Source organism: Cryptomeria japonica, chromosome 1, assembly GCF_030272615.1.
Source record: "Cryptomeria japonica chromosome 1, Sugi_1.0, whole genome shotgun sequence".
Lineage (NCBI taxonomy): Eukaryota > Viridiplantae > Streptophyta > Pinopsida > Cupressales > Cupressaceae > Cryptomeria > Cryptomeria japonica.
In genome coordinates, this window is record NC_081405.1 from 665,501,657 (window position 1) to 665,573,745 (window position 72,089).

Genomic DNA, 72,089 nt, shown 5'->3' on the forward strand with positions numbered 1-72,089 from the left:
ATGCATTGATAAAATGGTCATTGACATGAAGAAATATTTGTCCACAATAACGTGTCTTTGAGGAGATGCTCTCCAACCACCTCTATATCTACTAAGTATCTTCACTTGATTGTTATCACTTGAATTTATTCAAATCCTCGCGAGTTGGTGTTTGCCATCATTGAATGTCTTAAGTCTTATTTGGAACAAATTTGATGTTCTTCACAATATAGAAAGTAGTGTTTCTTTAATGAATCCCTTTTCAAAGCATCCCACTTTGCCATTAAACCTCCATGCTAATATATAAGCAATTACAAAAAAATTGTTGAGATCTTTGATATTTAACCAAGGTAACATTGTGAGATGCCACGAGTATACAACACTTTGTGTACATGAATATAAGGCTCTCTTGATGAATTACTACACCATGCATTTATGATGGAAGAATATTCCCATGCTAGACCTTTTGAAGATTTTTCAACTTTCCACTGCTCTTTCCAAATGTTCAATGCATTCATCTTTTAATCCTTTGACATTTTGCACAATAACTTCAACCTCTTCTTTGAAAACTTTCAAGCGCCTTTTCAAATCTGCACCGTGAGACCACGAGACCACAATTTCTTTGAGGTATTCTATCCAACGGTTTACGTGCCTTGACTACATTTTCATCTCTTGAAATATTGTAAACCCTTTTCATCAAATTGAATTTGCATCTGTCATTTTGCATTTGCTAGATATTTTTTAAAGTCTTTGTTGTGAATCTCGCAAACATTGCATTCCGTGAGATTACATCTCTTTCAAGGCATTCTGTCAAACACAACGTTCATGCTCTATTTCAAAGCTCCCATTTTGACACAGGCGGAGAAGGATGCTGAGAAATAATTTGGCTTTCTACCCGCCAATTGCATTTGCTCTAAGTTTTGAATGTGCGAATCTTACAATCATCACATGTCATGAGATGACATCAATTTGAGGAACTTTGTCAAACATTTCACTTGCCTTGCAGTCGTTGCACACCATGAGATTTCGCCTATCTGAAGCATTCTGTCAAACAATTTGATGCATTGTCTATAATTCCACACTCACATTTCTTCAATCAAGGAATTTCCTTATATCTCTTAAAGTTCACAGTCAAATTGTTCCACATGTTGTCATGTACTCCCACATTTTGCATGTATGTATACCAGTATATTTGCAACAATGACATCTAACAAAAATCATTTATCTTTGGCAGTTTGATGTATCTCATACCCTTTCATGAGATGATATATCGCTGAAGATTTGGTCAAAATTTGTGTGCCATGGCTATGTTTCTATACATCGCATCTCTCAAGAACTTCGTAAGACATTTATCTATAATCATTGTGCCATGATACAACATCCCATCAAGGTATTTTGTCAAACACTGCACGCATTGTCTAAGTTTACAATAGTCAACAAGTGCATTTTTGCAACGATTCTATCATCTACACAATCTGCAATCATTAATTTCATTCCTTAAGATGATATCTCTGAGGAGCATTCTGTCAAACAGTTCGCATGCATTGTATATGCATTCACAATTTTCATGCAAGTTGATCATACCATTTCACATGTGCTATCATTTCTTTGAAGCAGACTGTCAAACAGTTTTCTACGCTTCATTGTTTTCCATTCCTATTGACTGCAGCAATTGGAACTTTAATATTTGTCGTCCTTGTTGGAGATGGGTGAAAACAAATAGTTGGGCTCATCGGTAGCTATTAATTCATCTCGAGCAAGGTAGTTAACTCCATACCGTTACATCTCTTTGAAGCATTGTGTCAAACAGTTCGCTTGCCTTGTCTATGATTCCACGATGCATGTAAGTCTACCAAAGAACCTAGACGACTGGCAAAACTCCCTTATCATTTGTGCTTAAATGGCTTCCACATTGGCTCGTGAGCAAGAAGAGTGCAATGTTAAGATTATAATATGCTGCTTTATACCTTCTTCGATACATTTTATCAGACAGTTTGCTTACCATGATTATGCTCCACGATGCACATGCATTTTAACCGCAATATATAATTATTGAGGCCATGTTTCTTTAAGGCATTTTGTCAAGCATTTCGTTTACCGTTCAGGTTCCACGTTCAACATAAAAGACATTGATGGCAGTTGCAACTCAACCTCTGATGAAATCACTCTATCTTCTGTGCATTTGATGTATACTGTGATTGGTTTTCTACATATCTTGTGATCATTGCATCAAACAAGACCACATTTCTTTAAGGAATTCTATCAAACAATTCAAATGTCATGTCTGAGCTTCCATGACGTGCATTCTTGTCTTCCAGAGCAGTTTGCAACTACAACATCTGAATAACCTCATCTATCCCTTGTATGCTTTGATGAATGTCCATAACCTATTCATAAGCATTTTTTTTAAAACTCTTATGAAGGAGGTTAAGAATGCTCCAGAATGGAGCATTTCTAACCTTCTTGACAAAGCGGGCCCACGGGGTTAGAAAATGAGGTTAGAGATGCTCAGTTTTGGAGCATTCCTAACCTTTTTTGTGAGAGGTTAGAAATATGGGTTAAGAATGCTCAAAAATTGAGCATTTCTAACCTATATGACAAAAGGTTAAGAAATGAAGTTAAGAATGCTCAAAAAGTGAGCATTTCTAACCTTCTGCTTCAAAGTGTGTGATTTTGACCTTGGAAACCATTGCACACGGAGCAGAATCAAGGAGGAATGCAACTGATGTTTTTAGACAACTTTTTATGGCAAATGACCAGACATATTAAAATAATTTAAAATATTAAATTATTATTTGAGAAATAATTTAAATATTTTAAATTTATTGCTTAGGTTGGAGAAAAATGACATAACTTTCAAATGGTAGGGAGTTTAGGCCCTGAAATTTGAAACACGCGTCAATAGTAGAAAAAATTTGTCCACACAATTATTTAAACCTAAAGACAAATCCTAGGATGAGATATTTTAATCATTTTGGGGCAACAGACACCAAAAATTGAAAGTTTAAAATATGACAAAGTATGAACTGGGTTCAAGTGAAAGTTGGCCACGTGATACAAAATGACGCTTAGATCCTGACTGTCAACTAATTTCCCTCAATTTGTAGTAATTCTCAAAATTCTGTCATTTTTCATATTCTGACTGGTAAAGACCTTGGATTGCGTGTTCACTGTTTACGCAAAAACACCTATTGGATCTTTAGACACTCAGACCGATTTGAAGCTCAAATTTTAGGTATGCCAAATATGGGGGCAACAAGTTGGTAGATGTTTTGTGGATTGGTTGCCTGTATACTTCAAGCTTTTTGAAAAAATTTGTAAAACTCTAATGTATTCCTTGAATATCAATAAAAATCTACATATTACCGATCAAACAAAAAAAAAACACCTCCATCAATGGACTAATTGGAACACAAACAAATACATTTGCAAGCCCTACATAAATATCATTAAAAAATCTTAAACTATATTTTAGAAATTTAATTTTCATATTTTATTCACTTAAATTCTCACTTTAGACCAAAACCCACCCTTTTTCAGTGTCTTACCTCCATACATAAATGCAATGAAAAATTTAAACTACATTTTAATACATAAAGTAGTACCATGTTCATTTATTCCATTAAGCTTAAAAAAGCAGTCTTGTGAATAAAATATTACTTTTTTTGTATGCCAGAAGATTTGAACTCCGCAAAATCTAGATACCTAAAACATAAACTTGCCATCCTTTTATGCTAATCAAGAAAGTGTTGAAAAGACCAATAAAGGTGAGATGAAGCACACCTAATTCAAAGGTTAATGAAAAAGGTGCTAGTCAGAAATGCATAGACATGTTCTATATACATTGTCTTAGCGGTATTGTAAAAGTGCAGAACAAAAAATGCTCAGGATGCAAAGAAAAGCAAATTGGCCTAATTCTGGAATACTTGGCGCGTTGCCTAAAATTGCAATAAAACCCATAAAATCATGCTATACTTGGAATGACTTCAAAGTTTTGAAGTGTATACGTGATGGTCTGCAAGCTCCCATTTTGCTTTGCCAATACAGATTATGTTGCACCTAAAAAGAGGAAATGGGCACGAACCAACAAGAAAAATTGCTTGGCTCACTTAGAAATCTATTGCAATCAAAATCCTATTTGATGTATTTCTGCCTTGGTGCAGTTCAAGAAGATTGGAGTTATGTATTAATTTAGATGTTTTGTGCTAGACTAAAATACAGAGAATGAAAGCTTCAGAAAGGTAAATCTAGAGGCTTCCTATTGGTGTGTATTATGTGCTCTGTATCAAAGAGACATAGACTGGATCAAAGAAACATAGGTTTTGGACTTTGCCAAGGCTGTCAAGGGTTGTTTGATAAATGAGTGAAAGGCTAAAGGTCGATGGAGATGTAATCGTGGTCGCAATAGTAAGATTGCAAACACCATGGAAGCTGAAGAAGCTTCTCTAGAACCAACAGGAGTAGAAACCCTTAAAACATAGAATTGGATACATAATAGAAAAATCTAAATATTAAAATAAAAGTTTTTGAAAGGGAATGGGATAATAAGGTTTGATATGACTTATTTGAAGAGTTAGCATGATTGGTAGCAGTTTTGAAAAGAAAAAACGCCACAAAGGTCGACTTTTGATTGTTTTAAATGGTTCATTACACATGGACATTACTGCAATCATGGTGATGACAAGGTACACAGAGGGGGAGAGGGGTGGACGAATCAATATAAGGTAATCTTTTACTCTTCAAATTAGTAATCACAATAATATCAATCACACAACGTCAACAACTAAAAACACAGCATTGGTATCCAGGTCACTACCATGATTGCATTAGTGCCCAAGATGCTACAAATATTTAGGAAGTATGGGAAGTGATCAGAAACGTAAACTAGTTACACTAAGTTTGGTTATGTTAGTGCCTAGGGTGCTACAGATTTTTTAAAATATAGGAATTAGATACATAAACTAGTTATGTTTACTTTGCGTCCTACAATAAATAAAAAAGTTAAAGATTTGATTAGATACAATCGAAAACATATTAAGAAAATAGACACTAAAAGAAATACAATAAATCAAGTGCAAATTATAAAGTAGGCAATTTCAACAATACTTGAAAAAGGTTTATTTTTTTCTAAATATTAAATACCTCCTTACAAACTCACCTATATTCATTCCAATTATTAATTAAGCTTTCTAACTATGCCTCAAATCAATTTAAAAATTACCCTATCACCTGCAAAAAAAAAAATTCTAGTGACAATTGAAAATGTGTATCAAACTAAGCTTTATCGAGTCAGGACTATTGTGATGGAGGATTTTATATCATCCATAAAGAACTTTTAGATATCCGATATGGAAGCATGAACCTTTATGCTGAAACCTCTTCAGCTAAGAGCCTAGTACTAAGGGATATCCATTCTGCCAAATTCACCCAGGGCACAATCCTGGCCTCATCCCTTATGATGTCAGGAGCTTACACTTAGCAAGACTTGATCTCTAATGGACTCATTTAGAATCATTCAACTTCAATAATAGATCAACTGCCCATTGACTGTCAAAAATATTTTATATACAACTAATACGGTTAACAAGGCCTTCAAACATATAACATAAGGTGATTATATAATATAATATTGACATTTCTGAAATTGAAGATTATAAGAACTTGGAGCAATATATATCAATATTTTATTTTGTTTTTTGGTTGGTAAAGGCAGAGCCAAATTTTGTATTAATTTTGAGTAAATACATATGATTATCACTGCATTTCAAAAAATTCAAAAAAACTCTGCTCTTAGGATCGCAGAGGGCCATTCAAAAACAGAGCCTTGAAGCTTAGGGTTCAGCCATTTTCTTGAACCATTTCAAATATATATCAATATTAAAATATAACCAACCAAGATATTTTTCATACAAAAGATCTGATATTTTTTATATTAAAAGTTTGGTCAGAGTGTATTCGTTTACAATAATCTTCTCAGATAGATTGTGTGTGTAAGTTTAGGTTTTGAATAATTCAAGTCTCGCTGAACCTATCACCCCGATAGCATTTAAACCACTAAAGTCATTGTTTATGTAAATCTAGATTTCGAGAAAATGTAAAGGCATTTCTCTTAATCTACACACCAATTTTTTAAACTTTTTAACAGTAGTGATACAAACTTCTGGAATACCTGTAAATTACTTTTAAATTGGCTTGATTGAAGAATTAATATCTAGTATTGAAAATTGTGAAAGAGAGTATACATAGCTAGCAACCATTCCGTACAAATTATTCACAGATGTACCCAGAGCACCTCTGTTAGACTGGGAATTCCCACTGACCATAAGATCTTATGAGAGATATGCTATTTGCATTCAGTAAATACTAATGCCATATTTCAAATGCCAACCTGGCAACCAAATCGTATGGATCTCACTGCAAGATTTTAAGAAATAAATATAAGTGGGCCAAATTCCTTGGGAGATTAAACATGTCATTTTACATAAAATTGCAAAAGATTGATTATTAGTCCTCTTCCAAATTAATGGAATCATTGAATTTTCCATATAGAATTCTCTTTAGCGCTGCCATCTGTGACAAAACCGATTCCTTTTCTTCCTCTAGTTTTTCGAGTTCTTTTGTAGTCTCCTCTTTGAGCAATTCTAACCTGTTTTCAACGTCATCTTTTGGCATGTGGCTAAAAACTTCCCCAAGCTGAAATCTTACAATTTCCTCATCGGCCAGTATAAGCTCATTGCTTGCATCTTCAAGGTTTTCTGTCATTTCCTGCTTTGAAGAAAAGTGGCAATAAATTTTTGACGAATGGTATAAGTGATAGGCATAGAACACAAAAAACTGTACAATGGGCTACACTATTTTGTATTAACGATAAAGCTTAAATAATACGACTAAAAACACCATGAATATAAAGAGCAGTTGCACTAGTCCAACATGAATCAAATATTCAATGTTACTAAGGATCAATTAGATTTTATAGTCCATAATGATGAATTTGTAGAAATTTTTCTTTTTGGATCACACTCCTTGATCCATCATCAGGCTCAATGATTTGCAATCTTCACAATCTACTACCTAAACCAACCTGATGATGGATCATGGAGTGTAATATAGATTGCTATACAGTTTTCTCCAGAAGAATCACTACAAATTCATTCAATGTTATTGTACATGCATATATGTAAAAGGATGGTTGTTTTGTCAAATTGAGCCTTCCAACCTTTATATTATTTAGGACAGCTAGTTATGTGATATGAGAGAAGTTTTGATTCAGTAGTGAAAACAACTTTAGGAAAGTTAGATACTGTTGCTAGTAGGCATCCTCTTTAGGTCAGAACTTAAAAACTAACATAGCGGCATTGTATATCACAGATCACTAAAAGATGGTTCCAGGCTTTGATAAGCCATAAAAACTCATCAAATGTTTGCCCAAGTTGATAAATGCTATAATTATGTCTTATGTCAATTATCACGTTATGATTAGTTATTCAAGCAACCATTCCATCCATCCAACCATATCAGTAGTGCCTCTATATTGTATCAGTTGCAAACTTTTGAAAGATAGGCATACAGAAGTAGTGCATTTATATTGTGAAGCACGGTCATCAGTAGATCCACTGTAATGTCCCTGCTAGTTAGAGATTACTGTCCTGCAAAACAGATTGTTAGAATATAACATATAAATATATATATATATAAACCATCTTTAAATTTGCAATCTATCTTTAATACTTAATTAGCATGATCATAATTTTCATCTAATAAAAAGGATACGAATGCCATACGAAAGTATGTCCTTAGGCAGCCGTGAAGCTCGCCTTCTTGGAACCCCTTGGTTCCAAGCCCTTCAGAAAATCGAAGTTGCGTTCGAATCTTGTCTTGGGTGTAACCTCTTACACCCAAGCCATCCAAGGAAGACCCTTGTCTATTCCTTGCCTTGGGTGATGCCTCCATCATCCAAATCCTCAAAGGAGACCAGCCAAATCCGTCTCTTCTTGGTTGAGTTTAATCAACCAAGCCATACATATGCATATCAATTTTCAATACATATACTGCCCTAGGGATTATCATAATCCCTCCCTTAGACTACAGGAGTTTCCTCCCTATAGCCTCCAATATGTGATTTCCTTATAATACATTGATAATTTAATGCTACTTCATTTCGCAATTCACATATATTCCTAATGTGTCCTTTAACATATATATATCCAATAGACCTTACCATCATTAACCTATGTATAAAATGTTCATTACTTATATTCGTCAACATATGTATTACAATATTCATTATTGATGTTCATCAATATACGTATAAAAAATATTTATTATTAATATTCATTAATATATATATATTAGAATATTTATTATATTTATTAACCTTTGTAATGGTCTTAGTTATGCATACGTGTTCTACCTGGTTATCTATCTTTATTAATATATTCATATGAATAAACGTTAGTGATGCACGTAATTATAAATGTGCATTGGTATATATGTGTGTGTGTGGTACACACGTCCACACATATTTCTTAAGACTCATACCCTTCTTACCTGTCCGCAGATCGTAGTTGGTGTTTGTGGTCTGCAAGCGGCATCCTTCCTTTCTTTTCTCTCGCCCTCCTTTCTTCCCCCGTACTTCGTGCTGCTGCTTCCCCTTTAAACCCCGTGAAGGGATGTGCCCCTCCACGGGTCCCCTTCCGCATGAAGGGGTGCGAGGGTAACCGCAGCCCAGGCTGCGTTTACCGTCACATCCCTTTGTGCGGGGGTAATTGTGGGGGTGGGGGGGTTTAATAAGTTTTAATATATGTTAATATTATATTGTGCGGGGGGGGGGGGGGAAACTTTATTATATTTTAAATATTCGATGTTTTTAAATATACTAACTATTATCTATTAAATATTGCCATTGTAAATGTATTAAATATTAAATAATACTTTCTTAATATATATTAAATATATTTCTTTTATTATTTTTTATATTGACATTTAATAATATATTTAATAATATTTTTCTTTATTATTTTATATATTAAATACATTAATATTTTAATCATTTATTTACAATATTTAATGATTTATTTCCTCTTTAGGATATTAATATTATTTAATAATTTGCATCAAGTGATATCATGGGGGTTATCACATCCACCAAAGTTGAATAGTATCACCTTAAGTATAATGATAATCTCTCTCAATTATATAAATTTATCAGTTTGCATTTCAGTATAAGTGTTCTGCTGTCCTATTCTAAATGCACCAAACTAGACCAACATTTGTCACTGCTGTAATTTTAAACCCAAAAGATCATGGAAAAGGATGTACTGCATATGAAATTCAAAAAAGCTCATGGGATTAGCAGAAGGAAAGAAAAGCAAAAGAGAAAACAGTCACAAGATGACTAAGTTAAAAGCATTAGATTTCCTTCTAGGAATGTGGACTAATTTAGTAATTCACGAAACAAATAGAAAGCTTCCTGCATTAAAATATTAGCATATACAATTTCGCAATTGCAAAGCATAGAAAATCCAAAAAGCTATTCAGAAATAAGAATCTGCTGTAATTTTAAACCCAAAAGATCATGGAAAAGGATGTACTGCATATGAAAATCAAAAAAGCTCACGGGATTAGCAGAAGGAAAGAAAAGCAAAAGAGAAAACAGACTCGAGATGACTAAGTTAAAAGCATTAGATTTCCTTCTAGTTATGTGGACTAATTCACGAAATAAATAGAAAGCTTGCTGCATTAAAATATATTAGCATATACAATTTGGCAATTGCAAAGCATAGAAAATCCAAAAAACTATTCAGAAATGAGAATGAAAGCTTCAGCAAGAGGACGCAAAAGAGGAAACAGACTCATGGTGACTAAGTTAAAAGTATTAGATTTCCTTCAAGAAATGTGGACTAAATTCACGAAAGAGAGAGCTTCCTGAACTAATATATCCAAACAATAATGTGGCTAAGTTATATTTTGGATATGGTTCTGTTTCAACTATAGATTTCCCTGGAATAAATGATAATTTGAGTTGTGCAGGATATGGTATTTTAAAGATGATGAGCAGAACTACCACCAGCAGACCAAAATTATTACTCATGTAATATCATTGGAATTTGGGATCATTCATAACCACAGCAATTCTCTGAAAGATACCAAGTTCTAAAAGACGTTTATACACTCACACAGATTTAAGGAAATTGAAACAGCCTTCAGGAAACAGATTTATTTCAATTATATTGCCACAATTTATAGAGCCTCTTTATACAGAAAAAGGTTTACTGTTTACATCTAACATGGAAATAGATGAATCGGTGTTACATGGCATACACAAATGAGGTACCCATCTCCATTTCACATGCTTGTTGTATGTTATGTCACGGGTGAGAGTGATCCTGATATCGACTTCTTATTGGCAGGTGTCACAAAACACACTGTCAACAAGGCATCAGTTACTACCTCCACCTGAGTGCTGGTCGCGTGACTGCTGGAAATCTTTGGTCGCAGCAGAGAGAACTCGTGATAACCCTCTGGTAGCTCACAATGATGGTGCCTGGAAGTGGCACCTTGTTCTCTTAATCGCTACAAGCAAGTCTTCCTTCTCAATCACACCAAATCACATTCACAGTACCTAACCTTCACTCACGGCAGCTTCATATCAATAGTTCCACTCTGTTTTATTCTTCACAACTGCATAATATCCACCTGGCAATTGAATCAATAGTCTGGATGTCATGTTCACCCAACAACTGCAAATTTCATAGATTTGACTTGGCCTATCGAAGAAAAAGCCAAGTCGACACCCACCCTGACTCCTTTGCTTGTATGCACAATTTCAGAATGCAATCATTCCTCCTTCCTTCTGCAATTTGTCAAAGGTTTTTAGTGATTAGAAAACTGCTTGACAAGTGTAGGGAGATTTGTCCTAACTTCCCTGGACTGAGAGATGATTGTCCCTCAAGTCTTTATGCACGGAGACAATTCCAGTTTTTCCAAGCATAACATAATAAGGCTAAGCGCTCCCCTCTATAGGAGGCTGTGCCATATTACACACCACCACTACAAGGTCGGCCCAGAAATCAAATAAAAATCATTTAATCCTAGGTTACTGGGTTCGCACCTGGGCCGCCCTGGTACGGGTCCGGGTTCAACAGGGTCCGTGGTACGGGTCTGGTTCAACCTGGGTTCGACCAGTGTTCGAAAAACCCAGAGTGGGTTCAACCCTGGTCGAACCCAGTCGAACCCGAGCGGACCTAGTCGAACCCGGGCGGCTGGGCGACCCGTAAAGTCAAAAAACATTGCAAAATTAAATTTTTTTCAATTCCGCCTTGTAAAAAGTGAAAATTATAACCTAAAATTGACTTCTAAAACATTTTATTGACTCATTTCACCTCATTTGTGTTGCAAACAAAAGTTTTATGAGAGCAGGTTGAAGAAAGGGTGAACAAAATTTGGCTTCCAAGATCAAAGAGGAGTTGAAGACTGATTTTTAAAGCTTCAAAAGTGTTGCAGCATCATTTCCATACATTTTCAAGCTTCCATTGGCTGCAAGAGGTAGGTTTTTAGACATTTTTTTCCAACTATTTTTGTTTCACAAATTGTCAAACATGAAACTTGAATTTTTTTTCATTATTTAGTTTTTGTTTTTGAATATGTTTATATTATTTCTTGCCATAGGAACTAGAATGGCATCTACATCTTCCTCCATTGGCAATGAACAGATAATTGCAAAACAAAGAAATGATCCAAATTCTCCCTTATGGAAATATGTGGACATTATAAAACAACTTCCGGGAGGTGGGGGATTCCGTTGGAAATGCTATGGATGTGATATTGAACATAATAGTTCATATTATCGGGTGGTAGGCCATTTGTGTGGAATAAAAGGAAGAGGCATCAAAAAATGCCCTAGAAAAAATGGTAAACCTATACCAGATGAGACAGTGATGAAATATATTAGGGAGCATGAGGCAGCAGAAGAGAGGGAAGCCCGTAGATTGAACCAAACCGCATCAAAGAAAACAAAGGGAATGCAAGGCCCTTCTAATCCCACTATTGTAGTAGAAGACCACCCCTTCTTTGCCACAAATGAACCTCAAAGTGAACCACCCTTGACACGTAAAAGAAAAAAGGGGCCTTTAGAAACCGCATTCCAAAATGAGAGTAGAGACAATGCTGACGAAGATGTAGTAAGGTGCATTTATGCAAATGGGTTGTCATTCCATGTTGTTTGCTCCCCATATTGGAAGCAAATGATAAAAAGTGTTAATGAGGCTCCAAAAGGATATAAGGGCCCCGGTTATGAGAAGGTACATGGAACATTATTGGAGAAAGAGGTGAAGAGGGTTGAAGATGCATTGAAACCCATAAGGGTTCATGGGTTGAGACAAGTGTAACAATTGTTTCAAATGGGTAGACAGATGCTAAAAACCGTCCCTTGATCAATGTCATAGCGGTGTCCCCTAAAGGGGCAATGTTTTTGAGAGCTGTGGATTGTGAGGGCCAAATAAAAGATGGCCAATTTATTGCAAAAATTCTCATCTCCGCCATTGAGTTTGTGGGATCCCGCAATGTTGTCCAAGTCATAACGGACAATGCAAAAAATTGTAGAGCTGCTGGTTTGTTGGTTGAGCAACGCTATGATCACATCTTTTGGACACCTTGTGCGGTACATTCACTCAATCTTATGCTACAAAAGATTGGGCAAAAAATAAAATGGATCAGAGATGTGTATGCAAAGGCTAAGGACATCCAGATGTTCATCACAAACCACCACATGTCTCAAGGGATTTTTAGAACCTATTCGAATTTGGAGCTATTGAAGGTAAGTGAAATAGTAATTTAATTTTACATTTTCTGATTTTTTTTAATTTTCAATGTTCATAATATCATTGTGTAAGCTATATTGTGTATTCTTCTTTAAAGTTTGGCTTTGTTTTTTAATCATTTGGCATTAATTTGTGTTATAGGTTGTTGAGACCCGTTTTGCATCAAACACAATCGTCTTAAGATGACTTGTGAAAGTTAGAGTGGCACTATACAATATGGTGATCAGCACCAATTGGACTGTATGAAAGCAAAGTAGCACTGAGAGGGCAGAAAAAATTAGGGATAGAATATTGAGTGAGAAATGGTGTGATCTTGTTACATATCTCCTAAGTATCACTGAGCATGATTCGCTATACAGACATGGATAGGCCTTGCATAGGTGAGATTTATGATGGCGTTGACTCAATGCTTGAAAAATAAAGGTCACTATAAATGAAAAAGAGAATGATCCTCAAGAGAAATTCTTCAAAGAACTGGAAGTAATTATTGTAGAAAGGTGGAATAAGATGACCACTCCTTTGCACCTTCTTGCCTATGCCTTGACACCTAAGTACTATAGCAATCAGTTTCTTGATGAACCAGGAAGGATTCCACCATGGAGAAATCTAGAAGTATCTGATGGGTATAAGGCAGCATTTCTTAGACTATATCCCGATGATGATTTGCAAGATGTTGTTACAAATGAGTTCATAGAATTTGCAAATGGGGATGGTCTAAGTGTTGATGCATTTCGTCATAGATCCAAGAAGGATGCTTATAGCTGGTGGTACTTCCATGGCACATGCTTCCAACACCTACAACCCCTCGCTATAAATGTTTTATCACAAGTAAGTTTAATTAATTAAAATTTTAAATTTACAAGTTTTAGTTTATTTATAGTTTACTTTGTCTTCATAGGTTGCTAGTAATTTTATTTTTATTAATGTATAACTTTAATTGTTTACTTTGTCTTCATAGGTTGCTAGTTCATCTGCTTCAGAAAGAAATTGGAGCACATACTCTTTCATCCACTCTGTAAAGCGCAATAGGCTGCTATCAAAAAGAGCGGAGAATTTAATATATGTGCATTCCAACCTACGTCTTCTTTCACACAAACAACATGACTACACACAAGGGGAAACAAAGATGTGGGATATAGAGCCCGAGTATACTGATTTGGATGCTCCTGCTTCTCAGCTTCTTGCATTGACACTTGATGACTCGGAAATTGAGCCAACTTATAGTGCAAGTGCAAGTGGCATTGGCTCATCTAATGTCAATGTCAATGAGGAGGAGGATGAATTAGATGATCCATTTGATGATTAAACTTTAAGTTTATATTGTTGAAAGTCAAAACAATGATACTTGAATATTTTGTCATTTTGATATTAAACTTGATGTATATGATGCTATTATGGTATGATCATGATGCTATGATTACAAGTTTATATTTGTTTTGTTGTTTATATGATGCTATGTGACATGCAAATTTTTAATTCATGCTTATAGGCTTCACAAATATCAAAATATATATATATATATATATATATATATATATATATATATAAAATTTACATGTTTACGAACCCAAACGAACCCAAACCCCTTTTCAAAATTTTGTTGTACCGGCGTACTGGGTTCTTCGAACCTGAACCCGTGCCCAAACCCAAACCGGCAATCTAGATTTAATCTAACTAAACTAAAACAGACTAGTCGGCTAGAATCGATACAAGAATTTTAGTATAATTTCATTTATTCTAAAATTCCAATTTATTAAAAAGATCGAAATGGTACACGTAAGGGGTATTAGGAAACACCACTTGGGCCCAAGGCCCCTCTTCATTTCAGGAACATAGCAATTCTCCCATCCTCTAATTTCTTGACCTCAAGCAATTGCAGGTTGGGATGCTCAAAACTCTCTATTCCTTCCCATGCCAAATCCTCCAGTGGCAGCCCCTTCCACTTCACCAAATATTTGGGAATTACTTTGTTCCTCAAACCTTTTTTCTCTCACATTCAGCACTGTTTCAGGTTCAAGAATGAGCTTGCCCTCGTAATCAATAGGAGGTAGCTCCACTAAGTGGGTAATCTGCTGGCCAAGAGCCTTTTTGAGATATGAAACATGAAAGGTGTTATGAATTCTGCTGTTAGGAGGAAAATCCAGCTCATAAGCTACCTGTCCCACCTGCCTTATCACCGGATAGGGTCCATAAAAATGTGGCTTTAACTTCTCTACCCCATTGCTTTTGATTGAAGACTATTGGTAAGGCTGCAATCATAGAAACACCAAGTCACCTACCTCAAATGTCCATTAAGTGCGATGCCTATCAGCATACATTTTTTGTTGATTTTGGGCTTGTCGCAAGTTCTTCTTGAGGGCTTCCATAATGTCCTTGCTTTGCCACACCATATCTTTAGCACTGGGAACTCTACTATCAGTCAAGATCAAGTCCATGAAGGAAATAGCATCTTAGGCGTAGAGTGCTTTGAAAGGAGACATCCCAATCAACATGTGATGGGTTGTGTTGTAGCAATACTCACCCACATGCAGCCATTTTATCCATGTTGGCATGTTATGTATTTCCTTAAATAGCCCTCAATCCACTGGTTCACTATCTCCATTTGTCCAACCATTTGAGGATGATAGTTGGTACTAGGGGTTAATTTTGTCCCTGTTAAGCAAAATAACTCCTGCCAAAACATACTAAGAAACCTGCTGTCCCTGTCACTCACAATTGTTTTTGGCAACCCATAAAGTTTAATAATCTCCTTGAAGAACAGATCTGCCACTTGAGGTGCTTTAAAGTCTGATGATATAGCATGAAAGTGAGTATAATTTGTAAGTTTGTCAACCACTACATACAAACAATCTTTACCTTGAAGCTTTGGTAATCCGATGATGAAATCCATAGATATACTCTCCCATTTCTGATTTGGAATGCGCAAAAGCTGTAATAACCCCGCTGGAAACACATGCTCCCCCTTATTCTGTTGACATTCTCTGCACTCTCTTACATGTTGCATTACATCTTTTTAAGCGCTTTCCAAGAAAAATGTTGCCTCACTTGTTTATATGTCTTATACTATGTTACCCCGAGTTTCCAGGACGGGGATGGCAGGGGACAGTGGGACGAGTTTCCGGGACAGCAATTTTTTTTGCCAATTTTGGGGACAGCAGGGGATGGCTATATAAAATATAGGGAAAATTTAAAATATATAGGAAAATTTAAAATGTTCATATGAAAAATAGATAAAGCATGTATATATACATTATATTCATATAAAAACATGGATAAAGCATGTATACGTACATTATAGAACCTTAACATTTGTGTTCAAAATTAATTGTTAATACTCGATATGCATTCATAATTCAGAATTCATTGTCAATACTCAATATGCATTCATAATTGAAAATTCATTGTCAATATGCCAGCATTTGTTTGCATGTGGTTCATTGTTTCTTTCTGGTTGGAGGATATTTTGATAGTCTTCCATTACTATTATGACCTACAACTGCTTCTTTATGCACTACAAAGTTTCTTTATGCACTACAAAGTTTTGGATGTTTGTGAAATTCATTACCAAGCTGTTATTCATATTTCTGAGTGCTTTTGGCTATGATTCAAACTTGTTTACCTTTCATATCCGTGAAAAGTCCAACATGGCAGACCTGCAACCATGTTTTTATGCACTACCTAGTTCTAAGTGTTTGTGAAATTTATTATCAGGTTGCTGTTCATTATTTCTAAGTGCTTTTGGAAGTGATTCAAACATGTTTACCCATCATATGTGCGAAAATTCAGTTTTACAGACCTATGATAAAATTTTAAAATGTTTTTTGAGCATTTGAGTCTTTTTTATTTTTTAAATGTGATGGGAAAAGGGGGACGGCTCGCCATCCCCGGGACAGTTAGGGGACGTCCCAAATGTCCCCAACCATATTGGGGACGGGGGGACGTCCCCTAACTGTCCCCAAGTCCCCAAAATGTCCCCAGTACGGGGACGGGGGATTTTAGCCCAGGGCGCGTCCCCGGGTAACGTAGGTCTTATAGAAACCTGTATGGCTAGCAAGTTGGGTGTCATGAGTCTTGATTGAATTTCCAAGTATAAGGAGATGTCTTCAAACTTTGTTAAGTCTGAAAATTGATGATTTTAGTTAAACTCATGACAAACTTTTAAAATCTTTTCTTTCATTTTCGATTCAGGAATGATGTATACTCGTCCCTTGTAAAGAATCAACTCATTTGTTGTTTTAAACCTATCGTCTTGCACCTTGCCTTCCAAAATATCATTTGCAAATGAATTTTTGGCATACTCAACTGTAATTAATGATCTCCAATCAGCAGATATATCAGAAATGGAATGCAAATGAGATTTTCTAGACAATGCATCAGTCACTACATTGTTATTCCCTTTTACATACTCAATGTCAAAGTCATAGGCCTGAATTTTGCTCACCGATTTTTGTTGCCTATCATTTAAATCCCTTTGGTTAAGAAAGTACTTCAAACTATTATGATCAGTCTTAACCAAAAACTTGTTACAAACCAGATATTGTCTAAATTAAGCATACATTGTGGCCAACATTTCTTTGTCGTAAATTGAGAGCTTACACTCAACCCCCTTAAGCTTCCTACTCTTGAATGCTATGGGGTGTTTATTTTGCATCAAAACAGCCCATATACCTTCATGACACTCCAAAACAAAAGGTTGTGAAAAATCTGGAATTAATAACATGGTACACGAACTCATTACCTCTTTGAGCTTATCAAAAGCTTGTTGAGCTGATGGAGTCCATACAAATGCTCCCTTCTTAGATTTGTTAAGCAGCAAGTTGTGAAAATCCGCTTACAAACTGCCGATAGTAGCTGCATAACCCAACAAATCCCCCTCACTTGCGTTAGATTGCTAGGTCTAGGCCACTCTTGGATAGCCTTGATTTTTTCCTCATCTACACTTACTCCATGTTCACTGATTTTGAAGCCCAAATACAAGATTTCTTGCAACCCAAACTCACATTTAGATGCTTTAGCATAAAAGGACTGCTGTTCTAAGATACTCGACACCTCATCCAAGTGTTTTAAATGTTCTTCCCAAGTTTTGTTGTAAACTAGGATGTCATCGAAGAAGACCAAAACAAACTTTCTCAATTGAAGAATAAATACCTGATTCACACACGATTGGAAAGTTGCTAGAGCATTTGTTAATCCAACAAGCATCACCAAGAATTCATAGTGCCCATAATGACACTGAAATGTTGTCTTATGTACATCCTCATCCCGGACCTTCATTTGATGGTACCCTGAACACAAATCAATCTTGAAAAAATACTTAGCTCCATTTAGCTCATCAATCAATTCATCAATTCATGGTATTGGGTAATGGTTCTTAATGGTTCTCATATAGAGAGCTCGGTAATCTATACATATCCTCATAGTTCCATCTTTCTTCTTAACCAGCACTACAAAAGATGCAAAAGGGATGGAACTAGGCCTTATATGCCCCATATCCAGCAATTCTTTAAATGCCTTTTTGATCTCTTCCTTATAAACCTTCAGATGGAGATAAGGAGTGATCATTACTAGTTTTGCCCCCTCTTCAAGTTTGATAATGTGCTGAAAACCCCTCTTAGGGGGCAGACCTGGAGGTATGTCTTTGAACACCTTGTTATGCTTGTCTAAGATGGACTAAATCTGCAGATTAGTGGTACCATCTTTCTTAGCAGCACTTGTATTAGTGATGAGACATTTTGCTGCCCATACTACCTGTCTCTTACAGAAAACCCATTCCATCCTCTTGGCTGATATTTCCATTGTTCCTATGCTGGTCAATCCATGTAGCACTACCCATTTTCCGTTGTGTTGGAAGCCCATGCTACTTGTCTCTTACAGAAAACCCGTTCCATCCTCTTGGCTGATATTTCCATTGTTCCTATGCTGGTCAATCCATGTAGCACTACCCTTTTTCCGTTATGTTGGAAAGAGATCTCAATCTTTTGGTGGCTGGTCTCATACTTGTCAATCATATACAGCCATTGACATCCCGAGACCACCTCCAAGTCCATGTCAATAACATAGAAGTCATCCCTCAATTTATATTCTCGCATAGCCAACTCCATTTGGGGTACTGTTGATGGTGTTTTTACGCGCTATGAAAAACAAAATAAATACAAAAGTATTCTATCCTCTCTTGAACAAAGACTCCCCAAATGCTAAGCTGCATGATCAAATGGGACGACTCCAAGGTTCTCGATGTTAGGTCTTGGCGTGTTCTTGGATAGACTCAGTTGTTTGATGTGATATTGTTGGAATCACAAGGTTGACTTACATTGAATCTTTAATGCTTTGAATGTCGCTAGAACATGGAAATCAACATGATTTGAAAAAAAAAGGGAAAAAGGAAGAGGGTTGAGAGAGATCTAACCTACTCCTAAGAATGCAAGAGCAATGGATAATCTTGTTAATTTTATGATCAGCTTAGATAAACAATAATTCAAACACAATTGCACAATATATACCCTGGGAAAACCTTCCTCTTGAAGGTGAAAAACCCAGCAACAAAGTATCTTCTGATATTTATTAATACTCAAGTTGTCTCTACAAAAGATTTGCTTCACTCCTTGAAGCTTGAATCAATCAATTGATGATACAATCACAATACAACCTACGAACTGTAGAAGATAAATTCAGTCTGATGTAGATGAATATACATGACCTGCTGAAGTATATATTATTCGATCTGCTAGAATAATTCGAACTGCTTGAAGGGAGATGAATTGATTTGATGCCTTGAAGGAGAGAGGGAATGGAACTATATACCCATACAAGGTGGCACCAAACAACACGTCTTCTTAGAAAGTCAGCTCAATCATCACGTCTTCTTTAAGAACCGATCCAATGCCAAATGACACGTCTTAATCAAAGGTTGGTTACAAACACGTCTTCCAAGGTGGCGGAACATACTTAGTTATATTTTTGTTAACAAACCGATTCAATATGAAAGTCGGCAATGTATATAAGTCGAACAAGTTAAATGTGTCAGGCCGATAGGCCAATTACACATTTACATTTGCTATGTCGGCCCTGAAGGAGTCTAACCATAGCTACTAGCATTAACAAATCTTTGGTGGAACTCAACTAAGCTTTGCTTTGACATGCAACGAACATCTCCACAAGGCTAGTGCGATCTTCTAGGGATAGCAAATGATTTTCAAATCACCACTACAAGCATAGACACCATCAAGACAATGCATATCAATGAAGGAATGATAATTGAAGTTAAGCTTGGCTAAGATGGATCCAACTGACTACGCAAGGCACTTTACAATCAGCAAGGTGCTAGTAGTATGGATGTACGACTTTCACCATTGATCATACACAAAGTTCTTCCATTCATCTAAACAACATGAAAATCAAATGAGAAGTAGAGATCATGCAAATTGTTGAATCAACATATCAATTTCACCATATCATCAATGAAGTTTACATGCTTCTTACAACAATGTCTTGGCAACAATCTTTGCCTTCTCTTCCTACCCTACTCTAACTGCTAACAATCTACTACTAAACTCTTAACTATCAACTATTATCTATTAACCTTTACAAATGAAAGAGTGGAGCCTTATATAGTGCTCTCATTACAATTGAGTGGCTCAAATCGATTCACAATCAATGGCCAAGATCGAAAGATAGAAACCCTAATTAGGGTTTGTTACACATTGCAAAGCATTAATGCTTGACCAAGGATAAAATTTACAAAATGTAGGACACGTCCTTCCTTGAATAATTGACCAATAGATGATGACGATAAGTGCATCAGACTTTGTACCCACATGTGGTAGTTATCGTTTTGTTGGATGACTCAGGTAAATTGAATCTGGACGCCTTATTTTGAAATGATGTGATTGGATAAGTAATGACTGGGCACCACCTCACCTTGTTAGATCTTTATAACTCATCACAAGTTGTAGATGAATGAGGCATATCTCTTGTTACTCAACATTTCCAAGCTCGATCAATGAATGAGGTGAAGGTGAGAGATATTCCCAAATTGCATTATCTTCTAACTTTGATTAACTCTTCTTGCAACTAACTTCCACCGTGATCACTTGCGCCCTGGAGCTTCCGTCTGGCTATACTGGCATTGATTCTTGGATTTCTGGAGAAAAATCAAGATTGTAAAAAGAAACCCTCCTTGAGTGCTTGATGTTGATTGCTACTCTTTGCCTTAGTGTTTTTTCTTTTTGACGCCTCCATGGTGTGACACCCTTCTCCCATATCAATCAATGTCGATGCCTTGATGTGTTTGATTGATGAATGTGTAACTTGAACCTTGATTTGCCTCCCTGAGCTTGATTTGAAGCTCTAACCTTGATAAGGTTTGGTGTGATAGAAGCCTTCTTTGTTCAAAACCTGAGCCTTTCCTCCTAGATGTTGTTGAGCTCACTGCATCAGACCTGAAAAGACAATGAAAACATCTTAATCATGACTCTGAATTGATTATAAATACATAATTTTACCCCTTATTAAGTTCTGATTTCATTTCGAAAATGTATAATTCTGAATTTGATTTATTTTCTTAAGTCTGATTTTCTTTCCCACCAGCTGAAATTCTCTTAATTTCTGCCCTGTAATTTGCATTCCAATCTGCTCCATACAACTTAGCACCCCTCTTATATATGCCTCCCTTAACATGAATCGCACCTCTTCCTTGCCTCAGCCGACTTGGCATTTAAATAATTTTATTGCCAATGGTTATGTCTTTTAAATGAAATGCCTCCTCTTACGAGTCAACCTTCCCTATCCTTGCTGGCGCACATATCAAATGTTTCCCTTTTGCACAATCATATTTATCAAATCACATGGCATGGGAGGTAGCATTGCCTAGGACATGTCTTATCTTTGCCAAGGGAGGTCCTAAATCCTTAAGTCGCACTCTGTCATTGCCCAAGGAGGATGTAAAACCTTAAGTCGCACATATCCTTTGTCTAAAGATCCTTTGCCAAGGGATGTCCCTCAAGGTTAAGTCACTGATATCCTTTGTCAAGGGATGTGATATCCTTTGCCAAGGGATGCATGAATCACACCTCCAAACTCCAAGGAAATGAAATCGGACTTGCTTAAAACCCGATTGAAAATTAAAATCTCTTAATTCGCTCTTTTCCATAGGCAAAAGAAATCATTCATCTCTTAATTCGCTCTTTCCCATAGGCAAAGGAAATAACTCAAATCCTTATGCCACACTTCTGCAGTCAAAGGAAATATCCTTAAATCACTGATTTGGTGTATCTAAGAAATTAACCCGATCCTTGGTTCGCTGATTTGGATGACCATTGGAAGTGACAAGGCTTAAATCGCACTAGGATAGGCGAAGGAAATGTTCAATGCTTAGTTCGTATTTTTGGCAATCAAAGGAGTGCTGATTTGGCTGGTGGTTTGAATAATGCTTTAAAAGCTCTTTTATCTCCATCGTAAGATTTGTGGGGTCCAAACATGCTACACAGTAGTGAAGGGATGCGGTGGAAGGGATGTTGTGGAAAGAAAGGATGAGGGGATGTGGTAAGGAGAAGCCATGGGGCAAGGTGGAGGGGATGCGGGGGTAAGAGGGTAGGGATGTGCAGTAGGATAAGTGACGCAATGGGGTCATAAGGGGTAAAGGGATAAGGTAAGGATGAGGTGATAAGGGAGGTGCCAGGAGATGGGGAGTTATAAGGGATAAAGGATGTCATGGGAAAAGAAGGGATTAAAGGGGGTAGGATAAGATAGGATCGAGGTAGGAGGTAGTAAAGGAGTTGACGGTGGGTAGTAGAAGGGTAGGCTAGGATGGGATTGGGGGTATGCTAAGGGAAACAAGGGATAAGGGATGTGAGATGTAGGTTAGAGGATGGAAGACAGGGAAGTTGGGAGGTATAAGGGATGGAAGAAAGGTAGGAAGTGTGGGTGATGGTATTAAGGGTAGCAAAGATGAAAGGAAGGAAGGGTGTAGGGAAGGCAAGTTAGGAAATGAGAAGGTGAAAATGGTAGGAGATGGAAGCATGAAATATGAAGAAAGATGGAGGGATAAGGAATGAAAGATAGAGGATGGAGGCGAAGGATGGGTGGAAGGTAAAGGATATGAGGTGAAATGGAAGGAAGTGAGGGGAAGAAGAAATGTAGGATGGATGGAGAATGGGAGAAGGTGAAGTGAGAAGGTAGAAAGGTAAAAAGAAGGGAGGGATAGAAGATGTAGGTGAGGTGGTGATAATAGAAAGATGGCAATGGGAGTGATAGGGCTTGGGCATCCACTGGCAACGCTGGGAGAAGCCGGTCGGAGGCTTAGGAGGGAGGACAAAGGAAGCGTTGTCAAGGCCTTGGTTGGGCAAAAAGAAACGTTGTCAATGCCAAAGTCGCTGATCTAGGCAATCAAAGGAAATGCTTAAGTCTCACATTTGGGGGGTCGATGAAAGTGATTTCAAAATGTGAACTTAGAATGTTTTAATCCTTTTTGTTCCAAGCCACTTGATGGTAATTTGAACTCTAGCCCAATTTCCTTAAAATTGACTCTCCAAAACAAATCTACCTTGGTCAAATTTCAGCATTTCATTTCCACTTAAGCAAGCAAAAGATGTGAATCATTCATTTCATAAGCCTTGAAAACTGACTGACCTCACTTAATCTAGAGAGACTTGACTTGATTACCTCTTAACTAACTACACCTCTTACAAATGAAAGGCTAATAGCAAAAGACTAAAACTACCAACGGCTAAGCTAAGACAGCTAACCTAGAAAGTGAAAAAGTGGGGGTCCCCATTTGCAATGGGGCGATGTGTGAAAACATCACAACAGGTACCTTTTGAGTGCAAGAAAGAGTAGTTCCACTAGCTACCTTTACTTCAAACCCTTCAATTGGAATTGTATTTAGACCAAGTCTTCTTACCACTTCTTCATTAATATATTTATAAGTGGCTCCACTGTCAATAAGGATGATTACTTGCTGCCCTTTCAACACCCCCTTTATGTGGAATGCACTATGACGTGGTTCTCCCGTGAGTGCAGCAAGTGTCCCTCCCTCAGGTGCCTCAACTTTTTCTGTTTCATTTCCAGAATCAGTGCCATCACTTTCCGTATCATTATCGAAGATTACCTCAATATAATGCACTTGCCCTTTCCCTAAACATCGATGCGCAGGCTGCCATGGTTCCTTGCAAGTGAAACACAACTTCCTTCTCCTTAGTTCGTTCCTACTGATATCTCTTTGCTTGGACTTTGATATAGGCATTCTAGGAGGTAATGAACTCCTTGGAAAAAGTTTTTTGTTATGCAAAGGTAGAGCTGCTCTCTTATTACTGAAGCTATCCCTTGGCACTGAATCTTCTAAGTTGAGGGTTGTTGTGATGGCCTCTTGGAAGGTTGTAGGGTTTAAGGTTTTGAGTAACCCTTTAAGAGGTTCAATTAAACCTTCTACAAAGAGCACTATCAGCCTTCTATTTGTCACATCGAGCACCATTACAGCCAGTTTTTGAAATTCTGAAACATAATCCTCCACCTTACTGGCTTCAATTGGGCCAAATTCCCAAAATGCACTTTAGGGTTTGTCCTATCAAAACCTTTCAATCAGCCTTTGACTAAACTCCTCTATGGAAGTTTTTGCATCATGCCCTTGAGTCAAAATCCCATGATACCACCATTCATGGGCCGCTCCCTCCAAATGCAAAGTAGCAAACTTGAGAGCTTCCACCTCGAGCATGGGGTTTAGGGAGAAGTATCCAACTTCTACAACCATGACCTTGCTGATGTATCACTTTTCCGATCAAAATTAGAGATTGTGATCTTTCGTAACCGGTACTAGATGTCCTTCTATTCTTCGTACCCTTTACTCCTATGTCCTTTTGATTTCAAACTACAATACTTCGCAAAGGTCACATCATTCTTAACCGCTTCACTCAAGGAGTGACATTCAACATGAAGATGATCCATTCCACTGACTTGATCCAAATGATCTTCATTAACCTCCTCATTTGTCAAAAACTTTGCTCTTAAGGATTTAGTGTTGGTTGAGACTCCTCCATTTGTAGTTGTCTTAACCCCAACAGAATTGTTGTCTTCCCCCTTACCATTGGTTGGCTTATCTCCGGTCGGTTGTTGCTTCATATCTCTCAGCAGCTGGGCTACTTCCTTCAAGGTCTCAAACATGTTAACATAGAGTTCTTCAGACCTTTTAAAGAAAGCCTTGCCTCCTCGTCTGAGTCCCCCATATTAGATCTCTTCCTCTTTTCTCTTTGCTGATATCTCTACTCTATGTCACTCATTAATTAGCCCTACAGGCTGGCAGGGTATTGAGGCTCTGATACCACTAAAAGATACCAAGTTCTAAAAGACGTTTAAACACTCACACAGATTTAAGGAAATTGAAACAGCCTTCAGGAAACAAATTTATTTCAATTATATTGCCACAATTTATAGAGCCTCTTCATACAGAAAAAGGATTATTATTTACATCTAACATGGAAATAGATGAATAGATGAATCGATGTTACATGGCATACACAAATGAGGTACCCATCTCCATTTCACATGCTTGTTGTATCTTATGTCACAGGTGAGAGCGACCTTGATATCGACTTCTTATTGGCACGTGTCGCAAGACACACTATCAACAAGGCATCCATTACTACCTTCACCCGAGTACTGGTTGCTTGACTGCTGGAAATCTTAGGTTGCGGTAGACAGAACTCACAATATCCCTGTGGTAGCTCACAATGACAGTACCTGGAAGTGGCACCTTGTTCTCCTAATTGCTACAAGCAAGTCTTCCTTCTCAATCGCACCAAATCACATTCACAATACCTAACCTTTGTAATACCCTAAAAATGGTCATCTAAACCATGGGCCCCTAATCTCGACTACATCACCAAGGTCCTAACCAAAGGCAATTAAATCAATTTTGAGTGCCTAATTAATTAATTCCTATTCATCAATGTCACATGGCAAATTAATCTATTCAATTAAATAAATCATCAAAATCTCTTTAATCAATTATCCTAGTTATTTAATTAAATATCCTAGCATATTTAATTAATAAATTAATTTGCCATTTAAATCAAAACAAAAAAAAATTTGAAAAAAGAATTAATTTGAGATAATTTCAAAAAAGGAGCAAAATTGAATAAAAGGGAATAAATCAAAGAAAGCTTGCTTTAAGAAAGGAAAATAGAATAAATCAATTTTTCAGATTTTATCTCAATTTTAGCTCAATCTTATCTCCTTCAAATCTGAAGAAAGCAGCCAATCACATCAAATCACCTGGATTGTGCTACTTCTGGGAGAATCTTGATCGCTCATCAACAATCAATCTCGATCATCGCTTTCTCTCTGGACATTTTTGGCACCCACCGTGGGGCAGGAAACTCAATCTTTCGGCTTCGCAGATCATCAAATTCTCATCTTTCGGATTCTATCCATACATTCTCTGCAAAATCTCGTACAACATTATATTCATTATAGTACAATATTCTATCCTCTGTCACATGGGTAGGTGAGAATTCTCGTATGGTCATGTGAGAAAGTTTGTACGATTTTTTGCTTTCTCGCATGAAAAACAAAGTACTTTTAGGGGTTTTTCTGATTTGATTTTTCTGGCACTAATGCTAACCCTAATCTGTTTTTTGTCTATCTAAATGATTTTCACATCCTGACAAGTTTTTGCAGAACGTTTGTCCAAGAATACGCATGTATCGCTCAAAAACAATATGATTACCGATTCATTGTTTTTGCACGTTGCCTAAGAAGATTCAAGCAAACTTTGTATATTTTTAATTGTTTTCTAGTCACCTAAATTGTGATGTGGTAAATAAACAAATCTTTTTTTCGGGTTTGAGAAAAGTCTAAAAGGTAGGAGAATATGCTCTTGTCTGCACAAAAATCAGAAATCCAAACCCTTGACGCTTTTCTAGTTTGAGATTTGTGTTCCTTTAGTGGGCCTATCACAGTGGGAAAAATTAATCGCCCTGTGAGAAAGACCCAAGTGAGTACGGCTAGACCCAAGCATTCCGACTCACTATAATAAATAGGCCTATTTGAGATTAAAGTCTCAGAGGATGAAGTTATTTGAGTTTTCTCTTTGAGATTTCTCATATTGGGCATTTTGTAGGGTCTTGTGGTCTCAATCACGCTTGCGTGACTACATCTTGCTTGGTACCTTGTTGGGCTATAGGACTCAATCGTGCTTGCGTGACTTCAAAGGGTAACTTTGAACGGAAACCCTTACTAAGAACTCTAGGATAGAAGCTACCCGTTTCACCTCCGAAAGGGGGATAATCTTTATGCAAGAGAGATAGTAACTCTCCCAAGATACTTGCCATATCGTACCCCCATTAGCATTTGGTGTCGGCTAATACGGCGTTGAGAATCCATTGTGTGAAACTCAACGGCCGTATTCTGATTAGTTATTGGGTGTGTACCTAAGTTTGCAAGCAAACGTTTTCTCTCTCAGTCAACTTCTTTAGGGTTAGTGTGATGTGCTTGAATTGACTTTACATCTTGTGTGTTTGTTGTGTCTTTATCCTTGAACTATCTGAAACTATCACTAAACAACCTCAAACTGAAACTAGAAAAGCTGAATAATCAACTAAAGCATCAAACTCAGTGGTCAAAACCCTATTTCCTGTCAAAACTCATTTCCTCTCTGATCCTATTCCATACGAGTCAAAACCTCAATTGCCCAGTTTGTCGTACTGATATCTGAGAATTCTCGTATACTTGGTCTTTTTCATCCTGAGCATAGCATCTTGAGAGTATGCCCTGGTCGTTGTGTTACATGATTTTGTCAATTATATCCTAGTTGGTTCAATCAATCATCCATCAATCTAATCAGCTTAGATCAAGTCTTATATAGGATAGATCATTCCTGAAACCAGACTTGGTCTCAATCTCTTCATCCAATCATCACCTCAAACAAACATCTAGCTTCGATTTGATCTTGACATCTGTATCACTTCTAGCTCTTAGTCGCATCAATTGTAAAAATGTCTGTCTAAACCAAGAGCTCTTATAAGAATTCTGACGAAAGTAAGAGGCAATCTTTCTCATTGCAAACTAATCCATTCTTTCAAGAACAACCAATCTTTGACAAACCTTTGTCCTCAAGCCAACCAATTTTTTATCAACCTTTATCTTCCAGTATGTCTGGGGAAAGACAAGAAAGAGAGGCTTCTAAATGCAGTGCTCGTGATAACGTTAGCACTCATGCTACTGATAGTGACACCTCGTCCTGAAGAAGATACTATAGTTACATGTCAAAAGGACAAGGATTTCAGAAAAATGATGAAAATTATCATGGCCTGGGAAAAAGAAGAACATTTTCTAGAATTGGCTAAACAAGGAGCAAGACTTTCCACTGACTACAACATTGAAAACATTATCACTAAAGAAAGAGACACCACTATCGTTGGTAACCAAACAATTGCAAGCATTGCAAACTGAGATCAAAGAAATGAAAGCAAAGATAAATCTTCTGTACAGTATTCCTTGGATACAATCTATCCGTTATCATTCGACAAGAATCTTCACATGCCTCCATTTTCCTTCAAGAATGGAGATTCCTAAGTTTCACAAATATGATGGCAACTCGGATCCTCAAGACCATGTCCAAGAATTTTGTGCTCTATGTATGAAAATTATGCATGAACAGACATATCTTATGCGTCTCTTCCCAAGAAGTCTAGGAGGACAAGCTATGGAGTGGTTTTCAAAACTGCCTAAGGAAATTAAATCTTTTGAGGAGCTGGTCAAACTATTTCTCCAACAACACTCCTACAACATCCGTCATCCAATCACCATGATTGACCTCTGCAATACAAAACAAAGAACAGGAGAACCTTTCCTCACTTTCCTTCAACGTTGGAGAAAGATTTTCTCTAGATATTCACGACCCATTCCTGATTCTGAAAAGATGGATGGACATCTTTGTTAACAATATGATTCCTGAGTTACAATATAATATTCAAGTGCAAGTACATCCTTCATTTAATAAGATGGTAGACAGTGCTCTCAAAATAGAAGATGTGCTTGTGAAGAAAGGAGAAATCTCACTTTATAAGGAAACACAACATGGCTCTAGTTCTAAAGAGAAAAACAAATACTAGAAATATGGCAAAGATAATAATAGAAATGTTGTGAATGATGGAGTAGTTGATACTGTTAAACCAAAACCAAAACCAGCAGTATTTAATCTGACTAGTGGCACACAGGCCCTCAAAGTTGTTGAAAGTGTTGCGGAAAACCCTGCTAAGAAATTGAAAGAGTGGTTTAAAGATAAGCCTTGGATTTCAAAGCCTAAACATAATTTCACTCCTTTGGGAGAATCCTATGAAACTGCTCTTAAGACTCTGTTAGCAAATGATCTGATCACATTTCCTGACAACTCCAAACCATATGATCCTAAAGTCAAACCCAAATGGTGGAGGGAAAATGATTACTATGAATATCACCAAAACAAGGGTCACACAACTAATAACTGCATGAAACACAAACATGAGATTCAAGACCTTATAGATAATGGCAAAATTGTTGTTGGGAATCATGCAACCAACTCTTATCACAAAGCTTTCAAGATCCCTTGCCCACTTATGAGCAAGGAGATTCCTCTAAATCCAAGGGAGGTGCCAAGAAAAATTACACCTATACCAACAACGATAACATCATCAACATGCTTGAACCTTCTCAATCAGAGCAATGTAATGTAATCATAGTCAAAGAAGAGCAAAACAAACCGAGAGTTGCAAACGTTGTGACTCATGCTCAAAAAACAGTTACTCTCAAAGGAGTTGGTTCCTCATCTTCCGATCAAACATCATCATCAAATCCATCGACATCATCAAAACTGCTGACATCTTCAAACAAACAACCAGCTACAATCACTGCTAAGCCTTCCCCATCTAAACAATTGGATTCGCCATCTTCTTCCGATTACAGCATTGTTGAACAGCTAAAACGAACTACTACTCAAATCTCTATTCTCGAACTGCTTAAGATCTCTCCTGCTCATGGAGAGATCCTGGACAAAGCTTTACTCGCTACCAACGTCCCTAAAGACTTATATCTGGATCGGTTTCAATCTATGGTGGGTCACCTAACCTCACCTCACTACCTGTCCTTGTCTGAAGAAGATGATAATTCCTTTTGACTCATCCACATAATCAGCCATTACACATTGAAGCCATGATCCATAAACACCGAGTCAAACGTGTTTTGATATATGGAGGCGTTGGGCTGAACATTTGTACTTACAATCTACTCATACAAATTGGGATTTTTTGAGAATGTTATAGATCCAAGAAATAAGATAACAATAAAAGCTTATGATGAAGAAGAGAGAACCTCTAAGGGTCTGGTGCTATTACCAATCAGGGTAGGACCCGTGGAAAGAGATGTTATCTGTCAGGTGCTTGACCTTCCTCTATCTTACAACATTTTGTTGGGCAGACCATGGATTTATGATATGCAAGTTTCCCTATAATGGAGTTGAGGTCAGTGTTCCTGTTGATACCAGCTACGCTTGCAACGCATTAAAACAATGTGTTGATACTCTTGTTCCTCACAACGAAGCAGCCTCTATAGCTGAGAGTTCAGAAGCTATGATGAAGGACTTAAAAAAGAAACTGAAAATCACGGATGCCAGCATGGGTGGATACAAGATAGAACCTGTACTTTCAATGATGTCTCTTCTCCCATCACCTAGACAATCTGGAAAACCATCTGAAGCTATGAAACCACAAACTTCACCTGCAAACGTCATATATGATGGTACTTTTGTGCAATCATCTGCTTCCTTTGCAAATGAAACAAAAGAGGCAGTTGCTCTCAAATGGCTTTACAGAGGGGGAAATGAAGATAGAGAAGTGCAACGTTGTGAAATTTCCCCTAAACAATATAGTAAAGGCTATCAGATAATCCAATGCATGGGGTATTCAGGTACAAGTCCTCTGGGAAAACGTCAAGACGGAATTACCGAACCCATCAAACTGCAAACCAAGTCTACAGAGGACAAAACCGGACTTGGGTACCATCTAGATAAACCATCAAGTCAAAAGCAACAATCTTATTAGCCACATCAAACACGAGAGGAAGTAAACAGACAACAAACTCAAGAAGAATATGAGAAAGAACAAGAAGAGTTGGCAATCAAAAGAGAAGAAGAAGCTTATAACCAAGTTCCAAAGGTACCAACACAAAAAAGACCAGAAGTAGAAATTCCAAAAGAAATGAGACAACGGGTGGAAAGAATCAAATGAATGTTTGCACCTTTAAACATTCCTGTCACATATACGGGAATGATGCCAGATGAAGATTCAGAAACAGACTCAAATGAGTATGAATGGGGTCCAAAACCTCTATCAGATGCATCTACTAAAGAAAATCCTGATGAATCCAATGATACTATAGATGAAGAACAAGAAATAGCACACATCAAGCTACAACGAGAACTAGAGGAAGTTAGACTAAAAAGACAAGAAGCTTATGAGCAACAGCTAAGAAAAGAGAAAGCACAGGAAAATCACTCACCTACTGTATCTCCATCTAATGAGATAAAACAAATCAGGTGTGGGAACACAACTGAAGAACCGGAGGCTAGTCAAGCACGACCGGTCATCAGTCCAAAAGAAGTTGAATGGGAAAGAAGACATAAACTCACTGAGTCATCAAGGCTATGTGAACATGCATGCCAACTACAAGTTATCACTGAACCAGAACAAGAAGGAACTTGCAGCATAAAAGATGTTCATATTGATACCATACATGCTTTTACTGAGTCGCTTGAAGAGGAGTCAAATGGTTCATCTTCTAACTTTGATCAGCCTGAAATGAGCTCCATCTATGATATTACCTATTCAACACCAAACTATGACTACTTTGTCATGAATGTTGAAACTTTGTCTGAAGAAGCTAATGTTGTTGAACCACAATACGTAGTCCAGTCTTAAGTAGGAGAAGGGTCTAGTGGTAGGTCTACTGGGTTAGATTCTCTAAACGCTAGCGTGGGCTTCAATAATCATGTTATGACTCTTCCCGGTCTCAAGATGCTAACGCAACGTAGTCTTCTAGAACTCAACTTGACAGTCCAAGGTTGTGGTGACAATACTGTGAATTCCATTGAACCCGTCGAATCTTTATCCCTGGTATACTTTGAGCTTATTGACCGTACTCTACAAGACCAACCCATGGATATCCCTACTTTTTCCAATGACTATGCTTTAGCATGTTACCTTAATGCAGTTGAATCCATGAACTCTTCCATCAACGAACAGAGTGTGAACATGATAGAAGCGGATGTCAAGTATCTTAGTCTCAAATATCAAAAGGAGAAAAACAAGTGTTCTGATGGTGAAAACCACACTGTGGCGGTATCAGAACCGAAAAAAGAAAAAAAGAAAAAAAAAAAAAAGACGTATCTGATGGTGAAAACCTCCCTGAGGCATCTAAAGGTGAGATGCTTGATATTTTGCCTAATCACTTTCAAGAGCGATCATCAATATTGATTGAACCTACACAACCAATGAACATTAGAACAAAGGAAATTCAGAATATAATACATGTGGCTCAATCCCTATCAGCAGAAGAATTGAAAGAGTTTACTGATTTCTTCATAGAGAAAAAGATCAACTTCGCATGGACATATTCTGATATGTCGGGTCTGGATCCTGACCTTATAATGCATCATCTTTCTATTGCTCCTGTAGTCAAACCTGTCAAACAAAAACTCCGAAAAATGCATCCTCATGTTGCATTGCTAGTTAAAGCTAAGCTAGAGAAATTACTTAAAGTAGGATTCATCCGAGAAATTGATTATGCTGAGTGCATATCCAACATTGTCCCTGTTTCAAAACCTGATAAATCAATCCACGTCTGCACAGACTTCAGAAACTTAAACAAGGCATGTCCAAAAGATGATTTTCCACTGCCTAACATTAACATGATAGTGGACATGACTGCTGGTTATGAAATGTACTCTCTAATGGATGGCTTTTCCAGCTACAACCAAATCAAAATCGCACCTGAAGATCAAGAGAAAACAGCATTCACATGTGCTTGGGGAACTTTCTGTTGGAATGTCATGCCCTTTGGCTTAAAGAATGCATGTGCTACCTATCAAAGAGTTGTAATTACAATCTTTCATGACATAATGCATCTTACTCAGCGATCCAGGAAAATGTTCTTTGACGGATCTTTTACTCAACAAGGTTCTGGTGTTGGGATCCTTTTTATTACTCCTCAGAGATACTCAATTCCAAAGGCGTACAAGATCCTCTTTCCTTGTACCAACAATATTGCAGAATATGAAGCCTTGGTGAATGGAATCAAACTGGCTATCGAATGGAAAGTTGTTGAGCTATAAATCTATGGTGACTCTCAGCTAATAATCAACCAGATTAACGATTTGTATCAAACTCGAGATAATGCCCTATTAAAGAATGGTTGATGACTTTAAGAAATACTTTGTCTTTGTTTCATTTCAGCAGATTCTTAGATCAGCGAACAGAGCAGCAAATGCTATGGCTACATTGGCATCTATACCACAACTACAAGAAACACAGTTCCGCTATGAGTTCCTAGTGGAAGAGCTTCACTATCCTGCTTATGATTCCCCTGATTCCCAGATGGTATGTTCTATCATTAGGCATGACTCATCTCGTTGTAACCATATCTATTCCTACTTGGGTAACCAAGTCATCCCTGATAACCTTACTCACAATGAGAAAAGAAACCTGATCCGTAATGCTTCACGGTATGTCATCATCGCTAACAATCTATATAGGCGAGGTTTAGATGGTACTTTGCTTAGGTGTCTAGAACTTGAAGAGTCTCAACGTGCGTTATCTGAAGTCCATGAAGGTATTTGTGGATCTCACTCAAACAGTCTAACTCTAGCTCGGAAACTGCTTAAGGGCTGGCTACTATTGGCCAGATATGGAAAAAGATGCTGTAAAATTTGCTAAAACTTGTCAGAAATGCCAGCTGCATGGCAATGTCATACATGCTCCAGCAAGGGAGCTCATACCTTTTATCACACATTGGCCTTTTCAACAATGGGCATTTGACCTCATTGGCCAAATCTATCCTTCATCATCCAATGGACATAAGTTTATCATAACTGCCACTGAATACTTTACTAAGTGAATTGAAGCAGTTTATCAAAGCAACCGGCAAAGAAGTGGCTATGTTCATTCTTAAGCACATCATCTGCAGGTATGGAGTCCCCTCTTGAATTGTAACTAACAATGGGGGGCAGTTCAAAAACAAGGATATAGATGAACTCTGTGACAAGTTCAAAATCATACAACATTGGTCTTCCATATACTACCCTCAGGGTAATGGACAGGCTGAAGCGTCTATGCAGGATGGTCAGCAGAGTTTTGTTAGACTCTTAGTTTTGTTAGACTCTTAGGACAGGCTGAAGCGTCTATGAAATAGACTCTTAGTATTTTTACCCATAGCACAACCTTTACAAGTACCATCATGTACATGACTAAGTTTAGGAATACCTGTAACCATCTTCTCCAATGATAGAAGAGCCCTGAAATGTAGATGCCCAAGTCTTCTATGCCATAGTTCGCTAGAACTGCAAGAGTCATGAAAAAGAGCTTGAACTGGATGAGTGGAAATCTTGTACAAACTCTCATGCCGATTCCCAATCACACGTGCAGTCTTGATGATGGAGTTCTTTGGTCATGCAAGAACTCTCTCCCTTCTGAAAATGCTATTTGATAACCCTTATCCTCCAAGGCTGAAATAGACACAAGACTTCTCTTGATTCCTGGCATGAGTAAGAAGACATCACTTAGATGAAGAGAAATTCCAGACTCTAGGTTGAGTGATGTAGCACCAAATCCTTTCACTAAATAGCATGCATCATCTCCAATGATTACTTGGAGATTAGACTCCCTTTCCACCAAATCCGAAAGATGTTCTCAATAGCCTGTGATGTGTCGAGAATCTCCACTATCAATTAGCCAAGTGTCACTATCTGTGGGAACATTACTTGATAAGGCAGATATGAAGAGGAATCCATTAGAGTTGTCTTTTGCTTCCTTTTGAGTTGAGACTTCATTAATGTTTGCCATTTGTTGCTTAGGCCTTGTCAAACAATATCTTGCATAGTGACCAAACTTGTCACATCTAAAGCACTAAATGTGAGAGAGATCTTTCTTCTTCTTCTTTGAATCAAGTGCAGAATCTGATCTTTGATCTCTAGTCCTCTTGAAGTTGCCCTTCTTCCAATCTCTTCCTTTCTTGGTAGATTGAGTGGCAAGAACATGAGTGTCTTCATTTGAGAACCTTTGACAATTCCCCTGGCAGCCAATCTAGATTCTTCTCGGATGCAATCCGCACGAAGACGATCCAACTTAGGTAATTTGGATCTCCCACTTATACTTTGAATAATTGGCTCCCAAGAATGAGGAAGGCCATTCAATGCCAACATGACAAGATCTTTATCAACCACTAGATCTCCAATAGCGCTTAGTTGATCCCTCAGTTCTGAGATCTTCATGAAGAATGACATGATTAATTCTCCTTTCGCCATCTTGACTTGATGAAGTTGTTGCCTCAATGCAAGAGCACTACTTTTGTTGTTGATCTCATCTAGGCCTTCCAAGGTCTTGAACATGTCTCTTGCAGTTGTCATCATGGAAATGAGAGGCACTAAGTGATCCCTCACGAAGTCAATCAATAGCTTTTTCACTTTTATGGCATTCTTCTTGAATTGAAGTTTCTCCTCTTGATCTTCTGGCTCGGATAAGTCTTTTTCCTCCACAAACTGAAGAAGATCATTTTCTTCAAGTGCAACAAGCACTCTAAACTTCCACGAAGTGAAGTTTGATGCGCCTTCAAGCCTATCCTCGACTTTAAGTCCATTCACCATTTTTGCTTGCAAGGAACTACCCCTTAGAATGAGAATGAATCGCTGCTTATAGAGAAATCTGATCACGATCTACTTCAACTTGGCTATGATACCATGTTGTTTTTAGATCAGATTAATAGCAATTAAGATAAATCAACACGGTGAACAGATAATACACCAAGATACCCTGGGAAAACCTTCCTCTTGAAGGTGAAAAACCCAGCAACAAAGAAATCTCTGATTATATTTATCAGAACTAGATAAGACTTTACAATATTGCTTCATTCCTTGAAGCTATGAGAATAAGTTATTCCCAATACACCACTGCATATGCAGACCGACCTGCACTAGGGCATTCAAACTGTGCAATCTGCAGATGCAATGATTCGATCTGCTGTAGGATGACTTTGTTATGCTTAAGGATGAGTTCGCTCTTGCTGAGATATGAATTTGCTCTTCCTTAAGTATGAATTTGCTGATGAATGAATGTATTCGCTGAATGTATTTGCTCTGCTTGATGTGATTGTAATTGATTCGGTGGTAATGAGTGGAGATTCAATCTCCTTTAAATACGATGCAAGTGACCCTTCACCAAGGGTCGGCCCTTGTCTAAACAACACGTTTCAAGACATAGAGGTGGCGGATTTCCAAGTCAGCCATTCACATGATAAATATAAATCATAATTACAAAAGCAAATCGATTCAACTATTATCAATACATCGGTGCATATAAGTGTCTATAACTCGGACCTATAATTGTCTAAGGCCGGTAGGCCAATTAGACAATTATATTAGCTATGTCGGCCATAGAAGGAATCCGACCATAGCTACAAACATCAACGGGGTCTCTGTTTACCGTACATAGACTAACGATATATATGGAGCAGCTAGTTATATTTCTGGTCTGATTTCTCATCAGACCTGGTTTTTACGTATTTAATTTTGTATATTTTGTGCAAATTGTGCACGTGTGTGTGTGACCATAATTTGCACAAAATCTAATGACCACACAGCTGATGGTTGATGATTGATGTCAATTATCAAATGTTGAAATAAATCAAAAAAGGGGTTTATATATGTGCAACTGCACGGGAAAAATCAATTTTTAGGGTAAATTATGATCATTTTGTATTTCTTTTTTTAATCTAAAAGCCCCCTGATTTTTCTTAGCAACATGTATAGAGAAAACCCAAGGAATTCAAAGTACCACTTTTCCCACAGATTCTCTCGGCACCACCTATTGGGCAAACTTAGGCAAACCCTTTTTAAGACAGCAGGGAAGACATACATGATGATTTATGCCATGCATATAAATACCTATGTTTCCAACATGGGTTCAGAAGTTCAATTTTTTTCTCAGTTTCGGTACAACTGGGTTCAGCCACACTACATGTATTAATATATAACCATAATTTACACAAGTGAACAAAATAAAATTCATAATTCAATGTCAACTGCCAGCCAATAAAGATATATAAAAATGATTTACATTACTTTAATTGCACACAGAAAATCACTACAAATCTTCATCACTTTTCATTAAGAGCATCAACATCATCATCTGGTTCGTTAGAAACACAAGCAGCAACAGTGCTACTTCACCTAGCTGCACTATGCAAATCCTATGTACCAGCCGCAAGCCCCTCATCCTCAATTGACTATGAAAGTTGTTTGTTAGGGTTTTCTTTTCTTTTTTTCATTTAGAAACAACTTGCTTGTCACAGGCAGGGTCTTCATGCATTCACTCAGATCCCGGCCTGGGGTCAAATTTCCAGACCAGAATAAAATATACAGACATATATAAATATATAAGAACACATTCATGATATTTATTATGATTTTTTAAGCTGTACACAAAAGCAATGGCATGCATAGAGACACATAGGCATTCTAAAATACAGAGATAAACATACAAACATATATGCATGTAATACTTATGCCATGATCAAATAGGCCCCCACACAGATAAGATAACTTTTGTAATCATGGCAAAGTCAGATATCATTAGGTATGAAGCCCCCTTTTTCCATTTACCTCATGTATTGTTCGAATTTTGTAACGTCCAAGTTCCAACCTAGTGACCAGGCTCCCCTTTTCTCCATCTTTTACCAGTAATAAAATTAACCACTGAGATGTTGGTGATGTATCAAAGGCTAGATTTCTAGTATTGAAAGTAACAATGATACACTAGTATGATACAGGCACAAGCAACAAAACAAAAAACAGAAAGAGTGACCATGATATGCCTGGTTCTAAAGCGGTGTTGCCAATACCCTTTCTTGGAATTAACACAACAATGCCCTACGAATAAAAGCAATATTATTTCATTCTAAAAATTCAAGGACGCCTGAGGGAATTTTTTACAGATAAGTCACACTCACCTTTTTAGCCTTGATCTCATCCTCCAGTTCATGAAACCTATTATTAAGCCTGCCAAACTTATTGATATTCTGTTGGTCCTCCCAAGTCACCTCAGTGTCAACACCTCCACCCTGTTTGTTACAAAATGAACAGTCTATTGCATCAAACACAATAAATATCTGTATATGCAACTAAATCTCGAAATCGATTTCCAGTCACTGAAACCTTCATGTTGTATTGCCCATACTGAAAAAACTTTTGTTCTAATAAGAAGAAAGAAAAAAAGGAGGTGGAAGCCAAATAGAATTCATGGGACAAACCAAAAAACAAAAGAAAATATGAATTGGGTGCGATCTACCTGCTGCATAATGAGTTAAACTCCTGGAATAAAGTCGGATAGTTGTGATTAGTGAACGACACAGATTCACAAATGGTGGGCGTTAACGCCTGCAACCTAGAAAAATTTATTAGAGCATTAACGCTTCAGAGTTACATATAAATCATCTTTGGGGATTTTAAGGGTGCTCTTGATTATCTTTCCATGTACTTTTGTCGGGATTTTTAAGGGCCGCTCTAGGTGGAAATAACATAGTTGAAGTTACGGGTAAGTTTGTTTGTTTTTTTAATATTTATTTGGTGTGGACTTTCACTTTAAGATAATTAAGTGTCATTGTTTTTTTTTAATAAGTTTATTTAATTTAATGATATCATGTTTTAACAATATATAGTGAATATTGCAATTATTTCTAGATTAAATTGTGTTAGATTTTTCATTAACGTTTCAATTCACACTCTATGATCTATAATCAAGATGATAATACAGAACTCGAGAAGATAAAAATTATCATTCAAATGATAGATCACGGAGTGTGATCCCAAACATTGATGAAAAAAATCTTTAACACAATCTAATCTAAAAATAATTACAATATTTATTTGACTTTTAATTATTTTAAAAGTATCATGTTTATCTAATCTAAAAATAATTACAATATTTATTTGACTTTTAATTATTTTAAAAGATAATGACATGATATGTATAAAAAAAAAAGGGATAATAAAAAAAGTATTTCTCAAAATCTATGAAATAATAAGTTAAAGTTCAAATTAAAATATAGCATAAAAACTAAGGAATTAAAGCAATTTCAACACAAGGAGTCTTTATCATCAACTTTCCCATGTACATCACTAAGGGTGAGATTATCTTCAACCAACATCCAACCAGTGAATAATCCCTCTTCGTTAGGAATATCCTCTTAAGGTTGTTATGCACGCACTAGAGAAATAGTTAGATCTAGTCAAGAAACCTTACCAAAGTTAAGCCAACCAAGAGCATCTTGCTCATGAGATGAAGCAAAAGTTGGCTATGAGGGTTGGGACCAACTACAAATAGCATTATCTCTACTTCCCAAGGGTTGAGAATCATGAGATAGGAAAACGCATGAATCTCGTATAACAAACTACTTGCAACCTCTTTCGCATCCTCAAGGAGGAGAAGAGCAGGGGGAAGAATTTTGGCAACATGACAAGAATTGTCGCCCTAGTGGTCCAAAAGCTCCTACAAATGGACCACCTCGAGTGGAACTTTGCTATCTTTCACTTGAAGATCTACATAAACACATTAAAGAAAAACAAAAGTTTGGTGTAATTAAAGAGAACATTGTGAAAAAATAAATAAATAAAAATATATTTCCAAATGTTGAAGAGAATCTTCACCTTGAAAGCATGACAATATGGGTGTGCTTGAAATGCGGACAATGCTAGTCCCCTAGAAATGTGAAAAAAGAAGCAAGTCTAAAAGGCTTAAAAAATCATGAATCTACAAAATAGAGAATGAGGATTAGGAACACCCAAATACATTGAACAAGTATCAAGTGGAAGACCTCGATACAGAATGCACCAAGCAAAGTGAGTCAATTTAGGCTAAAATATACTTAACTAGATAACCTAGAATCTACAATGCTAATTTCCCATATAAGACTAAAGCTATTAATGATTATTTAATGGTCTACCATAAAAAGATGAAGAGAAAGCCACAAATATCCTTTTCTACCATTTTCAATTCTTCCACCAAGGCCTAAATGACTTGATCCTAGTTTTGTGGATCATACATGGAGGAATGACATGAAGAATACCCTAAAAGATCGCCCAATCTTGATTAGACAACCTATATTATCCTAAAATCTCTATTCAATGAAGGAATTTTTAGGTAGCTCTATAGATGAGATCTGGATGAGTTTTAATATCATGTTTTTAAAAACTTCAAAACATGAAACCATGACACTTTGGCTAGAGGGAAGTATTAACAAGAAAGAATACTAGACGAACAAATAGATTGCTAGTTGATTGAAAGGGTGTTGTTAAAATTATTTCCCACCCAAAGAAGCCAAGGTTTGATTGTCTCCTAGGATTTTTGTATGCTTTCAATGACAAAAGTGTCTTGAATTTGAGCTAGCTCCCTCATGATAAGGAGCGTATTGAGGTTCAAACCTTTCCATAGTAATCATTTGGAAGGCACGCCTAAATTGATAAAATACCTTGTGAGTATTATCTAGCCTTTGTTTCCCTCAATAGCCTTGAGGATCCATTTAGCAAGAAAGATGATACATTGCCAACAAATTGAAAGAAAATCTAAATCACCAACATCGTGGGGAAGAAAAAAATATTTTTAAGCAACATGATGCAATCCATGATGCCCATCACTAGAGGACTAGAGAAAGTATATAAGCAGTTTTTTTAATTTTCTTTTTGTTGATCCATTTTGATTTTTATCCAATCTCTTAAGGAGGATTTGAAGTAAAATATGTGAGATCCCTACTCATCACATCATTATCATCTTAGTGACCAACTAGCATTGCCTAAAATGCTTCACCTATTTCATATAGATAGTGAAGGTCTTATAGTTTATTGAGATATCTAGAAAAAAGAGAATATGTTATAAAAAATGGAAACCTGATAAACTTAACTTCTATGTACAAAGTTCTAAACTAGTTGATGCTCTTTTATAGAATAGTTATTCCACTCTAGATGAGCTACATAACAAGGAGATAACTCTCAATACTCATTTATGAAGTGTATTTCTTAGAATATTGAAGCTTTGATGTACCTCCCTCAAAAGTATTTCATTCAAATACTTGACTACAATTTCTCGATCTAGATATCCTCTATTTATAACAGGTTAAAATTTCTAGGCTTTGCTTTCTAAATATTATTGTGTCATTTGACCTTCTATTTTTATTTTTATTTTGTGTAGCAAGCATGAAGTAGGTCGAGTGGTGATTCACCTTTCTCTCTCTTATGTGGCACCAATGCCTAGTTGTCCAAGGATTTGACCCCGCTAGTCGAGCATTGTGGGTTCTTTTCAACATTAATAAATATTCCTTTGGATTTATTAGTGTTTATGCTTAGAATGTTATTATGGATGTATATATCCTTTGGAGATGAATTATCAATTCAATGCCTATTGCCACCTAAATTCTTTGTAGAGAATTTTAAAAAATTAAAAATACACTATGATAAATGTGAGTCCTGTTGATTTTAAGGTAGAGCTCATTAACCACAGGCAAACATCAGATTTGTTGCCTTCCCAACCATAGACGATAATCTCTTATCATCACCCCGGAGCACACTACATAAATTTCTCACCATCAATCGATCTACTTGTACATGAATTCGATCTACCTGATTATGATCGAACTTGTTGTCTTATATATGTTCCAAAGAGGGAAGACCACGTCCATATATATTTGTCGAAGGGAGATATCCAAGAGTCAGCTCTCATCAAGGACGCATGACCTTCGTGAAGCATCGCATGCCTTCAAATGAAGGGTGGTGGTCTTTAACCAAAAGTCAGCCCCTTTGAAACAAATTCGATAAGTCAAACTCAATAATGTATGTTTAATCATTAAACCTGATAATGCATATGTGACTTAATAAAGATATTGAATGATTAATATAAGTTGATAGATTCATCAAATGTGTAAGGCCAATAGGCCATTCACACATTTGATCTTGTTGAGTCGGCCTGCAGGATTTCTACCGATGCTATATCATCAACTCTCCCTCTTAGCTAGGGAGGAATCCTTCTTAATCCCAAAAAGTCACATCACCTCATCATGATCACTAACATAACGACTGCACTCATGTAAATGAAAGAAGCTTATCACCTCATTGTGATAGCATATCACCTAATCGTGATATTTGACCACAATGGCTACTCTCAAAGGGTGAATACACACAAATGCTAAGTCATGGAGTCTCTCACATGACATCCACCATACCTACTCATAGAGGGTGAATCCACCATACCTACTCAGAGAGGGTGGAACAAGGGATGGAACCTCAAACTTCTCTCATAGAGAAGAATGCACAACAAGGGCTGATACCTCAAACTTCTCTCACAAAGAAGAATGCATAACAAGGGTTGATACCTCAAACTTCTCTCACATAGAAGAATGCATAACAAGGGCTGAAACCTCAAACTTCTCTCACAAAGAAGAATTCATAACAAGGGTTGATACCTCAAAATTCTCTCACAAAGAAGAATGCATAACAAAGTCTGAAACCTCAAACTTCTCTCAGAGAGAAGAATGTGCAACAAGGGTTGATACCTCAAACTTCTCTCAAAGAGAAGAATGCATAACAAGGGCTGATACCTCAAACTTCTCTCACAAAGAAGAATGCATAACAAGGGTTGAAACCTCAAACTTCTCTCACATAGAAGAATGCACAACAAGGGTTGTGTTAGTGAACAGATTGTCCTCTTACTTAATTTCTCTTAATTTACTCTATGCCCAATGTTATGAAGAGAACAGAATCTTTCACTACAGTTGAGAAAGTATCGGTTTCATTTTAACTTCCTCTCTGAATTTTTCTAAAGGTACAGCTCCCTTATCTGATTTACAATGAATTCAGTTTTTTTTTATACGATCACACTTTTTCCTGAAAGTGCGTAAGGTTCTCTCAACTACTCCTAGGTAGTGAGGTAATTACAAAATACAGATCACAGATAGAAAAATTCACATACATATAATCAACAAAATCTATTTCAAAGAATGGATTTTTTGCTAGATTTTCCACATATATCAAGACAGGAAATAGATGAACTTACAACTAACCAACAGCAATAAGGAAATTTCGAATCGCTGAATTATCTCCACAAAGTGATAATAATTCAACACTCAGAACGCAAAGTTTCAAAGCATAACTTGAAATCTTTCATACATGTATATCCAACTTCAATGCACAAAGTCTTTGGAAGCTAAAAACATGCATATACTATCCCTCATCACTGTTCTTCGGAAAAATCTCTATATAAAAAAAACTATCTTTAACTTCCTATTCTTTCCTATTCTATCTGCTCAAAAAAAAAAAATCCCCCGAAATAGTTTAATGCCCCAGCATTTATAGTTATTTTTGAAATCCCGAAGGGCCTCCCGTAAAACTCAGCCCTATCGGGTTAATACAAGAAACAGTTATAAAACTAAAAAGCAGTTATCAAAAGATAGAACGCCAGCAGGTGACTATTCAATTTCCGCTATATTCACCGACTTCTTCTTCATTTCCGACGGTCTGACATACCAGCTTCCAGCTCTGGAAAGAAGACATGAATTCTTGCGTGGCCTGTGAGTGCGGGTTCTTTAAACTCATCAGCCGAGCTCTACATGCATCCTTCTGCCACCTGTATTCCTTCATTTTTAGGCTCTGACATGGCATCAGCTTCTCATTGAGGCGCAGCATGGATTCTATACCTGCCAATGAAGTGAAATCATCGACCTTGGGCGTTTCTTTGTCCCTAATCCGCTCGACTGCTTCGGTGAAACTTTTAGTTAACACTTCAATGTCCATGCTGCCTTCATCCAATTGTAGGATGCCTGTGGGGTTGACAGACTTCATGTCCTTAACCAGTTCCTTATGTATGTCTGTGAATTGATTCTTGATGCCCTGGACTTCTTTGATGGCTTCTTGGTAGATGGACTCCTTCCAGCTCATATTACTTTTCAGGATGAATAAGGTGCACGGGTCCACGGCCTTCATGGAGTTTTCACCTAAGAATTTGAGAACTCCAAACTTTTCAACCTCAATTACCCGGGAAACTATGGTTTGACACCGTGACAATTCTGTCTCCCATACTGGTATCAAAGTTTGAATCTCTTCGAGCAATGCTTCACCCTCGGAATAGATACTAGTAATTTCTGAAATAAACTTATTCCCTTGCTCTAATATGTTATTTACCCAACTAACCACAGCGTCAGACAGCAATTTTCCCCTTTGCGTCTGTTTCATCAATTTCTGGCTTTCGGCAGAATTTGGGTCGAATGGCTGAGGTAGCTGGATTATTGAGTTAGGCCCTAAATTAGTCAGCGAATTGATGTATGTGGCCATCGTCACCACCATTGTTTTCAATTCTTTCTTCTCCTTAGAATCTTTTTCTGATTGAGTGAGCATGTGGTCAGCAGAAAACTTAAAGAAATTATTGCCAGTATTCCTGTTAAGGGTACCTAGTTCAATAGAAGTGACTTTGAATCCTTCCTCATCAATTTCCCCTGACTCCCTTTTCTGATTATAAGTAGCCACTTCCGCTATGATTTTCCCCGTCACCGGATCCTTAGTGAGACAAGCATCCGTTTTCATTTTCTTTGCTTTAGACCCTCTAGCCGCGTACCTAGTGACAATGTCCTTTACTGGCGAGGCCACTAGTTGTAAACTCCGTTTCTTATTGATTGAATTTGACAACCATAAAGGAACGGTGGGAGTGGTTGATATCATCTGAGTATCTTTAGTCGGAGTCAAGAACTTGGGTTGATCTGCCTTTGGTGTTTCAATGAATTGGACTTCATCGTCTGCTTCATCTCGAAAAGGAGACTTGTCACTTGAATCTCGCTCTGGTGATGTCATTTTCTGCTTCTGGGAACTAGGTTGCTTCAAAGCTTTGTTCCTGGAATGGGATCTCGTTCTAGGAGCCGTGACTTGGGAAGGGAACTTTATTTTCTTATCTGAGGCCAATGTATCACCTGCAACATGAGAAAGTGGAATGTCATATTGAAGCGGTTCCGAGAGAGAAATCACCTTAGTAGAAGACTCAGTGATGTTTCCAGTCTTTTTCCTCTGCAGTCAATCATCCGTATAAGTTAATATGGATCTGGCTCTCCAATTAACTGTCAAGAATTTTGTTTCATTTGATTCTTCCCATTCGGGTTCAACTAGACATGAACCATCCTCAACGATCCCCTGTGTTTTGAACTTCAAATTGAAAGAATTAATTTGTTGCAGGGTGAGTCTAGAATGGTCCTTTTTCAAGACTTCTTCTTCATTTTCACAATCTTCCCATAAATCTTCTAGCTGTGGAGCGACTGTTGAGTTGATTTCAAGGCCGAGGGTTAGAGCTGCATATCCTTTACTATCGAAGTTTCTCCTGCTGCGGTAGAAACCAAGATTGAATCCCAGCAAATTGCTTCCGATGATGGAAGCGTCATTCATGTTATTACACACCAGAGAGTGCAGCTTAATAGGGAAGACCGTTTCCCATTTATCTTGAGGGAGGTTATCCTTAATAACAGCATAAAGTTGCCTGCACAATTCAACTAAAATGAAACAATCAAGGGCATATCGAGGCAACCTCACAGGTTCTTCCTCAAACCCTCCGATTCTCAAATATGTGAACCTGGGGAACTGAATAAAAGAACTCCCATAATGTTGAACCAGCTTCAGCGATTCAGAAGAGAGTCGTGGCATCTGAACACCTTCTAGAGCCAAATAAATGTTTTCAAACAATATATCATGCACTTTACGGAAATCCTCCAGGACTCTGTCTTTTTGCAACAACGGGCAATATTGGAAAATGGTCATTTCCTCATTCCATACCTCATGTGGAAGAGCGGCGAGATCACAGGTGCAAGCAATACAATAAGTCAAATATGAGGCCATACGGAAATCTTCTCTAGATTCTTTGGCGCGTTTGAGCTGGCTTCTCAGGGAAGTGGCAATAATCTCTGCCCAATCTATCCATTGTTCACCTTTTAAGATAATTTCAATGTACCTATACATCCATTCTTCGAACAAACATACATCAGCTGAACCTTTCACCCTGTGTAATAATACCACCAGGTCGTGTATGTGGGGTTTTATGTGGCTTCTAGTAATGACCTTGGGAAGTCTAGACCCACCTCCATAGTTAACCTTGGTCCATTTCCTGGCAAGAGTGTTTCGGTACACACTAGGGTTTTCCCGATACTCAGCTTCAACTTGAATGGGTGAGAAAGCGGCAAAGGTACTTGTTAATTTCAAAACAGAAGAAATGGTTTCTCTGGAGACAGAAAGTATGACATTACCATTTTTGCTTACTATGCTCTTGCTTCTTACATCATAATGGTCAATGCAGAGTTGTAAGAGTTCAGGGTGTACGAAGGTAGGGGGAAACGCAGCGGCTTCAATTAACCCGCTCGTTAATATTTCCATACATCCCTTAACCTCTTCTGTATTCGCAAGAAAACTTGCTTGAAGATTTTCCACATTTACCCCTTATAAATTGATATCACAAATCACTGGTCTTTTACATTCAAGGCTAGAAACATTACCGAGAAAATGCATAACCGACTTCATTCTTAACTTAAACAAGCAAGACTTCTTTCAGACAAACCTTTGAAAATAACAGTTTTGCAGAACAGAACAAAGGTTACCAAACTCTCACCTGTTTTCCATTGAAAAGCAAATAATCTCCTCTAGCTTCCCTAACAGCTCCTTCTCTCCAAAATCAGACCCCCTCTCCTTTATCCTTTTCTTTGTTTTCGGATAACTTACCAGGCAACTGAATGAAAATTTATCACAGGGGAATTTTATACATGAGAAGATCGAATAATGATAGTTTATCGGCTCACATCAGGATTGACATGCTCGAGGCGTTGATGCATAAATGCCTCGATTAATGATTTACCCTTCCGCATGAGTTAATAATAATTTATTTCATGCGATATCCAGTCTTGCATGAAATGAAGGTCTACTCACACTCATAACAATGATGCCCTTTTCCTTGAAAAAGAAATAAAATCTTTTGATTTGACATGCCGACGGGACCATTGATTGCTCTGAGAGAAAGGCGGCGCAACGTACTCCAAAAATAAACTCCTGACGTCGGTACTTGCCAAAAACTACTTTGAATAGGTTTGAACCAAGCTTCAAAATGGTTCAAAGTATTTTAAAAAGGACCGCCGCGATAAAGATACTTCCTGCCAAAGAAAGAGTGTTAGTATGAAAAATTTGGTCGAATTACTTTGAACTACTTCGAACCGAGGTTCGAAATGATTCGAAGCGATTCAAAGGGAGGGGAGCAATGACCGTGGAAACTTGCAACCTTGACTAACTTTATTCAAAAGACGATAGATACTTAGATGATAAAGAGGAGACCTCGAATAAGATAGGTGGGGTTTTTAAAGGGGGGGACCTTTGAAATAATATGGCGACTCTAAACACAACTAACAAGGGCTCTGACTGGGGGCTGTGTATGCGGAATACACAGAGAACTCAGAAACAGGAGATAGAACTAAAAACAACAGACAGGAAAGAAAACAACAAGAACGAGAAAACTAGACACAACAAAAAAACTATGTACACAGCAGGGAACATCAAAACTTAGAATTTGACCAGCTTCAAATCCTGCCCGTTGTATGTAAAAGGCAGAATTGTTCCATCTGGGTACTTCAAACGGAAAGTGTTAGGACCAACCACTTCTGAAATGAAGAACGGACCTTTCCAAAGAGATTCAAATTTTCCGTGTGTTCCTTTTGGTTCTTTCCTCTTATCCCACAGGAGCACTTCATCATTCTTAAGGAAATTTCTTGGTCGAGCTTTCCTGTCAAAAATGCGCTTTACATTCATCTGGTGTTCCGTGATGTGATCAACTAATTTGTTCCTTTCATTTTCCAGCTTGTGCAGGTACATGACTCTCTTCTCCAATGAGTTTTTAAAGAATTGATCTTCGATGACCGATTGCAATTTAGCTGCCGATAACTCCAGGGGTAAAGATACCTGAGCTCCAATCCCATATACTAATTCAAACGGAGCCATCCCAATAACTCTTTTTGGTGTGATCCGGTCTGCCCACAATACTTCATAGAGCCTTTTGTGCCAATCTCGGGAATTATCAGATACCAATTTTCTTATGATGGCCACTAGATTCTTATTGCTAGACTCTGCCTATCCATTTCCCTGTGGGAAATAATCTGATGAATGTGCTAATGATACCCCATGCTCATAACAGAAAAGTGATATTTCCTCTGATGAGAAATAAGTGGCATTATCTGAAACCACTTTCTGAGGTACACCGAATCTAACAAAAATTTGCTCCATCAGAAATTCACATACCACTTGAGAGTTAGATTTCTTCGTTGGAATCGCCTCTACCCATTTAGTGAAATAATCTGTCGTTATTAGAATGTAGATATGTCCAGCGCCTGATGGAGGATTTATAGGCCCAATAAAGTCAATGCCCCATTGTTGGAAAGGTTCATCAATTACTACAGGTCTGAGAGGTAATGCTGCTAATTGAGGACGTCCAGTAAAAAGTTGACATTTCTCACAGTTTTTCACAAACTTATAAGCATCTTTGAACATACCTGGCCAGTAAAAACAACTCCTGAGAATTTTAAAGGCAGTAACAGTGGATGAAAAGTGCCCTCCACAAGCCTCAGAATGGTACGCCTTTAACAATTTTCCTTCTTGCTCTGTGTCCACGCACCTTAAGAATGTTCCATCAATTCCCCTCTTATATAGAACACCACCTGAAATTACATATTTGGCGGCTTTCAGTCTAAGATTCCGTCTTTCTTTATAATTCATATTTGATGGGCATTCACCGTATGAAAGAAAATATGCAATGTCAGAGAACCAAGGATCTGTTAGACTGACCAGCAAAACCGTATGAGCTCCATCGGATTTACCAAGAGATACATCTCTATTCTCAGCTATCATTTTGCACAAACCACGCCCCCTTACCAGAGAAGTAGGTTTGATTGTTAAATCATATTCTTGCACTTTAGCTACCCAAGTAGCTCGTTTATTCATTCCTACTTCTTGTTGAGTCAAGATACTTTTGACTGCGGTCTCGGGCACATATACAACAGAATGAGAGTGCAGTATGTACTACCTGAATTGTTTCAATGCCCTTACTACAACAAAGGCATGTTTTTCTATTGGACTATAATTTAATTCATGCTTCTTCAATGGAACACTCATGAAGGCGATTGGAGCTTCTTTTCCTTCATCATTGGGTTGGGTTAGAATACTAGATAGAGAATGCTCAGAAGCATAACAATAAATAATGAAGTCTCTCTCAAAATTAGGGCTTACTAGCATTGGAGCACTTGCAATAGCCATTTTGATGTCTTCAAAAGCTTTCTTACCCTCCTCTTGCCATCTGAAAGGACGTTTCTCGCTCATCATGCCTAGCATGTATCTCACTTTTTCAGAAAATTCAGGTACAAAACTTCTCAGGAAATTGATCTGACCAAAGAAAGATTTCAAATCACTTCTATTTGTAGGCAGAACCAGCTTCTGTATTGCTTTTACCCTCTCTGGATCGATTTTTACACCTTCTTTAGAAACAATATGCCCGAGCAATTTACCTTCTTCAACGAAGAAAATAGACTTCTTCGGGTTCAAAGATATACCATGCTGTCTACATCTTTCCAGCACTCTCTCTAAGTCCTTCAAATGATGTTTCCTTCTTTTAGAATAGACAGTTAAATCATCAAGATATATAACAATTATCTTATCTCGCAGGTCTTTAAAAGAGGAATTCATCGCTCGCTGAAAAGTAGCTCCAACATTAATTAGACCGAAAGGCATCCGGTTGTAAGCAAAAGTACCCCAGGGAGTGATGAAGGTTGTTTTATGCTGATCTTCTGGGGCGACACTAATCTGATTATATCCTGAGTAACCATCCAGCATCGACATTACTTCAGATCCAGCTACTGACTGCAAGACATGATCCATAGTAGGAAGTGTGTAGTTATCTTTAAGGCTTGCTTGATTCAGATTCCTAAAGTCTACACAAATCCTTATTTCGCCGTTCTTTTTCCTCACCGGAACAATATTTGCCACCCATGTTGAATGATGTATTGGGTAAATTATACGAGCCTTCAACATCTTTTCCACCTCTCTAAAAATGGCTTCTGAGACTTTAGGGTTATAATTTCTAAGCTTTTGTCTGAAAGTGGTGGCCCCTGGTTTCAATGGTATGTGATGCACGAATTCACCATTTCTGAAATTTTTTAAGTCGCCATAACCCCATGCAAAAACATCTCGATATTGGATTAAAAGCTCGGATAAGTTTTTCTTTTCCCTTGCAGAACAAGTTTTGCCTATAGAGATCAGCTTAGGATCTTCTTCGCTTCCAATGTTGATCTTCTCGTGTTCCCCTTTATTTTCATTAGAACCATCATCTTTCCTTAAAGTATTGTCATCTTTTCTACCAAAAAGATGTTCCAAAGAAACCAGGCCTTTGGGAATCCTGTTTCCTTGAAGTTGGATTACTTCCCCTGTTTCCGTTGATTCTTCACCGATTGGTTTTCCCCCATGTTCAGATCCTTCAAAAAGGATTTCAGCGAAATCTCCCGCGCAAGCCATGAATTCTTTTAATTGTTCATCATCATTAAAGACCTGCCAATGATTAATATTATCTGGGACTCTCGGTCTGTATAACACCTCAATTCTATAAGCATTGTTTTTGAATTCGGGATGGGGCAATAATAAAGATGCAGAGACAGCTAAAGAATCAGCTTTGGTATTTTGAGCGCGAGGGATGAATTCAATAGAAAAGGCTTCAAATGACTCAATTTCATCCCAAACCAGATTTCTATAATGCCTCAGTCGATCATTTTTTACAGAGAATTGTTTTATTACCTGCTTAACAATGAGTTCAGCGTCCCCCTTTGCTTTTAGCTGCCTTATCCCCTTTTCCTTTGCTTCTTGTAAACCTAGAAGTAACGCTTCGTATTCTGCTGTATTATTTGTATTATGGAAATCCAGCTTGAAAGAGAAAGGGAAAATTTCTCCAGAAGGTGAAATAAGTACTACACCAGCACCTGAGCCTGAGTTCGAGCAGCTTCCATCAAATTCTAAAGTCCACAAGGTTTCTTCAGCACTTACCGTGTTCTCTTCACATGACTTCTCGGGTAAGATGATATAATTCCCGAATTGACACTCCTCATATAATATCTGTGCTTTGGGATTGTCAGAAGGTACCACAGTATATTTGTTTTTCGGCTCAGGTTCTAACTTTATTTTCTTCTTTCCCACAGGAATATATGCTTCGGACCAGTCCATTTTAATTTCCCCACCTATATCCTTGCAAAAAGTTCTGCTAAGTAGCATCCCATAGCTAGCTGGAATATCAGCTACCAAAATAGTAAGCTTCACTCTCTTTTCAGGACAAGCGTAAAGGACAGCTTGTACATCTTTCACTTGGCCAACCAGGGGTACCTGCTTCCCATCCATAGCATAGCAACACCCAAAAGTTTTTGTGAGCTCCAAACCAAGGGCTTTTGCAACTGGCTGAAGCATAATATTGTCTGATGCTCCGAAATCAATAATACAATTACTAAGCCTTTGACCGTTTAACAACAAAGATATATAAAACGGATTGGGCTTTTTCTCCTCCGTTTCTTTCTGAACTGAATTAGCAGTGGCTTCAATATTCTTCGAGCATCTTTCGGATACGAAAGTGAGTTCATCAGCAGCTCCTACATCTTCAAAAACATTATCTGTAACATGTGCGCTAGTGACTGAACTTCCCTTCACATATTAAACCAACTTATCTAACTCCTTAGGATTAAGCTTTAAATATTCAGCTGGTGAAATGGATATGGAAGAAGTTTTACAGAATTCCACAATATCAAAAGCTGAAGCACTAGCTTTCGTTTCAGCCCTGAACAAAATCTTAGGTTCCATGGTATCAGCCTGAACATGCTCCTTACTTTTAGAATTTGATATGTTTGGGGTGTTTCCAGGATAGAATTTTTGATTCCTTTGGCCTCTAGTCATGACTGTGCAGGCAGGTTCTTGAAGTGTTGTAAAAACATCACCTCCTCTCTCTGAATTAGATTCATATTCTAGGAAGTAACTACTGGACTCATCTTTTTCTATATCTCTTTTTTCAATTATCGCTTCTGCCATAAGAGCGTTCTTTGCTAGCTGAACACAATTTAGCCAGTCAGGACATTCTCGTTCATCATGATCTGAAGTCATGTGGAAAGAACACATTGTTTCTTTAGGGGCTTCTTCGATTTGTAGTCTCGGCCGAGGAGCAGTTAATAGGGGAGTTCTCCCAAAATTTTGAGACTGCTGCCGTCTTTGAATGTCTTGATAAGGGGGAGGATACTGATTATGTGTTTTATTCTGCTGCCTCTTCATCATTGCTATGTCATTCATCAATTTTTGTAAGACTGGGTCTGTGGGTGTAGCAGATGAAACGGTCCCGGGAGTATGTACCTCTCTTTTCCATTTACCGGCATTAATGAATGCATCCTCCAGTTGAATGGCCAACCTCTCAGCAACGCCTAAATCAGCACAAGCATCTTTAATAAGATGAAAACTTATATCTGCTGGAACAACATTAATAAAAAATAATTTCTGATTTTCTTCACTAGGTCTTGACATTGTGAGAATTCTTTGAACCAGTCTATTGAACTTGGCCACAAACTCTCTCATAGGTTCATGCATATCTTTCTTCATTTGACTGAGTTGGGCAAATAGAGAACATTCATTTTCAGGGGTTTTAAATCTATTTTCAAAGGCATTTTTCATATCATCCCAACTAGTAATAGAAAGATGGGGCAAATGATTGAACCAATCAGCAGCAGCATCAGTCAAGGTTCGTACAAACAATCTCACAGCGACTTCCTGTGTAGGGACGCTTATAACAACACAGGCAGAATGAAAGGCGCTTAAGTGGTCATCTGTTGAGACTTTACCATCTCCACTAAACTTGGGTAAAACTTCAGTAGCTCCTTTAGGAAGTGGTGCAGGATTCACGCCTAAATTCAGTGGACTTATGTTATGTCCCCAAGGTTGATTAACAGCCATGTTGGGTGGTACAACTTGCAAGGGTGGAACTGATATACAGGCTGGGACAAGGGCGCTCAATGGAAGTAAGGATTGAACCAGAGGTGAGAAGGGAGAAGACTTTGGTGGTGAGTTTGGCCTGCTTTGGGATTTGATGTGCTTCTTTTTAGGGTTGCTAAAATCTGGCAAGAGTTTTAGGTTTTTTAACAACTCAAAGTTTTCATCAAGAATCTCCTTTTTTCTTTCTCCTCTTGTGTATCTACGAGTAGCCAGTTTCTAAACTACTGATGTGTTCAAGGTCTTGCAGGTACCTGGGCTAGTCTATTCACAACAGCCACCTCCTGAACTTCCGGCACTCCTCTCAAGAACTCGGCTCTTTCTTCCTCTATTTCTAGGACCACTAATATTTGCTGATAGTGTTGACCACTTCTACGTTCTCGCCAAGCAGTTGCCGCTAGGTCTGAAATTATGTCTTCTTGAGTATCTTCAAATCGAAGATTGGGTTGTAATACAGGAAAGATCTCGTTATGTTGAAGGACCATGGTTATACATTACATTAAAGATTAAGTTTCCTTCAAAGGACTCCATTTTCCCCAGCAGAGTCGCCAAAAATCTGTTAGTGAACAGATTGTCCTCTTACTTAATTTCTCTTAATTTACTCTATGCCCAATGTTATGAAGAGAACAGAATCTTTCACTATAGTTGAGAAAGTATTAGTTTCATTTTAACTTCCTCTCTGAATTTTTCTAAAGGTACAGCTCCCTTATCTGATTTACAATGAATTCAGTTTTTTTTTATACGATCACACTTTTTCCTGAAAGTGCGTAAGGTTCTCTCAACTACTCCTAGGTAGTGAGGTAATTACAAAATACAGATCACAGATAGAAAAATTCACATACATATAATCAACAAAATCTATTTCAAAGAATGGATTTTTTGCTAGATTTTTCACATATATCAAGACAGGAAATAGATGAACTTACAACTAACCAACAACAATAAGGAAATTTCGAATCGCTGAATTATCTCCACAAAGTGATAATAATTCAACTCTCAGAATGCAAAGTTTCAAAGCATAACTCGAAATCTTTCATATATGTATATCCAACTTCAATGCACAAAGTCTTTGGAAGCTAAAAACATGCATATACTATCCCTCATCATTGTTCTTCGGAAAAATCTATATATAAAAAAAAACTATCTTTAACTTCCTATTCTTTCCTATTCTATCTGCTCAAAAAAATAAAATCCCCCGAAACAGTTTAATGCCCCAGCATTTATAGTTATTTTTGAAATCCCGAAGGGCCTCCCGTAAAACTCAGCCCTATCGGGTTAATACAAGAAACCGTTATAAAACTAAAAAGCAGTTATCAAAAGATAGAACGCCAGCAGGTGACGATTCAATTTCCACTATATTCACCGACTTCTTCTTCATTTCCGACGGTCTGATGTACCAGCTTCCAGCTCTGGAAAGAAGACATGAATTCTTGCGTGGCCTGTGAGTGCGGGTTCTTTAAACTCATCAGTCGAGCTCTACATGCATCCTTCTGCCACCTGTATTCCTTCATTTTTAGGCTCTGACATGGTATCAGCTTCTCATTGAGGCGCAGCATGGATTCTATACCTGCCAATGAAGTGAAATCATCGACCTTGGGCGTTTCTTTGTCCCTAATCCGCTCGACTGCTTCGGTGAAACTTTTAGTTAACACTTCAATGTCCATGCTGCCTTCATCCAATTGTAGGATGCCTGTGGGGTTGACAGACTTCATGTCCTTAACCAGTTCCTTATGTATGTGTGTGATTTGATTCTTGATGCCCTGGACTTCTTTGATGGCTTCTTGGTAGATGGACTCCTTCCAGCTCATATTACTTTTCAGGATGAATAAGGTGCACGGGTCCACGGCCTTCATGGAGTTTTCACCTAAGAATTTGAGAACTCCAAACTTTTCAACCTCAATTACCCGGGAAACTATGGTTTGACACCGTGACAATTCAGTCTCCCATATTGGTATCAAAGTTTGAATCTCTTCGAGCAATGCTTCACCCTCGGAATAGATACTAGTAATTTCTGAAATAAACTTATTTCCTTGCTCTAATATGTTATTTACCCAACTAACCACAACGTCAGACAACAATTTTCCCCTCTGCGTCTGTTTCATCAATTTCTGGCTTTCGGCAGAATTTGGGTCGAATGGCTGAGGCAGCTGGATTATTGAGTTAGGCCCTAAATTAGTCAGCGAATTGATGTATGTGGCCATCGTCACCACCATTGTTTTCAATTCTTTCTTCTCCTTAGAATCTTTTTCTGATTGAGTGAGCATGTGGTCAGCAGAAAACTTAAAGAAATTATTGCCAGTATTCCTGTTAAGGGTACCTAGTTCAATAGAAGTGACTTTGAATCCTTCCTCATCAATTTCCCCTGACTCCCTTTTCTGCTTATAAGTAGCCACTTCCGCTATGATTTTCCCCGTCATCGGATCCTTAGTGAGACAAGCATCCATTTTCATTTTCTTTGCTTTAGACCCTCTAGCCGCGTACTTAGTGACAATGTCCTTTACTGGCGAGGCCACTGGTTGTAAACTCCGTTTCTTATTGATTGAATTTGACAACCATAAAGGAACGGTGGGAGTGGTTGATACCATCTGAGTATCTTTAGTCGGAGTCAAGAACTTGGGTTGATCTGCCTTTGGTGTTTCAATGAATTGGACTTCATCGTCTGCTTCATCTCGAAAAGGAGACTTGTCACTTGAATCCCGCTCTGGTGATGTCATTTTCTGCTTCTGGGAACTAGGCTGCTTCAAAGCTTTGTTCCTGGAATGGGATCTCGTTCTAGGAGCCGTGACTTGGGAAGGGAACTTTATTTTCTTATCTGAGGCCAATGTATCACCTGGAACATGAGAAAGTGGAATGTCAGATTGAAGCGGTTCCGAGAGAGAAATCACCTTAGTAGAAGACTCAGTGATGTTTTTAGTCTTTTTCCTCTGCAGCCAATCATCCGTATAAGTTAATATGGATCTGGCTCTCCAATTAACTGTCAAGAATTTTGTTTCATTTGATTCTTCCCATTCGGGTTCAACTAGACATGAACCATCCTCAACGATCCCCTGTGTTTTGAACTTCAAATTGAAAGAATTAATTTGCTGCAGGGTGAGTCTAGAATGGTCCTTTTTCAAGACTTCTTCTTCATTTTCACAATCTTCCCATAAATCTTCTAGCTGCGGAGCAACTATTGAGTTGATTTCAAGGCCGAGGGTTAGAGCTGCATATCCTTTACTATCGAAGTTTCTCCTGCTGCGGTAGAAACCAAGATTGAATCCCAGCAAATTGCTTCCGATGATGGAAGCGTCATTCATGTTATTACACACCAGAGAGTGCAGCTTAATAGGGAAGACCGTTTCCCATTTATCTTGAGGGAGGTTATCCTTAATAACAGCAGAAAGTTGCCTGCACAATTCAGCTAAAATGAAACAATCAAGGGCATATCGAGGCAACCTCACAGGTTCTTCCTCAAACCCTCCAATTCTCAAATATGTGAACCTGGGGAACTGAATAAAAGAACTCCCATAATGTTGAACCAGCTTTAGCGATTCAGAAGAGAGTCGTGGCATCTGAACACCTTCTAGAGCCAAATAAATGTTTTCAAATAATATATCATGCACTTTACGGAAATCCTCCAGGACTCTGTCTTTTTGCAACAACGGGCAATATTGGAAAATGGTCATTTCCTCATTCCATACCTCATGTGGAAGAGCGGCGAGATCACAGGTGCAGGCAATACAATAAGTCAAATATGAGGCCATACGGAAATCTTCTCTAGATTCTTTGGCGCGTTTGAGCTGGCTTCTCAGGGAAGTGGCAATAATCTCCGCCCAATCTATCCATTGTTCACCTTTTAAGATAATTTCAATGTACCTATACATCCATTCTTCGAACAAACATACATCAGCTGAACCTTTCACCCTGTGTAATAATACCACCAGGTCGTGTATGTGGGGTTTCATGTGGCTTCTAGTAATGACCTTGGGAAGTCTAGACCCACCTCCATAGTTAACCTTGGTCCATTTCCTGGCAAGAGTGTTTCGGTACACACTAGGGTTTTCCCGATACTCAGCTTCAGCTTGAATGGGTGAGAAAGTGGCAAAGGTACTTGTTGTTAATTTCAAAACAGAAGAAATGGTTTCTCTGGAGACAGAAAGTATGACATTACCATTTTTGCTTACTATGCTCTTGCTTCTTACATCATAATGGTCAATGTAGAGTTGTAAGAGTTCAGGGTGTACGAAGGCAGGGGGAAATGCAACGGCTTCAATTAACCCGCTCGTTAATATTTCCATACATCCCTTAACCTCTTCTGTATTCGCAAGAAAACTTGCTTGAAGATTTTCCACATTTACCCCTTCTAATTTGATATCACAAATCACTGGTCTTTTACATTCAAGGCTAGAAACATTACCGAGAAAATGCATAACCGACTTCATTCTTAACTTAAACAAGCAAGACTTCTTTCAGACAAACCTTTGAAAATAACAGTTTTGCAGAACAGAACAAAGGTTACCAAACTCTCACCTGTTTTCCATTGAAAAGCAAATAATCTCCTCTAGCTTCCCTAACAGCTCCTTCTCTCCAAAATCAGACCCCCTCTCCTTTATCCTTTTCTTTGTTTTCGGATAACTTACCAGGCAACTGAATGAAAATTTATCACAGGGGAATTTTATACATGAGAAGATCGAATAATGATAGTTTATCGGCTCACATCAGGATTGACATGCTCGAGGCGTTGATGCATAAATGCCTCGATTAATGATTTACCCTTCCGCATGAGTTAATAATAATTTATTTCGTGCGATATCCAGTCTTGCATGAAACGAAGGTCTACTCACACTCATAACAATGATGCCCTTTTCCTTGAAAAAGAAATAAAATCTTTTGATTTGACATGCCGACGGGACCATTGATTGCTCTGAGAGAAAGGCGGCGCAACGTACTCCAAAAATAAACTCCTGACGTCGGTACTTGCCAAAAACTACTTTGAATAGGTTTGAACCAAGCTTCAAAACGGTTCAAAGTATTTTAAAAAGGACCGCCGCGATAAAGATACTTCCTGCCAAAGAAAGAGTGTTAGTATGAAAAATTTGGTCGAATTACTTTGAACTACTTCGAACCGAGGTTCGAAATGATTCGAAGCGATTCAAAGGGAGGGGAGCAATGACCGTGGAAACTTGCAACCTTGACTAACTTTATTCAAAAGACGATAGATACTTATATGATAAAGAGGAGACCTCGAATAAGATAGGTGGGGTTTTTAAAGGGGGGGACCTTTGAAATAATATGGCGACTCTAAACACAACTAACAGGTTGATACCTCAAACTTCTCTCATACAGAAGAATGCATAACAAGAGTTGATACCTCAAGCTTCTCTCACAGAGAAGAATGCATAACAAGGGATGAAACCTCAAACTTCTCTCACAAAGAAGAATGCATCTCCACCATGCCTACTCATAGAGGGTGGATCAAGGGCTTTCACCTCAAACTTATCCCAAAGAAGAATGAATTAACAAGGGATTGCACCTCGAACTTCTCCTCAAAGAGAAGAACTCAGTAACAAGGGATTTCACCTCGAACTTCTCTCTCTGAGAGAAGCCTCATTAACAAGGGATTGCACCTCAAACTTCTCTCTCATAGAGAAGAACTCATTGACAAGGGATTGCACCTCGAACTTCTCTCTCTCTGAGAAAAAATCATTAACAAGGGCTTTCACCTCGAATTTTTCCATCACAGAGAAAAATGCATTAACCAAATCTTCATGATGACATGGCTCCCTTTGAAGCTGAAATGTTAGGCTCCCTCTGAAGCTGAGATGTTAGGCTCCCTTTGAAGCTGAAAAACAAGCTCCCTCTGAAGCAAATGTCAACCTTTTGACCTCTTCCTCCAAGGTTACTTCTGACAATATGTCAGACTCCCTCTGAATGTTGATTCTTCCTCTGTGAAGAAATGCAAGAAATATTCCTTCCTTAAATAGAGATTCATCAGTGCCTGAACCTTGGGTAGAGGGACCGCCAATGAAAAGCATAATTCAGGTAGCAGTGCCAGGCACACAAGCCCCAACCAGCCCCACAACCATGCCAAGAGCAATGTTAGCACAACGTGCAGCTCTTGCATCTATCAACGTCGCCCATGGATTCTTCTGCAACTCTTCCAAAACCAAATTCAAAGTGAATTCACACTTGGAAGCTGGCAATGAGAATCGAGCGATGCTCTGAGCAAAGAGGTTGTCCTTGACGTTGATTACATCATCAACGTTGATTACATCATCAACAAACTTGTAGATAGCGTCAAGTGTTCTATCAATCTACTACCGCAAATTAGGATTGGGAGAAATATTAGACATACTGAGCCAATAATGCCCGACGATGCGGCCCTCATCTGGATTGGCAATCGAACCAGCCTCAAGCTCTTCCAAGGCCTTAAAAGCACTTTGAAACTTGGGTTTCATCGCCTCCATGAATTCATTTGTAAACCCCATTCGGCTGACATTGATATACAATCTGAGCTCCTTGTGTTGATAAAGCCAATCCAAGTACCAATTCCACAGGGTTGCAGGCTCCGTCTCTAGCCCTTTCTTCTTCTTCAAAGAATTTGAATCGAGCATAGAAACCTCTCCAGCCACAACAGCTTGAGTTTGATTCACAAGCCGACATTTTTCAACGCTGACAATGCTGAGCTTTGAAATCTTGGGTGAAATCCTGTGACTGGGCAATAAGCAACTTTTTGCACAGGTTGTTGTTTGTGTTTCTCCACATAACTTCAAACACAAAGGATTTTGGGCCATCATACTTGTTCTCAAGGCCTGGGGAGGCTTGATCCCCTAATTGCCACCTAATTTTTTTTAGACACCTGACCGACGCCACTATGAAGTGCAGAGGCCAACAAGTGTAATCGTTGCATTATCCTCTGTAGTCACCTTTCGATCTAGAAGAGATCTTAAATCTATAATTGTTTCTGATTGAATTTCCCTTGAGAGCATAGGATCTACCTTCAAGCGGTTAGGCTCTATAGAAGGAATCTGGCTCTGATACCGTGTTGATTTTAAGGTAGTGCTCGTTAACCACAGACAAACATCAGATTTGTTGCCTTCCCAACCATAGACGATAAGCTCTTATCATCACCCCCTAGCACACTACAAAAATTTCTCACCATCAATTGATCTACTTGTACATGAATTCGATCTACCTGATTATGATCGAACTTGTTGTCTTATCTTTGTTCCAAAGAGGCAAGACCACGTCCATATATATTCATCGAAAGGAAATATCCAAGAGTACGACCTTCATGAAGCATCGCATGCCTTCAAATGAAGGGTGGTGAACTTTAACCAAAAGTCGGCTCTCATCAAGGAGGTACGACCTTCATGAAGCATCGCATGCCTTCAAATGAAGGGTGGTGAACTTTAACCAAAAGTCGGCCCCTTTGAAACAAATCCGATAAGTCAAACTCGATAATGTATGTTTAATCATTAAACCTGATAATGCATATGTGACTTAATAAAGACATTAAAAGATTAATATAAGTTGATAGATTTATCAAATGTGTAAGGCCAATAGGCCATTCACACATTTGATCTTGTTGAGTTAGGATGAAGGATTTCTACTGACGCTATATCATCAACAGGTCCTTACCTATGTTTTGTGTAGTTTGGGAAAGAGATGCTTGGTTCTTTATGTATAACAAATTAGGACATTTTTATCCCAATCTTGGTCATTTACAATAATATATAACATGGTACACTTGGATTAATCTTTCAATACTCAAGTATCTTAATCACATTTTATATCAGCATAATCTTTTTTCTCCTTTGCCAAATGTGGTTCACCACCAATGGAGCCTTTTTTAGATTTATTTCCCTTTTAGACCACTTTCTAAAACAATTTTGTATTGTAAATTCACCAAACCCCAAGGCAAGACATAATTCTTTCTAAATGCATCATTTCTCATTTGTGAGGCCATATCTACCTACATTCAACCTATTTGGAATCTATAGCCATGTCCCATATCTAAGGCTACATTCCACCTATTTGCAATCTATAGCCATGTTCCATATGTGAGACTAGATGGATAACCTATATGATGAAGGGTTGGTTCATGTAACACACAACATAAAAATTCACAGATGAAAACTTATAATCTTTATTTGAGGACAATGAATTATTACATAGAAAAATTACGAAACAAAAATATAGGATCCATCATCAGCAAGATGCAACACATTATAGCTTTCTTCCCTTATTTTTGGAGCCTTTTACCCCTCTATCATTTTCAATCTCTCCCTCCTCTCTGTCTTCCCTCCTTTTTCATGACTTATGACTTCTCTTTCTTTTCCACTACTTTGAAAAATGCTTGAGAATGGTTGTAAATAGCCTTAGGCACCTCTAATCGTATTTTGGGAATTGTAACTCCCGACCCAAAATGGTAGGAGCCATAAATTTTGATTTCGAGCACCCAATTGAACCCATTTTACAAATGTGATTCTTCAAGTGCTCTACATGCTTGAAATTGATTTATCCAACCTTCCCAATTTTCAGGGCTTCAAAACATCCTTTGAAGTCTCGAAACTTGATTTTGATTGAAATTTTGAGATTTTTAAAAAACATAAATCTCTAATATATTCTCATCTAGACCCGATCTTGTCTCAAAACTTACCCACAGTGTGAAAATTTCAATTTTGAAGCTTTGGGGAGAATTTCAAGTCCATATGTGCTCATATGCATACTTAACCCCTTTTTTTTAATTTTGAAAGTTTTAAACACTCTTCAATACTTTTACAAGGAAATAAGCTTCGTGGGTATTCACCAAACCGAGTAGAAATCAAAATAAAAATATTTTTTGGATGATACAAGATTGTTCTTACACCATGGATGCTCATGCACCAACATACCTTCTAGGTTCTCTACATCGATGGGTATTAATTGGTTCATTTTAGCATTGGTCATATCAAACCACCACCTTAAAGCTACACCAAGCTACCACTACTTTGGAAGCACATTTGCTTGATTTGGATGTTCAACTTAGATTGGATCATCTTTGACACAAGAAGTAGATTGTAAACGCACACTATGCATGGAGCCCAAATGAAATCTCGACTCCATTAGCTTAAGATTGGAGATAGAGTCTCAAAAGAATTCTTCTAGAGTTTGCAGGCTTTTCACACATCCCAAACTATTATGCAAGTCAAGGATTGGCAGCAACTCCTAATGAGCTTTCTAACATTCTTTAAGTCTTTGTTCAACATTATGAACATGCTTTTGTTACTTGAGGGTACACTTTCTCTAGGGTTGTTTCTTTGCAACAACGCCTTAATGTAGTTCCATGCTATATTTATAACTCACAACACATTCTTTCTAATCATCTTCTCGCCAAAGATTATTTGCGAGAGGCTATCCTTTCAATGTCAAATGATAAAGCTCTTGGTTTGTATGGATTTCCTTGTGAAATCTACAAATCCTTTTGGAACATTAAAGACCTGTTGATCTTTATAAGGTCTATCTCAAGGCCTTTAATTCTAAATCCATAGTAAATTTAATTTAATAAAAGAAATATAAAATTCATACTTAAAGCTAGAGATCATGAAGAAATATACTATTAGTGGCCTATCACTTTGTTGGATGTCTTGTATAATATTATTACTAAAGATCTAGCTTTTAAGCTTAGTATTCTTATTACTCAACTTGTCTACCATAAAAAAAATTGGTTTCTTTAGATTTATCTTAGACAATATTATTATTGTTTGGGAGAGGATGGAATGGGCTTGATACTCTCAACAATCTATCATTTTATTAAAATTTATTTTGTCAAGGCTTATGATAGCATTTAGTAGCCTTTTATTCTTATCATCCCTGAACTGCATGGCTCGTGTCCTCATTTTATTGATCTTACTCATATGTTATTTGTTGATGCCTTGAATTACATTACCATCAATGGTCAATAATTCAAGCCTTTTGGATTTTTTGGTCCATTTTTCAAGGATTTATCGAGCTTGTGCATATCTTGTTTGTTGATGCGTTGAATTACATTACCATTAATGGTCAATAATTAAAGCCTTTTGGATTTTTTGGTCCATTTTTCAAGGTTTCCCTCTTGTTCTAGCTCTTTATGTGCCAATGCAATTTTTTTTCCTTTTTGTGGATTTATTTTGATTTAATTATTCAGATTATATAATGATAAATGTATAAGTTAAGTGATTTTTTTGAAATTTGACATATAGCTCAAATATAACCTCGTTTCATATTGACTCTTAGGGATTGACCATGATCCTTAACTTATTCATCCCTTACCCAAATTTAAATTCATAATTTGTGAAAATGACCTAGTTCAATTGCGTGACTTGTGGAATTGATCCCCAATGATTTTAGTATTCATATTCAAATTTATATCTAACCTTATCCTTCCAATTAGTTTTTATATGTCTACTTAATATGAAATATTCTATTTGTCTGTCCTTTGAAGTATTTATTAGCTAGTTGTAGTTCATTTGATCATCCTAGAAATGACTTGATAAGATCATTTAAGATAAATTTATTCACACAATCAAATTATTTGTCATTGCATGTTTTCTTATTGTCATCAATCATTTTTAAAAGTCATTTACTTAGTATGTTGTGAATTTGACCAAGGGAAGACATAGTATTCCCTATCATTGGGAAAATTATGACCACACAACCAATTTTTTAATGTAGAAATAATTATAGTGTCATTCAAGATGAATTGAAGGTTAACATTTCAATATCATAGAAATCAAATCCATGCATCCAAATTATATCTACACTTGCAATGCAAACCCACATATACACAATCAATATTGTAGTTATGAAAGTGACCCATAATGACAAGCAATGAATTTATAATTTTTTATGCATTTCTATGACAATTCTTGATTTTTTGCATATTGGAAAATCACTATTAGCCATTCATCACGACATATTATTTAGTATTTCTATGTTTATTTTAGCATACTACTTTGAGTTGTTACTAGCACCAACTATTTAATTCTATAATAATCTTTTAGTTGTGTTTATTTAATTAGTTTACCCTAAATTTTATTTTTAAATTGATTATATTCTTCCTTTAATTTTGGTGAACCCTTAAATGCTCTTACACCTAATGGGCTCTAGAATTGATACTATTTTGCTTGTTTTATTCCATCTCTTACAAGACACTTTACATTCTTTTAAAACATTATCTTGAACTTTGATAATACTTTTCAAGCTTAATAGATGATATATGATATAAAATGAATGCATGCGTTTTGTGAATATTTATGGATGATATAATCTTATGATGTTGTAAATGGTAATAATGTGGATGAATGCTTATTTATAAGATACCAACTTTCAACAGTAAGTCTAACTCCTAACCCACAACCAAAGTAAACCACTCGTACCAAGGTGTCCCTTGTAGCTCACAAGATAACGACCAAGGAGATTTCAGATGGAATGCAACTGTCAAGGAAGGGGATGATCAAATGTTATTTTTGTTTATGTTACATTTTAGAATAAATGCAATTGAAGAACATGTAGGAACTTGCAGGATAATGAGACGAGGTTCATAATGGAATTTATCTATCCTGCATGTTTCATATCTTTGTTATTCTTCACTTGTAATAAGAGTCTAAATAGAATTGTGACTTGTGTAGCTAGATTGCTACTTTTAGTTATATAGGAGAATAAGTTACATCCTAATTTTAATGTTTTAAATCTTAAGTTACCCACTCTCAATATTGGGTATAAAGTCTAGATCTTGTCAAAGTCTAAGGTTACCAAGAATGTATCAGTCATATCATAGTTCCTAGATTATGTCAGATTGTTTTGTTAATCCAATAAAGATTGTTGTTATTAGTTATATATTTGTTTTGAATATTGAATAAAGAAGGAATTTTGATGTCATTCTAAGTTAGACCAAATTTCTTATCAAAGGTTACAACACTCAAGCAAGAGCCACTTGAGGTATTGTAATCCTCTTTATAGTTTAGATATAGTCAATATAAATGTTAGTTTAATTTGTTAAAGTTATTTTGATAGATTAATTGTTATGTTATTCTTCTTGAGTTGAATTGATATTATATATTGATGGTATCAATATACTAAGGTTGTGAGTTTCAAGCTACAACATAGTTAGGTTTTACATTACCCACAGCCACTATTGTGTCATTAACCAATAAACCGCATCCACTATTATGTAGGGGTTTATTTTCAGCATTGTTTATGTTTTCTATAATTTGTTGAATTTAAGTAGTTTCCTATACGCAATTGATAGATAACTTAGGGAGCCCTTGGTTGCACATATATAATACCAGCATCATCCAAGAAGAAACATCCATTGTCGATAATTAAATGAACCTTTCTAAGCTAATAGGTTACTTAATAAAGCATCAATTGGTCCATTGAGATGCATGCATCAAGTTATCTGCATCAATCTATTGTACTTATTAGGAGTCACTCAACACCCCCTTGTGGTTTATCTTTTAATTTATGGTTTTTCATTGTTGATTTTAAAATCTAAGATTTTTTTTTTTTAAATCACATTCATATGCCACCCTTTATTATCATTTAATATCTTTCTAGTGCTTTTCATTCCAAGATCGAGTTGAAACCTTTATTAAATTTTGAGAAGAAATACTCAGCTAGAGTCGCATATGACTTCCAATTTTGTTGACGAGGAGATACCCATTGAGGCTAGTTGTAATGAACACTATGATTTTGGATCTATTTCTCGATCTCGCCCGGGCCCGCAACAGGGATTGAATTCCGATTCAAATCATGATACATATGTAGCTAGCAATCTCTCTCCCGCTTGACCAATATTTTTTAAAGAGTTTTCTAATGTTATTTATTTATAATTATACATGTATCTTTATAAATTATTGATTGACACACCCTTTGGTACCAATATTCTTCATGGAATTGGTACTATGATGACTTCTTATAACTCTTTCCATGATGCATTTCCCCCTTTCTTAGTTTACTCTTCCTCTTCCTCTTCCACTTCCATTGATCCCTCATCTTCTTTTCTAGAGGTAGATTCCCTCATTGTGCCTACTTCTGATAGTACCACTTCTAATTTGATCCCCACTTATTATGTTCCTTATTGTATCTTCATTACCTCTCCCTTCAGTAGTGTTCAACTTACCTCTCATCCCAACAATTGCATCCCTTTCTCTTCACCAACTAGTTTCTCCCTTTCATCTTACCTTACTAGTATCACACTCGTCTCTTTAAATCATAATATTTCCTTTATCCTCATAGTGGCATATACTTTCTTCTTGTTTCCCATCCCTTTTATACTCCTTGTATTATTACTCATGCTTTTTCTACAAGTATTATATCCACTTCTATAATTGATGCATAGTTGCAAAAGTGAAATAGAGTAAAGAAAGTTTATTCATTACCTAGAGGACAAGATGTTATTGCTTTTGTTCTACACCTCACACTCTTCCATTTAAATTTGTGACCTATCTACTACCCCTTAGTTTTATGACACCTCGATCTAAGTTGTATCATAATGAAGGTGATCGTAATACTCATTTTCAAACCTTCAATGCAACATGCTTATACTACACTTATGATGACAATATTTTGGCTAAGTTATTTCCTTGCAATCTTAGAGACTATAATATAATTTGTTATATTATTTGGATTCTAACTCTATCCACTCTTTTGATAAGCCAACAACAACTTTCTTTAACCATTTTCCTATGAACATGAACCTTAAAATTATTATTTTTGATTTATTTGAGTGGGACCAAAGTTCTTAGGAATGCATTAGTGATTATTTTATTAAACTTAATATTTATTCTAAAATGAAATGTTATCTCCTAGATAATGAATTATAAAGTGTTTTTGTTAAAGGCTTACTGTCTCCTATTTTAGATAGTGTATACTTGAACAATTATGCTACCTTCACGGACCTTTGTTCATGTTAACAATTATGATCTCAAGATGCTTTCTTTAAAAGGTTTAAAATATGGGTCTTTCTACAGGTCCTTCATGTCTTTTATCCTTCTAAGTTCCAAAATAGAAATACCTTCTAAAAGGGCTATGAAAAGAAATAAACCAAGCCTTGTCTTAATCATAAGACTAATATCAACATGTTTCTCTATTTTAAGCTCCAAACCATTGAAAAAATTACAAGATAAGGTGAACCTATAGATCATGTACTTAGAACTTTATTGAATGCTAATTTGATTGCTCTCCATCGTGTTTTTCAAATGGATCCATCTAGAGGACTACCTAAAGGATGCAATGTTTTTTTTTGTTACTATCAAGGTTAAGAGTCATCACGTAAAGATAAATATGATTATAAATAACAAGGTACACTATTTGATAATCTCAATAATGTTATATATGTTGAAGGTTTAATAATGAGGGAAAATATTTAGTTGCTTCTGCTAATTAAAATTTATATACTTATACAAGTCCTCTTCCTTCACATATTCAATCTAATAATATACATTTTCAACAAGTGCCCAAGCATCTTGCTAATTCTATAGCATATACACATAAAAGTATATTTAATCTATAGATAATAAGTTGGTTTGTCTTCCCACTCTCCATAGAATACTTGTGTGAAGATGAATCATGCTATATTTTTTAATTCTCCTACACCTTGAATCATGTAGAGATGAATCATGATTATCTCACTTCCCAACAAGGAGATTCCTTGCAACAATTAATATGGACAATGGTATGTCTATGGTAGTATCCATGGTCATCCATTTGATGGCATCCTTTTTAATCCAACCAATTAGTTTGTCATTTGCATAAAATATTTGTATATGATCATCATTTACAATATAATAGCTACTCATATTTGGGTATTTCATCGAAGATGATTAAGCTTATTATTATTACTACTCTAGGATGCATATATTTCCTCTCCTTTAGAGAACAATGAAGTTGAAGTTTTTTTTCATGTTATTCCATCTTTTAATAGGGTGTCACTTCAAAGATCTTGCCTTAAGTAGCTAAGGATGGTTCCTTCTATGGTTCAACAGTCGTTTAAATATATTCATGATGAAATAATTTTTAATGCAAATGGAAATACATGTGTACCTATTTCCAAATTGATCCATTTCATCATTGATGCATATATAAAAACTTCAATAAATTCTCTTTATGAATGCAAGTGTAATAAAATAAACTAATCAAAAGAAGAATATAATAAGCGTTGGGAATTAGTGCTCACATAGATGTTAGGAATATTGCATCATAGGATGCATGTAATAATTATGCATAAAATAAATAGGTTTGTTATAGTTTGTTATATAGGTTCTAGTATGAGTGGTACGAATGTTTGTTAGTAACGAGTTGTTACAACAACTCAATATATTTAGGAGTCCTTCAAAGAGGTTTCCTATAATATAGGGTATGGAATCCTATATATGTAATATGTATTGAATAAAAAATATGGAACATCGTATTGTTTGTGTTTATGCTTTATAGCTTCTATTTGACTCGACTCAAATTTTCTTATATGGTATCAGATCATATTACTCATGTGTCTTGTGTCTTTGGGCATTTGGGTGTTAACATTATAAAATAGATCAAGGGGCAGCCTTAAAGCACACACACTAAGCAACAAATTAAGCCTAGAGGATGTTAGTCAACTCTGAGTGTTTAACACTTTTAAGCCTAGAAGTGTATTCTTAGTGTCACAACATACATTAAGCAATATATTAAGCCTAGAAAATGTTAATCAACTATGAGTATTTAACACTTTTAAGCCTAGAAATATAAGCTTAGTGTGTGCGATTTTAGCCATTCCGAGATCGAGGGATCTTGGTAGGAAGTCATCCTAAGCACCAGACAAATTAAAGGGATCCAATGAGCAGGAATGTCAATGCACTATGCAAAGGATCTGTGAAGATCAAGCTTTTTCGAATTCTTTGTGGAAGGCTACTAGTCTCCATCTATTGCAGGCTACAAATAATGTCACAAACAGTGTGAGATCCATGTTATTTGGCAGGGATTTTATTTTTTTATTTGCCTTGAATATTTTGAACATTTATTATGGTGTCTCAAAGTTGTTGATTATACTCTTGCCTTTCCCCAACACGTTGCCTACCTTAGCATCTGGGCACAATATGCAAAAATGGATCAATTCATATTTCATTTCTGCACAGAAAGGAGGAAAGTTTTTTTCTTGGATGGCTGGGTTCATTAGAGGGTTGTGAGACTTTAGCACTGGGCATCTTTAATTTATGAGAATTATCTTGTATTGTTGGAAGCACATATCAACTGGGTGCAATTATACTAGAGCCTGGTTTACACTTTTGATAGCTGGTGAATTGGTGTTTGTGGAACTATAGGCAACTTGAACTACAACAACTGAAATCATTGGACTTCTAGATTGTTATTGATGTCTTTGTGTGAGACATGAGCTTAGTTTTGGCTTCTCAGAACACTTTAAAGTGCAATTCTAGAGTACAAAAAGAGGTAAAAGATTTTAGACTGTAGTCTAAGTTTATGTTTTCAAATCTCCTCATGGTATCAGAGTCCAAAACCTACATGCCTAGAGTTGCATGATGGCAGTGTGGGTGAGAGGATTGTGTTTAATAACAGTGTGAAGTGAATGATAGGTCAAGCCATTTAAATTAGTGTTTTTTATTATTTAGTTTAAGTTTTAAATTTTTTAAGATGCCTTATTAGTGTTTATAGAGATATTGGCGTGCCAAATTTGTAAAAGGATTAAGGTGCATTATTGGTGGAACCTGACATTTAATATTGTTTAGATTAGGGGGAGTCAAATAGCATTTCTTTTTGAATAGAGAAAAGCAGCATATTGATAGAAAAAATTGAGGGTTCAAAATTTCATACATGGCAAATCAAATTATAATTGATCCTTATCGAAAAGGATCTATGGGATATAGTAAGTGGAGCAACGACAAGGCCAATTGGTGTTGATGAAAGTGCAAAGTGGATTGTGAAGGATAGAAGAGCAATAGCTTTGATTGGTTTTGCACTTTCAAATGCATACCTCCACCACATTGACTTATCAAAGACCTCAAATGAAGTATGGGATGATTTGAATGTTTTGTTTGGATCAAAAGCATCAAGTGCAAAGATGGGTTTAAAGCAGAAATTGTTTGAGCTGGAAATGATAGAAGGTGACAATATTGTTCAACATATCAGTAAGTTTCTCTCCCTATTGAAACAACTAGCTAGCATAGATGCTAAAGTAAATGATGATGATTCAAAAGCTATTTTGTTAAATAGCATGTCTCCTAGTTATGGAAACAATGTTTTCACATTAAACAAAGTAGATGCTACCTTAGATGAAATAATATACTTTAATTGATGAAGGAGATAATAAAATTGATTCAACTATAAATGAAATTGCAATGTATGGAGAAAATAGGCCCGACCATTCCTCCAAATCTACTTCTTCTGCATCAAAGGAAAATTGTTTCATCAAGAATAGAATTTTGTGCTATTATTGCAAGAAAAAAGAACACATTGCTATGAATTGCATTTAGTGTGCCAAAGATCTCCTTGATGGCAAGCTAAATATAGATAAGGCATTGGCTGCAAATGATGATGATGAATGCCTTCATGGGGTGGCTACTAAAGACCATCCACACGAAGACAGTGAGGAGGAATATGTTCTCTAAATCAAATCTACTAGAAGTTGGAGGCATAGGAGGTTGGAGGACATTTAGTGACCTCTCGTCAGTCACTAGCGACGAGGTCATGAGATTGCATTAGTGAAAAAACTGTTTGTGCCAAAATGACTAAAGACAAGATCGTTTTCTAGACCTAGCAGTGGCAACTATCTCATATAATTTGTGATCAGAGTGGCAATGATGTATAATGGTGGTTGCATATGTGACAACGAGGGCTTAGTATTCAAGCTTTTGATGTAAGCGATTGGATGTGTTTATCCCCAATCACTATTGTTGGTTGTTTATGAATTGATGTGTTTGTCCCCAATTCATAAGATGATGTAAACGTTTGGATGTGTTTGTCCCCAATCACAAGAGGTGGTGATTGTGATTGGATGTGTATGTCTCCAATCATAATTGTTGTGAGTAGATGTGTGTGTCCCTGTTCATAACCTTGATATTGGATAGATGTGTTTGTCCCTATCCAAACTTGATGCAAGACCTTGGATAGATGTGTTAGTCCCTATCCTTGGTTTCATGGGTAGATGTGTTTGTCCTTATCCTTAGATGAAAGTATAGTTAATGTAGTGAGGCTAGTTCCATTATTGTTTGACATGAGTAGGGGTGTATGTCCCTACTCTTACCGTATATTTTTTCTGAGCTACTAAATGTGGTCGTCAAGTATTGTGATGTACTTTATCCCCTTGTACACACTAAAGAGGGGTGTTGGGAATTAGACGTAGGTGTTAGAAATATTGCATCATAGGATGCATATAATAATTATGTATAAAATAAATAGGTTTGTTATAGCTTGTGATATAGGTTATAGTATATGTGGTACAAATAATTTGCTAGTAATGAGCTGTTAAAACAACTCAATATATTTAGGAGTCGTTCAAGGAGGTTTCCTATAATATAGAATATGGAATCCTATATATAGCAATATGTATTGAATGAAAAATATGGAACATCGTATTCTTTGTGTTTATATTTTGCAACTTCTATTTGATTCAACTCAAATTTGCTTATAATAAGAAATATTTTATAAATTATGCTTGATAATATACTTGAGAATAGTACACCACTTCTAGGAGGAAACCCTCCAAAAGTATTCAATAAGAAAAAAACTCAAAACATGAGGCTAATAAACAAACCACTACCTCCTATATATAACATACATATGTCATGGATGCCACCTAGACCAACTTAACTATTTATATGGCTTTATTAAGAGTTATGATAGCCACAATATGACTATGCATATTCCTTTTCACAAGATAATATGAAGGGTTTGATGAATACTAAGAGGGGGGGGGGGGGGGGGTGAATTAGTATACCAAAAAATACTGAACTTAAACACTTAAA

At 37.0% G+C, this 72,089-nt stretch overlaps 1 protein-coding gene across 1 annotated transcript; it reads right to left on the bottom strand.

Annotated features, from left to right (window-relative positions):
• Positions 1-6,171: 6,171 nt before the first annotated feature.
• Positions 6,172-38,618, bottom strand: LOC131071967 (probable prefoldin subunit 4). The gene is made up of 3 exons (XM_058007956.2): positions 38,375-38,618; positions 38,037-38,147; positions 6,172-6,744 (listed from the first exon to the last, which is right to left on the bottom strand). The coding sequence occupies exons 1-3, from the start codon at positions 38,381-38,383 to the stop codon at positions 6,484-6,486; spliced, it is 381 nt and encodes a 126-aa protein (XP_057863939.1). The 5' UTR covers positions 38,384-38,618; the 3' UTR covers positions 6,172-6,483.
• Positions 38,619-72,089: the final 33,471 nt, after the last annotated feature.

Coding starts and splice junctions, on each gene's coding strand:
- LOC131071967 (XM_058007956.2), bottom strand. Junction 6,745..38,036: donor ATGAGATCAAGGCTAAAAAG/GTGAGTGTGACT, acceptor TCTTCAAAGCAG/GAAATGACAGAAAACCTTGA.